The sequence below is a fragment of the Eptesicus fuscus genome, chromosome 12, assembly GCF_027574615.1.
Source record: "Eptesicus fuscus isolate TK198812 chromosome 12, DD_ASM_mEF_20220401, whole genome shotgun sequence".
NCBI lineage: Eukaryota > Metazoa > Chordata > Mammalia > Chiroptera > Vespertilionidae > Eptesicus > Eptesicus fuscus.
In genome coordinates this window covers 34128985-34201073 of record NC_072484.1, presented here as the reverse complement: position 1 = coordinate 34201073, position 72089 = coordinate 34128985, and the positions used below count along the sequence as shown (strand labels likewise).

Genomic DNA, 72089 nt, shown 5'->3' with positions numbered 1-72089 from the left:
GCTTTCCAAAAAGTCACTTGATTAAATAATTAGCTCAGGTGTGGTGAAAGAGGCTTGATATGAATGTCAGAAGACATTTTAAAAATATGTACATATTTTTTATTGATTTCAGAGAGGAAGGGAGAGGGAGAGAGAGAAACATCAATGATGAGAGAGAATCGTTGATCGGCTGTCTCCTGAATGCCCCCCACTGGGGATGGAGCCTGAAATCTAGGCATATCCCCTGACTGTGAATCGAACCATGAACTCCTGGTTCATAGGTCAACACTCAACCATTAAGCCACGCTGGCCGGGCCAGAAGACATTTTTATAGCTCTTATCACTTAGGAAATTCCAAGAGATTTAGGTATGAAATTAAGACCAAATATATATTTCTTACTATAAATCACAATAACCCATTCTAAAAAATTGAATAGCAAGTGTAACAAGAGTACAGAGGATGAGAAACGAGCTGAGGTCTACAGGGCTGTGTTTGTTGTTTATTATGTGGACAGAAGGGAGCCACGGAAGGATCTAAAAGGGGGGAAGGAGGAGGTGTGTGTGACATGACCAAATTTGTCAGTGGCCAGTACAGAGGGTGGTTTATAAGGGGCTGGGAGAGCAGCATTGAGAAGACAGGTGTGATCAATCAAAAAAAGTGCATTGCCACTGATCCAGGGTAGGTGGAGCAGAGTTGGAGGAGTGGAGGGACAATCAGAGAGGGGTGGGTTGGGATAGAAGGCAGAGCTAAGAAAGCCTCCTCTGTGGGGCAGGAGGGTGTCAGCCAGCTCAGAAGAGATGTGGATGTTAAACCTTGAGCCCCACTCAGTCACACTGGCCCTGATAAACCCCCACTTCTGCTCCAGTAGCCAGTCGTTATTCTTCCTATGTACAGCCTCCCTAATTGCTGAGAGATGAAGTGACTGGGTCTGCCCTCTTGCCATGGCTGACAAATGCCTGTCTGAGCAAGAGCCAGGGGGCTTGGGGAACAGGACAGATGGGGTCCTGTTCAGCTTCTCTACTCCCAGATTCCCCAGGTCATGCTGCTGCTGTGAACTTCGGGAACAACAACAAAAAAATCTTTGTGCTTAATGAGGCAGCCCAGTCATCCATCACACAAGGCCAATGCACTGTGACAAGGGAAAACCCAGCAGGCAAGAGTCAGGCCAGGATCCCTGAGTCAGGACAGGGTGAGAGCGGTGAGGGCTCAGCAGAAAGAACAAGGACTCAGTGCAGTTAAATCTGAACTGTAAGTCACCATACCTCTCTGAGCTGCAATTTCTTCACTTAAATAAATAACATTCTGTGTGGCAGATGTTACAAGTTAACAGCTTCACGCCCACTTGTTCTACTACCTTACTAAGAGAACAGCATTGTTTCCTGGTGGGAAAGAATGGGACCACCAAAAAATTCCCCGTTTCCCTTGCATCTAGGGGCCACCTGGACAATGTGATGTGACCTGGTTCTGGACAATGAGATAAGATAGAAGTCGTGGTGGGATTTCAAAGATGGGATGCCTTGAAGTGCAACAAGAAGGTAAATGTCATAGCCGGAGGGTGATGGAGTAGGAAAATCCAAGGTGTCTGAGTGCCTGGCAGCATCATAGGGCCATCACACCAGCCTGGGGCTGCCATATCTGGACTTCCAGTTGGAAAGAGTTGGGGTTTTAATGACTCTGTGAGGAGGAAAGATGAGGCTCTAGAGCTTGTGAGAGGCTGGCAGCTGAAACTAGGATTCCCTAGATAAAGCAGACGTTGGAAATGAGCTGTTTCTTCTGTGAAGGGAGACTGGATAACAACTGCCAATAATCCTAGGCTGTAACCTAGAACTGAGTTTCCTGCCCTGGGCCATGGAAGAAAAATCATCATCCAACATAAACTGAAATTAAACTCAGTATATGGGTTTGACAGTAGTCTGGACATAGCTGTTACCTAGAAGATTTATCTGAGGCCATTGCTCAGAATATAACACACAGAGAGATAAAGAGATGTGAAATATAAAAGAGAAGTTTAGCCCTAACTGGTTTGGCTCAGTGGATAGAGCGTCGGTCTGCGGACTGAAGGGTCCCAGGTTCGATTCCAGTCAAGGGCATGTACCTTGGTTGCAGGCACATCCCCAGTAGGGGGTGTGCAGGAGGCGGCTGATCAATGTTTCTCTCTCATCGATGTTTCTAAATTCTGCCACATAGAATATTATTTATTTAGGTGAAGAAATTGCAGCTCAGAGAGGTATGGTAATTTACAGTTCAGATTTAACTGCAGAGTCCAGCGGTCCAGAATTGTGAGAGGGATGTCCAACTCCTTTCCTCTCTATAAAAAAATCAATAAAATATATTTTTTTAAAAAGAGAAGTTTAAGCTGAAAGATGAAATGAGACAATCCATTATATGTATAATAGGAATTCCAGTAAGAGACAATAAAAGAACATGGGAAAGGCAATATATGAAAATACAATAGATAAGAATTTCCAGAATTGAAGAAAGACCTGAGTCCTCATAGAGTTCAAAGTGGGATAAATAAACAAATCAACACTTTACTGCAGTGAACAACATCCTATATAATAAAGAGGTAATATGCAAATTGACCCTCACACCCTCACAAGATGGCTGCCTACAACCAGGCCGGCAGGGGAGTTAGTGAGGGACTTACCAAACGACTGAACAAGCAGGCTGCATGGGGTGACCAGGCCAGCAAGGGGGTTAGTGAGGGACAACCAAAAGATTGAATAGCAGGCTGCGTGGGGCAACCAGGCCAGCAGGGGGGTTAGTGAGGGACGACCAAATGACTAAACAGCAGGCTGTGAGAAGCGACCAGGTTGGCAGGGGGTGCAGTTGGGGGCAACCAGGCCAGCAGGGGGGGGGGGGCAGTGAGGGGTGAATAGGCCAGCAGGGGGAGGGGGGGGAGTTGGGAGTGACCAGGCTGGCAGGGGGGGCAGTAAGGGATGACCAAGCCGGCAGGGGGGGGGCAGTTAGGAGAGACCAGGTCGGCAGGGGGGGCAGTTAGGGGCAATCAGGCTGGCACGCAGAGGCAGTGAGGGGCTATCAGGCCGGCAGGTGGGGGCAGTTAGGGGTGACCAGGCAGGCAGGCAAGTGAGCAATTAGGAGCCAGCGGTCCAGAATTGTGAGAGGGATGTCCAACTGCCAGGATCGGGCCTAAACCGGCAGTCAGACATCCCCCGAGGGGTCCCAGATTGGAGAGGGTGCAGGCTGGGCTGAGGGGACCCACCCCCATGCACTAATTTCATGCACCAAGCCTCTAGTTAAGAATAAAAGAATATCTTTAAAGATGCCAGGGGGTGGGGGGGAGAAGATTCCCTTCAAAGAATCAACAATTTGAAAATTAAGCAAGCAGAGTTCTAATTAGGAACAATAGGAGCCTGAAAAGAATGGAATGATATTTCCAAACAAAGTGAAAAATTCTTGTTAGCCTAGAGTTCTATACCTAGCTAAACTGTCATTAGAGAATGAGACTAAAGTAAAGATGCTTCCAGACATGCATGAATAAGATAGGTTACTACTCATTGGCTCTTGCTGAAAATATTATTAAAGGGTGCACTTAAATAAGGAAAATGATGCCCTAGCCAGGTAGCTCAGTTGGTTAGAGCATAGCCTCCTTATGCCAAGGTTGTGGGTTCAATCCCCATTCTGGGCACATACAAGAATCAACTAATGAATGCATAAATAAGTGAAAGAACAGATCAATATTTCCCTCTCTCTCAAATCAATAAATAAAAATTTTTTATTTATAAAAAGAAGGAAAATGAACTCATGAGGAAGAAATGGAATGCAAGGTGCAGTGGTCAACAAAGCTTTGGTGAATCATGATGGAAAATCTAAATAAGTTTTATTGTAAAAAATAATACTAAAAATCAGGTTTTTTGTTTTTTAATATTATTTTAATAATATTAAAATTAATAATAAGTTTTATTATTATTATTATTTAATAATATTAAAATTAATAATAAGTTTTATTGTAAAAAATAATACTAAAAATCAGGTTTTTTGTTTTTTTATTATTTATTATAGAGAGAGAGGAAGGCAGAGGGATAGAGAGATAGAAACTTCACTGAGAGAGAAACATCATCTATCAGCTGCCTCTTGCATGCCTCCTACTGGGGATTGAGCTCAAAACCCAGGCATGTGCCTTGATTGGGAATTGAACCAGTGACCTCTTGGTTCATGGGTTAATGCTCAACCACTGAGCCACACTGGCTGGGTTCAAGTTTTTTAACTAAAATACTAAACAAAATAACAAAGGAGCTGGGACAAGGACGTTCAGAAGGAAAGCAATGCATTCTGAGATAATTTTTAAATAACTGTAGATTTTGTTAGAAATCTATAAAGTTAAACAAGTATGAAAATCAAGTGTAGCCTCTAAAATAACAAGTTTAACCTTCCCCTTCTTGGCGGGGGGCCAGACTGTGGCCTTGTTTTCCGTAATACAAAGAGGCAGAGGGAAAGGGCTCTGGCCCCCTCAGCATCATGTCTTTAGTACTGATGGTTTCCAGTCCACCAGTTCTATCCTCAAGCACTGGGACACCGGTAAAAAATAAAGCTTAAACTGGTTAAACATTAAACATGGCCATAAATTCATTATTCCTCTCATTACTTGATGGAGTCTATTTTTCCATCCCTTGAATCTGGGCTGTTCTGATGATCTGTTTTGTCCAAAAGAATGCAGAACTGAAGCTGTGTAACTTTCGAGGCTGGGCCTTAAGATAGATCAAAAGCTATTAGAACATTCCTTCTTGAAATCCAGCTCCCATGCTGTGAGGAAGTTCAAGCAGCAATGTGGAAAGGCTCAGTAGAGAAGAACCAAGCCCCCAACCAATAGCCCTAACTAAGCTCCCAGCTAGTGGCTAGCACAAATTGCCAGTCATATTAATGAGGCTTTTTAAAACCCTTTAGCTGTCTCATTGCCACAGTCACGTGAAGCAGAAGAATTAATAATTATTGTTTTAAGCCACTCACGTGTGATTTCAGGTTTGCTATGTTGCAAAAGATACCTGAAACAGAATAAAACTATTTATAACTTCCAAGCAAATAGATAAAATTAGCTAAATAAAGAAACCTTAATCTGAAAGGAGACTTGACTCTGGGTGGTGAACACACAATACAACATACAGATGATCCTATATAATAAAAGGCTAATATGCAAATCGACCAAACGGTGGAATGACTGGTCACTATGATGCGCACTGACCACCAGGGGGCAGATGCTCAATGCAGGAGCTGCCCCTTGGTGGTCAGTGTGCTCCCAAAGGGGTAGTGCCACTCAATCAGAAACTGGGTTCACATCTGGTCTCTCCCGCCTCCGCAGCAGTGCTAAGGATGTCTGACTGATGGCTTAGGCCCGCTCCCCGCGGGGAGCATGCCTAAACCATCAGCCGGACATTCCCTGAGGACTCCCGGACAGATAGAAGGTGCAAGTCTGGCTGAGGGAAGCCCCCCAAGTGCATGAATTTCATGCACTGGGCCTCTAGTGTATTATAAAATTGTATACCTGATATAATTTTATTAACCAATATCACCTCAATACATTTAAGAAAAATTAAAAAGAGCCCTGGCGGTGGTTAGAGTGAACAATGGTTAGAGTGTAGGCCCTGCACTGAAGGGTCATGGTTCGACTCCTGGTCAGGGGCACGTACCTCAGTTGCAGGTTTGCTCCCCACCCCTAGTCCATGTGTCTCTCTCACATTGATGTTTCTCTCTCCCTCCTCCCCTCCCTTCCACTCTCACTAAAAAAAAAAAAAAAAAGAAGAAGAAAATATCCTCGGGTGAGGATTAAAAATATATATTAAAAAGAAAAAACTTAATCCTAAAGGAAGCTCTAAAGAACAATTAAGAAACAGAGAACAGAAACTTCTTACAGCCCCACATTACCTCTCACCAAAGGCCTTTCTGGAAAAGTAATGAAGACTTGGGGTTACTATGATTTGGGCCAGACCTCATCCCTCCAGGTTTTCAGAGAGGCGAAGCCTGCCTGTAGGGATGCCATTTGAGGAATGAAAGTGTGTGTGTCCTTTCTCTGCTACTTCCTGGGCTCCCAGCTGCTGGCCACAGCCTGACAGCAGACCTGCTGAAACCCTCTGGCCTAATTAAAAAATCAAATCAAAAAAAGAAAGAAAACTTTTTATTACCCTTTGCTACTGGTGGAAAATAGTTTCAGGCATACTAGTAGAGGAGCATTCAGCTGGCTACTTCCCAGGCGTCAAAAATTAACAGCCACTACATTTTATTCTGAGGAATTAATGGAAAAATTTACAGGAGAGCGTAAAATGTAGGGGACAACATGAAGGACACAATTCTTCATTGGAGAACTCACTCCCTTACTTGCAACAAAGACACTGGTTTGGCCACCTGCTCTGTCCTGCAGCTGTAGGCTCATAGGAGACCGAACGCGTTATAGGGAACATGGAAAGGGAGATATTGGGGGAACTGGATGCAGCCTTGGTGGGAAGGTTCTAAAGCCTCCACTGCACAGAAATTCAAATCTTGTCTCTGTCCTGCCTTCCAGCCACTTCCTCTGCACCACTCAACCCTCCCTTCCCCCTGAGTGATTGCTGATGGTGAGAACATCAGACTCTGGCAGTAGGCCTGGGTTCTACTCCCGCTATACAGTGATGGGCTTGCTGCTGGTTCCTCTTGGGGGTCTCTATCTCTGTGAAATGGCCACAAGAACTCTGAGATCCCTCTAGATCCTGATATAAACCAAACTTGGTTTTTGTTTTCACATAAGAATCTGGGCTTTAGAGTCAGGCATAGCTGGGTTCAAATCCTAGTTCAGCCACTTATCAGCTTTATGGCCCTAAGCAAGTCACTCTCTGAGACTCAGTTTCCATTTTCTTTTCTTTTTTTCTTTTTAAATATTTTTATTGACTTCAGATAGGGAGAGGGAGAGAGAGAGAAACTTCAATGATGAGAATCATTGATCAGCTGCCTCCTGCATGCCCACTACTGGGGATCAAGCCCACAATCCAGGCATGTGCCCTTGACTAGAATTGAACCTGGGACCCTTCAGTCGGCAGGCCAATGCTCTATCCACTGAGCAAAACCAGCTAGGGCTCCATTTTCTTTTTTAAAGAAACTATTTTTTATTGATTTTAGAGAGAGGAAGAGAGAAAGAGTGAGAAACATCCATCAATTGCCTCCTAATGACATAGGCCCAAGACCCTTTTCCTGTTTCCACAAAAGAGCTCACTCTATAAAACCAGTGAGCAGTGAATACTTTACAGAAATCTCTGCAGGGGTGGGGCGGGGAGGGTTTATCTCACTCACTTCACAGTATATAACTGCAAATCCCCTTTAGAGTAAACACCAGTTACTCTCTAGGGAGTGGGATGGAGGTAGCAGAGGGAGCACAGGCAGGGTTTTTGGAAAGTAATTTAAGTTTATTTGGAAAAAAGCAGCACATAATTGATAACTATATTATGTCTGTTATTGTTCTTTATTTGAAATGTTTCTCAATCCAAAGTTTAAGCATTTAAATATATTTATTTTTAAAATAAATATTTATATTTTAATAACACTGGCAATTTCTCGGAGGAGCAGTAAGCCTGGAGTAAATCACACTCTTCCTGGGGTTTTTGTCCAGTTCACGGCCTCAGTGTCCCCTCCTTGCTGGCCACATCCTCACTCCTTCTCAAGTCCAGACCTTTCTTCAAACCACAAATGCTGTGGCCTCCTGGACATCTCCCCAGTGTCTCACCTCCCTCCCACTCAGGGGTCCCAACATGGACCAGAGCTGCTCCCCACTCCCCACCCCCAATCCCAACTGTGTGAGCTAGGGTCCTGCATGCCACCCTGGCCTTCCTCCCAGTCCAATATCTAACACTAATGATCTTACCTCTGAAACATCACTCAAATCTGCCCCCTGCTCTCCAGGTCTGCTACCCCACTCAGTCCAGGCCCTTGTCATTCCTCACCTCCTCCTCTAATCATTGCACAGCCGGAGTGAGCTTTCTAAACACTCCTATTCCTCCCACTGCTTCATCCTTTCACCTCTGAGGGCATCAGGACATCTACACTCCTCACCTGGCTCGAACACCTTCTAAAACCCAGCCTCTGTGGGTGTCTCCAGCCTGATCCTTCACCATTCCAAGCCTGAAGCTTTAGGCTCTGGTACAACCAAACTGCACAGGAGCCCTGCATGTCCCAGCTACTTCCTGCCGCCACACCTTTGCCCAAGTTGTGCCCTCTTCTTGGTGTGCCCTTTCCTCTCTCCATTTCTCTACCTTGTGGCCCCATCCCCAACATTCACATCCACAACATTTCCAGACCTTTTGCACATCACCTCTGTCACTCCTTCTAGCCCGGTTCAACCAATTAGCAACTCTGTTTGAAAACAAGGAATGAATACCTACTGAGCCAGACTGTGTCCTTGCCTTCAAAGAGTGCTGAGTCTAGAGAAAACAACAACAACAAAAAAAACACACAAAACAAAACAGACATAAACACAGATGATTAAAATCCTGTTTTGATGCTGGGATGAAGGACTTATATGGGACTGGATTCCAGAAGAAAGCCTAACACAGCCAGAGAGACAAAGGGTTCCTGGGGGAGGCCAGCTTTGAGTGGAGCCTAAAAGAGGAGGAGGTATTCAGCCAGCAGAGAAGAAAGGGTCAGCGCAATAGGCAGAGAGCACAGCATCCGCAAAGGCTAGGGTTGCACTTTCCAACAGGGGCCCAGCCCAGCCTCTAAAAATCTCCTTCCAGTGGCTTCTTTACATAAACCTGGCCTGAGTGCATTTCCAATTCTTCAGAGCACTGCCCAGAGAACAGCTCTCAATGAGGATAAAGATTTAGTTGGTTGTGAAGTGAAAGTCAGGCTGGGGTTGGGCACAAGGCGGAGAGAAGGCATGATAAAGACACAGGCAGAAGACAGCCATCATCCAGTCCCAGGGACCCTGAGCCAGTAGCTCCTATCAACTCAACGTTCCCCCAACAAAGGTGCCTCCCACAAACACATAGTGAGTGCCCGCCGTCTATGAGCCCGGTGCCAGGTGCTAGGATACAAGCACAAACAAGACCACAAAGGCCTTGCTGTCAGCCAGAGACGAAACGTCCCCGACAGGGACAGGCCAGAGGAACTGATGCTGAGGTGGCAGGAAGCCTGAGTAGGGAGAGCCCAGAGAAGACCCCTGACCCAACCTGGCTGGTGGAGGGGGGGTAGTGGGGAGCAAGAGAGGCAGGTAGAGACAGCTTCCAGGAGAAGAGGGTTGTAAAAAGGAAAGAGTGTGTGTGAAGATGCTCCTCAGCCATGCCCTGGGTGGGAACAGGCCTGCAGTCCTCAGGGGGGTTCAACCCCTGTGGCTCTGCCCCTCCTAGCCCTCAGCTCCTACCCCTGGCAGCCCACCCCAGACCTCTTGCTGCCCCTTGAGTTCTTGCCCCAGCAGACAGCTCTAGCGAGCCTCTTCCTTCCTTCAGGTCCACTTGACCACAGCCTCCTCCATGCAGCCCTCCCTGCCTACCCATATCCTGTCCAGCACAGAAAGGCCGGGAAACTGCCTAATCAGGCCCTGTAATGTGGCACGAGATGCCTGTCTGCCTTTCTAGTGGACCCCCATCTCTGCCAGAGCTCTTGGGAAAGCCTCTCCTCTCCCACAGGGAGGGGGCGATAACCCGCGCTCCTCCCCTAGGGCCAACAATTTACAATCCGATAGTTCTCCCTGGGTGTCTCTCGTCGCTTTTCTGCTTAAGGAGACAGAACAAAGGGTTAAGGGTGGGAGCAGAGAGCAGCTGGGTAACAGAATTTGCTGGACTGTCTTTTATAAGCCCTGAACGGTGTATCTGGCGCCAATTTTGACTGCGCTCTTTAAAATTAGAATGTGGGGTATTTGATGCCTTTGCCTATCGCTTTGGCCTCAGTTGTCACTGCTGGGGCAACAGGAAATTGTTCCACGCCTCATACTGGTATGTGTACAAAACTGTTCATTTGCCCTATTAGCTATAATTATGAAAATCTGGAAACACCACAAATGCCTAACAGTAGGGGAGAGCTATAAACTCCGTAAGAACAGGAACAACATCTTTGTTATTATTGTTATATCCCTAGTGCCTAATGTGGTTCCTAGCACATAGTAGGTGCTCAGGAAACATTTGTGGAAGGGAGGGAGGGAGGGAGGGAGGGAGGGAGGGAGGGAGGGAGGGAGGGAGAGAGGGAGGGAGGGAGGGAAGGAGGGAGGGAGGGAGGGAGGGAGGGAGGGAGGGAGGGAGGGAGGGAGGGGAAGGAAGAAGGAGGGAGGGGAAAAAAGAAAGAATAAACTTTGAAAGGATCTGCCAGAACCTGAGAAAGCAAACCCTCTGCCCTTTAGCCGAGCTAAAGATGATGTACTTGGGAGGAGGGAGGGCTGTTATTGTTCATTTCTAAAGTTCCATCAAATTACTCCAAAATTCAATTCCCTCTTGAATGTTGTTTCTTTTTTCATTTTCATCATCTCCATCTTTTTAACACTGGCTGTTGAATTTCACGTTTGGAGCAGTTGATTGAATTGTGGCTCTGGGGACTTGCAACAGTCACTTTAGACACTCGGAGTTCCACTCACGCAGCCACCACGCCAGCCGCCCTTTAGCTCCAGAGAAACCATCTCTTACGAGAGCCGATTATATTCTTACAGCCAAGAATGCCACACTCTAAAACACGGACTATAAAAATCAGAATTCTCCATCACCAATATGTGTCCAATGAAAATATAAAATGCCTCGTTAATGGGAAAAGGCTGATTGGAAAAATCCACACGCAGATGAAGTTCCATAGCTGATGTCACATGGGGCCCAAGCCTGGAAAAGGCTGGGAGCTCACCTACCCAGGGGCCAAAAGCCATCCAATGCCTCAGGTTCCTGTAGGCTCCCGCAGTCCTGCACAGGGAGTGGCAGCCAAGGGAGGCAGATGGAGGCAGGCATTCCTGTCCATTAAGCACCTTCTGTGTGCGAGGCACTGACCTTGTGGAATCCCGAGAACAATTCTGTGAACTGAAACTCATTCTCACCCACTTGCAGAGGGGGCTTCCTGCGGGGGTCTCAAAAAATGAAGGAGTTAGCTGGGGAAAGAGGAGGGCCCTGGAAAGGAATTACATGAAGAAGGAACAGCACGGACATAGGCAAGAGGCAATCAGTAGAATAAAAGCAGTTTGAAGTTTAAGTGCCATCAAGGCGAGGGGAAGAACAAGGTTGAGGGAAGTGGACAGGGGTCAAGAGTTTTGTAGACCTTGTTGGGTGGGGAAGGAACGACAGGCAAAACCCAGAAGCCTGGAGATGCCAAAGTGAGCTGTCAGTTATCTGGGCAAGAGATGATGGAGCCCGGAGCGATGTATCATGGTGATAAAGTCAACAGGACTGGGTGACTGAGTGGTTGCCCATGGAGGGTGAAGTGAGGAGTAGACTCAAGGATGACATCCAGATTCCATTCTCCAGCACTGATGGCGGGGCTGCCTCTGCCTTGGGGACCCATGGGCGGCACAGGTCAGGGCAAAGATACTACACTGCACTGTGGACATGCTGGGCTCATGGTGCTCACAAGATGTAAGAACCAGATGAGAGGGTCTGCCTCAGGAGCAGGTCTGGGCTCAATTTAGAGGTACAGCTCTCGGTTGCCAGCTTGGTGATAATCGCTAAAAACACAGAGCAGTGGGGTTCACCTAGAAAAGTGGGTGAGAGCCTGCAAATGAGCAGCCATGGGATTCATCTGTCCCATACACAAGTTTAGTTAGGTCTGCACAGCATTTTAAAAATATTAGAGCCAAATTTTAAAAATTAAGCACGCTCACTTAAAAATAGAAATCTCTGGCCCTAGCTGTTTGGCTCAGTGGATAGAGCGCTGGCCTGCAGACTGGATGGGGCCGGGTTCATTTCTGGTCAAGGGCACATACCTCATTGGCAGGCTCCTCCCCGGCCTGGGCCTTGGTCCCTGGTCGGGGCTCGTGCAAGAGGCAACCAATCGATGTTGGTTCACACCTAATGAAGCCCTGCCAGTTCCAATGTGTTTCTCTCACATTGATATTTCTCTCTGGCTTTCCCTCTCTCTTCCACTCTCTCTAAAAATCAATGGAAAAATATCCTCGGGTGAGGATTAAAAATATGAATCTCTGGCTTCTCTTGGAAAATCAGAAGATCTGGCAACATGGGCTAGAAACTCCTGAGAACAACCATTGCTCGAAGTAGCTAAGAAGTCATTTCTCCCTTAGACAGAGCATGTGCTTGCCCAATCACCACAGTCTCCATACCCCCCTATTGTCTTGCAGAATGTGAGGCTAAGTAGTTCTATTGTCAGTTATTGCACTTGCAATGATTTCTATGTTCCACACCTCTTTCAAATAAAGGGTAGTCTCTGAGAGTGTTTCAAGCGAAACAGAACATATATCATTGCAGATGCCAAGACAATTTCTTTGCCTTTAATATGCAAAACAAGGCAACACTGTCTTCTCTCATTCACAAGGGCTTGCTGGCAATGATTAGAGAACTCTAGAAAAAGAAAAGAGGAACGCATAGGAGAGAGAGATCAGACAGGGAGGGTGACATGGGAAGCTGTCAGGGAAGAGACTTTTTTTTCCATTTTTTTTTATTAAGGTATTATATGTGTACATATCTTACCATTGCCCCCCACCCACTCCCATACATGCCCTCACCCCCCAGTGTTTTGCGTCCATTGGTTATGCTTATATGCATGCATACAAGTCCTTCGGTTGATCTCTTATCTCCCACACCTCTCCCTAAAGGAAGAGACTTTTAAGGAGGGTGTGATCCGCAATATCTAATGCTAACAGGAAGTTGAGTGACACAGGCATGAAGAGTTGGTGACATACAAGTACATGCAAGGCCATACAGGAACATGTGTGCAGGTCCACCTACATTCATGTGTACATGTCTTTGCACACAGTGAGACATGTGTGCGCACACAAAGAATACAATAAAGGGCTGTGCACATGTGAGCATGTACATGAACACACACATGCAGGCAGGAGACACGTGTACTCAAGCACAAAGGTATCCGTGTCTGCACAGACACAGGCACACAGGCACACTGTGTTCACAGAGCCGCCCAGATCTGTGCATACTCCCAGAGATACATGCTCACACCTAATGAAGCCCTGCCAGTTCCAAACCAGCAACTTGTAACTAAATAAATATGATAAACAACTCCCCTCCAGATGGCTCCACATGCACACCCACTCCTCCCGCTGGGAGGGATGGCACATTCTATGCCAATAAATCCTCCTGTTTGAAAACATTTACCTTCCTAATTGGCCTGTTATGGGTAAAATATGTTTCTGGGTAACACTCTGCCAGAAAGGGATTCTGAGATGCCCGCCCACCTCAGAGACAGGACCTGGGTGCCAGGGAGGTTCCGCTTGACCCACTCACAGAGAAAAGACACAAAGGGGGAGCATCTCAGTACTTACTGCCAGGGCAGCTCCCCCGGTGGCTCTTTCTTCCCTCCCGCTCCGTTTCTTTCTTTGGCTCCACACTGCACACAGCACAGACCAGTCCTCTGCTTCTCACTTTCATTTCTCTGGCAGCATGCCTGCAAGGTGTGACGACTACGATAACCCCGTGATGGGCTGAATGAAGGGTGGTCCCCACAAAAGGTATGTCCACATCCAAATCCCTGGAACCTGTGAATGTGACCTTATTTGAAAATAAAATTAAATTAAGGGTCTTAAGATGATATCATCCTGGGTTACCCAGGTGGGCCCCAAATCTAATGATCAGTGTCCTTACAGGAGACAGGAGAAGGTGATATGAAGGCAGAGCAGAGGTTGGAGGCTCCCAGCCAAGGAACGCCAAGGCTTGCTAGCGAAGAAGGCAAGGGAGGATTCTCCCTCAGAGCCCTGCTGACATCTTGATTTTGGACTTCTGTCCTGATCTGTGGGAGAACAGACTCCTATTACCTGAAGCCACTTCATTTGTGGTGAATTGCTGCAGCAGCCTCAGGAAGCTGATACACTCCCGCTTTCATGGGGGGAGTGACTGCACAGAGCTGGGGCTCAGGCTCACATTTGCTCTTTACTCTGGCACCTCACAGGTCTGGAAGGAGATCCACAGTAGAGATGGAGAAGCTGAGGCCCAAAAAAGGGCAGGGTGTCATCTAGTGGCAAGGGAGGGACCTAGGACACTGACCCTCCTCGTGCTACACCCCGGCAGTTTCCTCACCAAGAGCAGAGTGGGCAAGATGCGCCGCACAGGACAGCCCTGAGGTGAGGTTCCCCCTCACGAACCAATTCTGGGATCCATGGAGGAAGGACCGAAAAGAGACCCCTCACGGGTGCCGTTTTCCCGGGGGTAAATCAATAAGATCCCTCATAGCCGTTCTCTACCGGACGCTGGGACCACCACCTCTCCATCCATAGGCCCCACCCCCACACAGGAAGGTGTGCACCTACCTCTATTCCCTCGCTGAGGTGGGAGAAGGAACATACCTGCCATAAAGGGCTCCTTGTGGTTAATTGGGCCCAAAGCAATAACCAGAGCCCAGCAGCCATTGCTGACAGAGGCCTCTCACCACACTCTGTCGCTTGCACGCACGCACGCACGCACGCACGCACGCACGCACGCACGCACGCACGCATATAGCCTCCCAGGAAAAGCCCCAGGCTGAGCCACCAGCCTTTTACCGTGTTCCTGCTGTGTCAGCCGGCTCTTATAAGGGAGCGGTGTGTCTTTCAACCAATGGACTGAGACCTGCCCTGTCCAATCTGAACTGCACAGCTGTAGCCTCATTTGCATCTTTATTGACCAATCAGAGGAGCTCTATAATGACCAATCAGAACGTGTGATTCTCACCTATCAAGACTGTTATTTGGACCAATCACACTGTGCAGATTTGGATTCCTCACATTCATAAAAAATGGACCAATCTAGGAGCAGGGAGGGGACTTTCTCTACAAAAAGCTGTCTCCCCATTGTCTCAGAGGTGTACACTTCCAGTTCCCACCATAGCCGTCTCCCTGATTTGCAAACCGTTTAACTGAATAAAGCTTCTTTTACTCACCCCAGATTGGGGACTCCTGTTGGCATTAGATTGGTGGCAGCAAACTTTTGTTGACACCAAAGAGGAAGCCACATACCACACCACACAGCTGGATAGCTCCAGAGCAGGGATTCAAACTCAGATCCAGAGCAGGGTTTCGAACTCAGATCTATCTGCTTCAAAGGCCACCTGGACATGCTGCCTCCCAGGTAAGAGCTGTGGTGCTTCCCAGGATCAGGAGATGTTGCCAGGCCACCAGAAGCAAGTGAGGCCCTGGTTTCTCTTTCAACAAAGGTAAAACGACTTGTGTTTTTTTATTCATGATAAAAACTTATAGGAATAGTAGTGGTGATACAGATTCCAGTAAAAACATAAATGTATTACTCCACCTCCATGTAGTGAAAAGTATACTTGTACAATGTTTTGACTTGTATTTCGTGATATTAAAACAGTGAAGTAAAAAAAAAAAAATAACAACAAAAAACAAGAGGCAGCAGGGGAGTGACAACATCTGGCCTAGATATTAAAAGGTACCTCTGGCAGCTGAGTGGAGAATGGTTTGTAGGGGTCAGAGAGACAGTAGGGAAGCCAGTGAGGAGGCCTTGGCAATGAGTGATGCTGGTAACCTGGACCACAGCCGTGGCAAGCATCATGGGTGTGAGACCTGTGCAACTGCACAGGGCCCTCACTCAGAAAGGCCCCATACTTGGTTTAATGCTCTGTTGTCACTTTCTTAGAATTCTTAATACTTTTTGAACAAGGAACCCGTATTTCATTTTGCACTGACCCTGACAAATTCCAGAAGGTCCTGATCAAAGCAGAGAAAGGATCTTAAACACTCAAAGTCATAAACAGGCCTTTTGCCACTGGTCTGCTGGAGCCAGCTTCTACCAGCTCAGAGAGCCAATTGTTCAATTTTGAGGAATTGTGTTGTCATGTTGGTAGCTTGAAATTGGTCACCGTGAAAGTATTTACACCATAGAAATCAGCAAACATTACACTAGTCAGGATCTTTTTTTTTTTTTAAAGACATTTCTTTAAAAAAAAAAACTTTTTAAAAAAATATATTTTATTGATTTTTTACAGAGAGGAAAGGAGAGGGATAGAGAGCCAGAAATATCAATGAGAGAGAAACATTGACCAGCTGCCTCCTGCACACCCCCCACTGGGGACATGCCCGCAACCAAGGTACATGCCCTTGACTGGAATCGAACCCGGGACCCTCCAGTCCGCAGGCTGACGCTCTATCCACTGAGCCAAACCGGTTTCGGCTAAAAAAAAACATTTTTGTTGATTTCAGAGAGAGGAAGAGAGAAAGAGAAACAATCAATGATGAGAGAGAATCATTGATCAGCTGCCTCCTACAAACCCCCTTTCATCTCTCTCTAAAATCAATCAATCAATCAAAAATAAAAAATAAAAGCTCCTGTGGACTGATCCCTGAAGAGAAATCGAACCACAACCTTCTGGTTCATAGGTTGAGGCTCAACTACTGAGCTACACTTGCCAGGCTAAAAAAGACATTTCTTCATCAGGGTTTTCCCAGCGTGTGTTCAAGGCCCACCTTAGCAGTGTGCTAAAAATAGTAGTTTCTGGGCAACCCTCCCCAGTCCTTCTGGGTCACCCTGCAGTGTGTAGAGTGGGGCTCTGGCTGATTCCTGAGCCCCCTAAGGCTGCAGGGCCAGGTCAGGAAGGCTGAGGTCCTACACAGTGGGTCCACAAGCTCCACTGGAAATAGGGGCAGAAGAACCCAGTTTTTGGAGTTGGAAAAGGAAATCTGCTTGAGCTGTGGGTGTGGCAGCTCATCAAGAGAGCAGAGGGGCAGCTGTTCCGGATACTGAAGTTCTTGGCCTGGGACCCACCCCTACTCTCCCACGTGGAGGCCAAGCCCAAGGGGGAGGCGTCATCCACAGCGCTGCCTTCCTTTGCTGGCAGGGACCTTTAACAGAGACCTTCTGAACCAGTGAGACGCACACAGCGTAATGGCCCCTTGTAGAGTGGGCGCACAGTAAATAACGACTATTGCTAGTATTATTACGAATGTGTTGTTATAATGGCCGCGCCTCCTGGCTGGGTTGCCCACTTTCTCCTAAACCCTTTCCTCTCGAACCCTTTAATGAGAAAGAAAATCACGTGGTAGCATGTTGATTTATTTTTATTCTTGTTTGATTGAAAGGGGGTGGAGAGAGAGAGAGACAGAGGGAGAGAGAGAGAGAGAGAGAGATCCCCCTCCTTCCCCCAAGCTGTGACAGCAGCCGGGACCACCACATATCCATTCCCTACCACTGCTTCCCGTCGGGGACCCTGGCAGCCTAGCATCAGAGAACCCCAGCAAAGAGAGTAGGTGGAGATGGCGGGGAGACGGGGGTCGATTCTAAGCAGACACCCTCACCTCCACTCCAGCTCCTCTCGCCCATCCCTCCAGGAGCGCAGACCACCGGGAAAAGCCACCCTCTCCCTGTTGTTGCGAGGAAGCGCAGGGTCTCACTGCCTGGGAGATGGCGCCACCTACAGACTCCTGGGAGCTCTGCGGCTTCGGCCCCTGAAACCAGGGAGGAGGAGGCGGAGAGGACCCCGCCCCTCCCCACCCCCTCCGCCCCATAGGGGCCTGGGCCGGCTCCTGCGCTGAACCAAATCCAGCATCACACTGTCTCCCGCTGCCCTGGGACCCTGAAGGAGCCTTTCCAAAACGTGTTCCGTGGAACCCAAACCCTGATCAAGAAGTTTAGGAAATGCCCCTTGGAGATTGTCGGGGCATATTTGCCCCCAAAACCTGACTTGAATTAACCCTTCAGTTCCCTAACACGAACACTGAGACCATGGCAAAGTTCCTTTTTCTTGGCCTGTTACCTCATCTGCAGAATGGGGGAGAGGGTATTGCACTGGAAGAGTATCTCAAAGCTCAGGTGGGAGTCTCAGAATTTAATGAGAAAGAAAATCACGTGGTAGCATGTTTAAAATGCAGTTTCCAGGGCACAACCTCCCAACAAATTCTGATCCATACAGGAACCTGCAGGTTGAGTTAGTTTCTGAGAGATGCAGATGCAGATGTTCTGCCAACCCAGCATGAGAAACACCAAAGGAACCAGACTCAAGGAGGCTAGAAAAGCAGGCAAGGGGCTTGCCAAATCATACCGCGAGTGTGGAAGCTGTGACTCTATCCAGAGGGCAGCAGAAGACACAGGAGCTTTTATTTTCTAAATTTTGATTTATTTTTATTCTTGTTTGATTGAAAGGGGGTGGAGAGAGAGAGAGAAAGAGAGAGGGAGAGAGAGAGAGAGAGAGAGAGAGAGAGAGAGAGAGATCAATTTCCGTTCCACTGATTTACTAGTCTGCAGTCATTGGTTGATTCTTGTATGTGCCTGGCAGGGGTTAGAACCCACAACCTTGGCGTATCGGGACACTCTAACCAACTGAGCTACTGGGCCAGGGCATGGAGCTTTTATTTTGTTTTATATAATTTTTAAAATATGTTTATTTCAGAGAAGGGAGAGGGAGAGTTAGAAACATCAATGATGAGAATTGCCTCCTGCACGCCCCCACACTGGGGATCGAGCCCACAACCTGGGCATGTGCCCTGACTGGGAATCAAACCACCTCGTGACCTCCTGGTTCATAGCTCCACGTTCAACCACTGAGCCACACCGGCTGGGCAGAGGTAAATTCTTTAAATCCTTTGGAATATGAGAATACATTGGAATTTCTGATTACATTTATTGTTTATACCAGCCTTTTAAAACCTCAAGGGATTGTGTATTATGTACACAATACATTGGTACAGTGGTATATATTTTTTGAGCACATCACATAATATATTTGGCCTGGACAATCACTTTTAGAGCCCTGAGTTCAGACTACATTGAGGCCTTCATACTGTGAGAAAGCTCAAGCCATATTGAGAGGCCACATGCTCCTGCTGACAGCCCAGGAGAGGTCCCAGCCTTCTACCAGCATCAATGGTCCCACACACCATAGGACTGAAGAGGTCTGATGATTCCAGCTGTTGAAGTCACCACCAGCCTTTAGGTCTCTGTAGGTCTTTCCAGTTATCACAGAACAGAGATAAGTTGTTCCCACTGGCCTTTTACAAATTTTGGACCACAGAATTGATGAGCATAATGAAATAATTGCTTTTCACAATTGTGTTTCAGGATGGTTTATTATGAAGCAATAGATAAGAGGAACTGTCATCATTAAGTACCATAGTGTCTTCTTCCACTTTCTGTGAAGGAACCAAGTGTCCCCCACATAGCTGCCCATACTGAGAGGCAGAGAAGGAAACAGAGGTAGTGTCAGTGAGGTGGTCTGGGGAAAAAGAGGTGAGGCCTCAGGGTGGGGAGAGCAAACCAGCCCCCGAGGGATCCCACCTGCAAAGCCCCTGTGGGAGGAGCTAGGAATCTAACTTGCCGTATGGCTCTGACCCCACCACTCCATTCCAGATCCTGCTGCCTGGGGCCTTTTACTCTTAGCAGGAAGATTTCCAAGAGAGTTGGCCACCTCTTTGGACCCCAGTATTAGGTCACATTTAGTTGGCACCTTCTAAAGGAGAAAGGGAAGATCTCTGTGAACCTGCCCCTCCCCACCACTGTGGCAGAAAAGGTATTCCAGGGCTGGATTTTTGTGTTTCCACTGCTCACCAGCTTTGTGACCTTGGGCAAGTCACTTTATCCCCCTGAGCCTGAGTTTTCTCTGTGGTAAAATCGGGCAATGAGTAGTCCTGCCCTGAAAACAGTTCCTGTGTGGATTAAATAAAATGAAGTAGATATAAGTGCCCAGTCTTTTTTATATATATATATTTTATTGATTTTTTACAGAGAGGGAGAGGGATAGTTAGAAACATCGATGAGAGAGAAACATCTATCAGCTTCCTCCTGCACACTCCCCACTGGAGATGTGCCCGCAACCAAGGTACATGCCCTTGACTAGAATCAAACCTGGGACCCTTCAGTCTGCAGGCCAATGCTCTATCCATTGAGCCAAACCGGTTAGGGCTAAGTGCCCAGTCTTAGTAAAATGCTCCCTTACAGTCTGTCATTCTTTTGGGACTGTTGCTATATATATATATATACACATACATATACATATATATACATATATATATATGTGTGTGTGTGTGTATGTATATGTGTATGTATACATACATACACACACACACACACACACACACACACACACACACATATATATTTTAATTGACTTCAGAGAGAAAGGGAAAGGGAGACACAGAAACATCAATGGGAAAGAATCATTGATTGGCTGCCTCCTGCACATGCTGCACTGGGTATAGAGCCTGCAACCCGGGCATGTGCCTTGACTAGGAATCCAACTGTGACTTCCTGGTTCATAGGTCTGTCTATGCTCAACCACTGAGCCACACCCAGCCTGGCTGGGACTGTTGCTCATGTTGAAAACCAAAAAGTCCAGACAAGTAATGTCACTGTGAGGAGAACATTTTTGCTTCAGCCCAAGTCACCCTGTGGGAATGTGGACCCAGTATAGCCACAGCCTCATGGAAATCTAGCCTGGGACTGGTGCAGAGTCTGGGCTGCAGGTAACTAAAGTTCTATGCTTCTATCTCAGCTCCATTTGTCTCCGCTGAGCAAAGCCAGGATGCAGATTAGCAGGAAGAAAGGAAGCTATTTTTTCTTTTTAAATTGATTTCAGAGAGCCCTGACCGGTTTGGCTCAGTGGATAGAGCATCAGCCTGCGGACTGAAAGGTCCCAGGTTCGATTCCGGTCAAGGGCATGTACCTTGGTTGCGGGCACATCCCCAGTAGAGGGTGTGCAGGAGGCAGCTGATTGATGTGTCTAACTCTCTATCCCTCTTCCTTCCTCTCTGTAAAAAATCAATAAAATATATTTTAAAATAAATAAATTGATTTCAGAGAGAGAAAGAGAAAGGGAGAGAGAAACATCAATGATGAGACAGAATCATCAGTCAGCTTTTTCCTGCACTCCCTCTACTGGGGATGAACCTGTAATCAGATCAGGTGCCCTGACCAGGAATCTTCTGGTTCATGGGTTAACTACGCTCAACCACTGAGCCACACCTGCCAGGCAGAAGGAAACTATTTCTGCAGGGTGGTACCCAGTGCACACAAGAGACCTAGATGGGGAAACAGGGAAGTTGAGTTCCTATCTTAGCTCTGCCCGTACTTGCTATAGGATTTGAAACACCTGGTACCTCAGTTTCCCCATCTATAATTCACTTCATAAATACTTATCAAAAGTATTAACTCTGTGTCATTGTCCAGCTCAGACCCACAAGGGTGCCCAGAGTAGTCCCCCAGGCCTTTGCACATACCGTTAAAAACTATCCCCCTGCCCTGGCCGATGTGCTCAGTGGTTAGAGCGCCAACTCAGCACCAAAGGATTGCAGGTTCAATTCCCAGTCAAGGGCAAGCACCAGGGTTGCAGATTGGATCCCCACCTTGGACGGGGCTCTGTGGGAGGCAACCAATCCATGTGTCTCTCTCACATTGATGTTTCTCTCTCTCTCTCCTCCTCCCTCCTTTCCACTCTCTCTAAAAATCAATGGAAAAAAATATCCTCAGGTGAGGATTAACAAACAAACAAAACCAAAAACAACTATCCTCCTCTCTCTGTCTTTCCTGTCTTTCCCTTGCTGAATCCTTAGCACCTCTCAATCTTGGATGAGACAGTGCTTCCTTCTCAAGCCCTCTGGCTCAGTCACCCTTTTCTCAATGCATTATTCTACATTGATTACCCAGTGTGTGATGGCAATGATGATGAAGGGGAAGATGACCATAGCCTAATTTTCCCACCAAACCATGAGCTTTGTTAGAGCTGGCACACAGGTGTCCAAAATACAGTTGTTGAATAAATGGCCTTCAGGAGACAAGAAATTCATTTCCTTGATCTTTCTGTCACTTATTAGCAGTGGAATCCAAAGCTTCTCTAAGTTTTGGTTTTCCCATCTAGCAAATGGGGTCCATAATCCCTGTTTCCCATCTCTATCTCAGGACTTTTTAAACCCTGCTGGGTGACCTTTCAAGCTATATGAGGCAGCATAGGGCATTAAATAGTGTGCCCAAATTCATGTCTACTTGGAATTAAGGCCTTGGAAGTAAGTGTCTTGGAAATAAGGTCTTTGTAGATGTAATTAAGGTGAGGATCAAGGATGAGATCATATTACTTTAGGGTGCGCCCTAACAATGACAAGTGTCCTTATAAGAGACAGAAAAGGAAGTCCTCTAGTCCCCGTCACTCACACCTGGTTGAGAAGCCCCTGAAGCAGCTGATGAGAAGAGCTTAATGTCTACCTCGCACACCAATGATGGCCAGGGACCACCAACTGCAGGAAGAGGAGGTAAAAACTGGCAGCAAGCATTGCTACTAGATTCTTCTTGAGGTGGAAAAAAAATTTCTGACAATAGCCAGACCCAACCTCCACATAAGCCAGGAAATTTCAAGCCACTGTGGTCAAGTCCCAATTCTATGTGTGGCAGCCCTGGGAAAAGGAACAATGAGGAACAGGGCAAGCGCGACCTCACAGGTAGGACCCACCCCCTTTTTTCAGGTGAGAAAAAGAGATCCAAGGTTGGGGCAAACTTGCCCCAGGGCACCCAGTGAGTGATGGTAGTGTTTAATTGTGAACTCTCAATTCTGCCAATTTGCATGCAGAATTAAAGATGAATATGCACAGATCCACTTTTATGAGGGAGAGGGTCCATAGCATTCATCAGATTCTCAAGGGAGTACAAGACTAAAGAAGAGTAGAGAGTGGAAGAGTCCAGGCCAAAGTCAATGGCAAGTCACCGCAGATCTGAGCGTACAATTTGTGTCCTAGATTCTCAATCACTGCCCTACACTTGTTCCTCATGGGAAAGGCCATTTTCTTCAATGCATCTGATTTAAGGGCCCAGTTAGTAGGAACACCATGGTTTTCAACGGGTGAAGGCTGTTGTCCTGCTGACATTGCCTATGGACACTGATAGAGAAGAACTAGGGAAGACTCTAGAGCTACAAAGAAGCAACTCACTCCTAAACTGTTCACGCAAGGTGAAGGCCACAGATGCATGGCTTTCAGAGCCTAACACATTTCTAATAAGATACACTCTGCTCTTTGGTTCAAATTGTTGATTTAGGTCATGCTCAAGTCTTCTATATGTTTCCACAGGCTCCACTGGACCATGCTGGCCTGGAAAGGGTCAACTCCCAAAGCAAATGAGATTGATTGAACACAACGGCAAAGTATGAAAATTAATTGAGATATTTAATAGACAGTGCAAACCATAATTTCATCTGAATATAAATGTATGCACATGTTTCCAATGAGTTATCTATCAGTTATCACAAACAGCAACAAGGACCTTAGAGCTATGTTAGAAAAACATATAGCTGGAATTTAACTCTAACAATCTCACTTGTTCTCAAGAGAACACCATCCATTTCAAATCAGTGTCACAAACGTCAAAAGACCAGGGAAGTGGAAGTGAGGAGTGGGCTAGAATAGGAAACACGGGGGCCAGTACACAGGTGATGGACAGAAATACAGCTCTTGAGAAAACCAAAATCAGATGCATTATTACAGCTAAGGACAAGGAAAAGCCTATGGCTTTTAAAAAACGACTTTTCTGCCAGTACCATACAAGTCTTACAAAGAGATGTACGACAAGTCAACTGACTTAAAAGGACAGAGGCTACATTTTCAGATCATTTCAACTGCAAATGGTCGACCCTTTCCATTGAGGTTCAGCAGTGGAGTTAGCGTAGTCCAGAAGCTCAATGTTGGATTTGCAAATACAGTTTATTTTACAGAAATTCAACATTATAAACAGCAGGCACCTCCCATCCCACCCACCCACCCTTAACCCCGCCCACCCCGCTGGGTACAGACCATGCTATGCAGAGTGAGCAGTGATGCAGCCCTACTGCTTTGGAGGGAGATTCGAGAGCGATGGAACCTGCCTGTACCATGTCCTGCCTGCCCTGCACACGCAAACGCCTGCCCATTTGCAGGTCACCAGAGTCTGTCTGGGCCCAGCTTGCAATGGACCAGTTAATTAAAGGTTCCAGCCCAGTTCTCCAATTCCTTCATGTCGTCGTCTTCCTCTTCCTTCTTCTTGGCTGTGTGACAAGAGAAAAGGAAAATTAGAAGGGCTAGTTGTAGTCCTCTGAACTCATTCTGGCTGGGTGCCAGGACTGTGCCACATGGTGTCTGCAAAAACAGCCCTGCCCTTGCAGCCACCTCATCTCCAGGCTATCAGCAGACTGCCTCTCTGTGCCTAAAAGCTGCAACGTAAAACTCCAGATAACCAGGCACACTTTCCCCAGCACCTCCCTTCTACCAGCATCAGGGCCGGACAAAACAAGGATTCTACACTAAGAGTCAAGATTCAGGGGAGGCCTCAGTTCCAGAGCATCCAAGGTCAGGAAGAGAAGGAAAAATACCAGAGATCAAATCCTTGCCACCTCCCTTTCCCCCTCAAGTGTCTTGAACCACCTCTCCACACCTGTAGGCAACTTGCTGGACATTTGGACTCCTCTGCCCCTATTCCAGCCCCACCTGAAGAGCTGACTCAACTCGAAGGGCCATCTCCTCCTTGAAACTGGGAGAATGAGGTGACTACAGTCTGATCACACTCTGCTCCCCGGGTACTCTCTATACCAAATCAAACTGCTTCACCTTTTCTAGTTCTGTGTGGAATACTTCCACCCAAGGATAAAATAATCGGGGAGGGAAGGGGAAGGAGGAGCAGGCAGAAGGAAATGAAAGTTTTATAAAACCAGGACTTTAAAAAAGCCAAGCTATTTCCTTCCCACAGTGACGGCCTCCGAGGCTCCAGGCTTTTACAGGTGCATACAGCACAGGATTCTAGACAGGGAGCAAGAGCTGTCCTGGAATTAAACTCTCACACCTTCTCCCAGGCCTTATTTGGTGACACAGGGAAAATCATTCTGGGTTCTCAACTGGAGGTGATACCCTCCCACATCCCAAAGGGGACATCTGGCAATATGTGAAGATATTTTTGGTTGTCACAATTTGGGAAGGGATGCTACTGGCATCTAGTGGATAGAAGAGGCCAGGGATGCTGTTCAACATGCACAGTGTGCAGGACAGGCCTCCCACCCAGCCCCAGCCCTAAGGACAATCTGGCTATGTCAACAATGCCATGAATAAGAAACCCTGTTCTAGAGAGAAACTAGGATAGGGCATTTGTCTCGGGGCCATCACAACAGATCCCACCTGGTTCTCAACTCTGGGCAACTCTAGACCCAAACTGAAACCAAATGGTCACGTGGCATCATGGGTGTGTTGGGACTCTGGATAAGAAGTACTCACTGGGTTTTGATGGTAGAGCTATAGAGGGAACATTTGGTAGAGGAACTGTTTCAGGTCCACTGATTTCCAGCAAATTCTTGTCTAGTTCCTCCTGTTCTAGTTCTTCTAATTCTGCCATGAGTTCATCCTGGTAAAAAGAAACACAAGAATGAGAGAGATACCCTGGGGAATCCCAGCCTCCACAGCAGTACCTTTTGCCTGATGGCTAAGGGGACACACACCCCTTCTGAGAAGATCAGAGAAGAGATGAACTCCAAGTCCACACTCTGTGACTCAATTATCCTGAATTCGCTTCTATTGATGAACATAATACACAATTGAGCAATACTGATGTCTATGTCTATGTCTGCACTAGGCTGTGCACATCTTGAGAAAATGAATTGTATCCTTTCATCCTATTTCTTTGTCTCAGAACTGAGCGCACTAAGTGAATATGCAGAAATGTTTGCTGAATTGAAATAAACTTGCCTAGTCCATCAAACTCCAACTGGGAAACATGAAAACCCTGGTACTGGCAACCAAGGGTAGGAGCCACAGGCTGTTAAATCAGCTACACCATGGGAATCAGATAGCACAAAGAATCAGGTTCAATGGAGAGGGCCTGACCCTCAGTGGACTCAAATCTAAGGCAGAATGAAGTACCTTCAACAAGGTCTATTACTGTATTTCAAAAATCGATTTCTTCTTTGGTAACCCAATCATTGTTTAAAAATCTAAGGGACTCAGAGTCCTACTTGCTATAGCAGAAACTGGTAAGTTCCAGACCGATTCCCTCAGCACTCAGTTGTGCAGGTAACTACTTGTTGAAACCAATTATTGACCTAAAGCCCATTGTGGGGTCCCAACAAAGGTTCCTTTACTTCACCTAACCTTCTACCCCAAACAGTGAAAGCGTCCCTCAAATTAGAGAATTAGGGAGGGCTAATACCATGCCCTGTTTGTGCAAATCTCTGGAGGGATAAGAACTGGTGATTTCGAAACCACATTCTGCCTTCAAGAGAGCCTTCCTTCACTAGCACATCAAAGGGCAGCCGGTGTCATTTGTAAAGCTTGTGTGATCTGCATGAAAACACTCACCTCATCAAACTCTTCTCCAAACCCTACAGGTTTTGAAATCGCTGTTGAAATCTCCTCTGCAAGTTCTTGCTGGTCAGCAATGTCCTGCATTAACTCATCAACTTTATCGATGTCCCTGTAAATGAAATGGACAGATGTCATATTAACCATCCGTCTGTGAAGAGAGAGTCTGTGAGGCAGGAATAGAAACTCTCTACTCCACCCATCTGCTTCCCAGCTCCACCCCCTACAATTACTCTCTGCAAGGAATTTTTGTCTTTATTCTCTTCCGTTAGCCCTTTAAAACAGAGAACCACAGAATCAAGAGGATGGACGTGTCCTTAGATATCAACCTAATCCAACACCCTAAGGAAATAAGGTTTAGCAAAGCTAGGGGCTACAGTCATTGTCTCTCATGCAAACTAGTAAACATGTCAGATGAGACCACAGGACTTTAACTGCTGGGCCAATAGCTCTTCTTCAAGCTCAAGGGAAATTCTTGAACAGGGTCTATTACGGGGGAATGTGCTCTTTGTGTTATAGTGAAAGCAACAAATCATAGTCACAAATCAAAATGAGCCACACCACTTGACAGGTCCTTCCCATCTACTCAAATACATGTGTGGTCCTCTACTAGACTCCAAAGAAAAGGCAAAAATGCAGAATTATTTTCTATACTAGAGGCCCGGTGCACGAAATTCATGCACGGGAGAGGGGCAGGGGAGGCTGTCCTCAGCCCAGCCTGCACCCTCTCCAATCTGGGATCCCTAAATGGGTGGTTGGACATCCCTCTCACAATCCAGGACTGCTGGCTCCCAACTGCTCACCTGCCTCTGCCTGATTGCCCCTAACTGCTTCTGCCTGCCAGCCTGATCACCCCCTAACCACTCCCCTGCCAGCCTGATCGACGCCTAACTGCTCCCCAGCTGGCCCAATTGCTCCTAACTGCCCTCCCCTGCTGGCCTGGTCACCCCTAACTGCCTTCCCCTGCTGGCCTGGTCTCCCCCAACTGCCCTCCTCTGCTGGCCCGTTCACCCCTAACTGCCCTCCCTGCTGGCCTGATCACCCACAATTGCCCTCCCCTGCAGATCTGGTCTCCCCCAACTGCCCTCCTCTGCTGGCCTGGTCACCCCTAACTGCCCTCCCTGCTGGCCTGATCGCCCACAACTGCCCTTCCCTGCAGGCCTGGTCCCTCCAACTGCCCTCCCCTGCAGGCCTGATACCCCTCAACTGCCCTCCCCTGCAGGCCTGCCCCCGAACAACTGCCCTCCCCTGCAGTCCTGGTGTCCCCCAACTGCCCTCCCCTGCCGGCCTGGTCACCCCCAACTGCCCTCCCCTGCTGGCCTGGTCCCCCCCCGCAACTGCCCTCCTCTGCTGGCCTGGTCACCCCTAACTGCCCACAACTGCCCTCCCCTGCAGATCTGGTCTCCCCCCAACTGCCCTCCTCTGCTGGCCTGGTCTCTCCAACTGCCCTCCCCTGCAGGCCTGCCCCCCAACAACTGCCCTCCCTGCAGTCCTGGTGTCCCCCAACTGCCCTCCCCTGCCAGCCTGGTCACCCCCAACTGCCCTCCCCTGCTAGCCTGGTCCCCCCCCAACTGCCCTCCCCTGCAGGCCTGGGTCCCCCGCAACTGCCCTCCCCTGCAGGCCTGCCCCCCCCCAACTGCCCTCCCTTCCTGGCCTGGTCTCCCCTAACTGCCCTCCTCTGCTGGCCTGGTCACCCCTAACTGCCCACAACTGCCCTCCCCTGCAGGCCATCTTGTGGTGGCCATCTTGTGTCCACATGGGGCAGTCATGTTTGACCACATGGGGGTGGCCATCTTGTGTCTTAGAGTGACGGTCAATTTGCATATTACTCTTTTATTAGATAGGATACTGTCAATCTTAATCATATAAACATATAATTAACATAGTATATATACATATACTTCAAAGTATGCACAGTATTTACTGAGCTGTGCTCTGTACTAGCCATCCTGGAGAACACAGAAATGAAGCAGACATGGACCACACTCAGGAAGCTCAGTCCAATGAACATCCACCCTGAGATAACACCTCACTTATTTGAAGGCTACGTTTCCTGCAGCCCCACATTTCTAGAGCAAAGACCAGCAAACTTTTCCTGTAATGGGCCAAATAGTAAATTTTAGAATTTGTGGGCCATTTGATCTCTGTGGCAAATACTCAACACTGCATAGCACAAAAAAACAGCCACAGACAATATGTAAATTAATGGGCACAACTGTGTTTCAATAAAACTTTATTTACAAAAATAGGTAACGGGCCAATAGGCTACATTTTGCCAATCCCTATTCTATATCATGGCTGAGTACTCAAAAGGAAGCAAAATGGCGCTCTAAGCACTCCCAAATATATGCTACCAAGTTCAAGCACTAAAACAACTGCAACAATTTTGTTCATGGGAGAGGCCCTCGTTTGAAACCTAGTGTTACCCTTGCCTTTAATTACGATTGCAACAAGTTTGATTATCTAGTTTCTTAGGCCAAAGTATATGAGGAGTAGCCACCTAAAGCAGAGGCTGCTAAATCAAGAACATTATAAATAAGAGAGCCAAAGCCTGAAAGCAAGAGGGGGGGAGGCAGAAACTTCCATCAAAAGCATTCATAAGGCCCTAGCTGGTTTTGCTCAGTGGATAGAGCACCAGACTGTGGACTGAAGGGTCCTGGGTTCGATTCCAGTCCAGGGCACATGCCTGGGTTGCAGGCTCAAGTCCCAGTAGGGGGCGTGCAGGAAGGCAGCCGATCAATGATTCTCTCTCATCATTGATGTTTCTATCTCTCTCTCCCTCTCCATTCCTCTCTGAAATCAATAAAAATATTTTAAAAAAAAGAAAAAGCATTCATAAGAATAGAGAGATTCAATGCCCTTGGATGTACACTTTTCAGGGCCCCTGATAGCAGCAGGAAAAAGTCACAAACATTGGTTCTAGTCCTAGTTCTGTTCAAGCTCATACATAACCCAGGGCAAAGCACCTCCCCTCTCTGGGACATGACTTCCCCTCCTTGATAATCAGAGGCCTGGGTGAGGAGACCTTCTAAGAACCTTTCCAGCTTGAAACTCTGCTCATCACAATAACTCAGAATTACTCAGAAAATACTGCTTCACTCCATGAGATCTGCTTCCAAAGGCAGCAAGGTACATAATTCATTTCAGCAGGTACATAATTCATTTCAGTTTCAAAAAGAATGCAAATTAAACTCAGGTGCTTGAATGGATAAATCAAAGGGACTGCCAAGGCCATGGCCTGAGCTCCAGGCATTCCAGGGCCAGCACTGCCCTGCCACACGAGTGCCCCCCACCAGCCAGTGGCCACATACATGTTGTCGTGGGCAGCTTTCATAGCCTTGGCAGCATAGCCCATGTTCTTGAGCACCTCGGTGTTGGTATTGGCATTTTCCAGGGCCTCTCGCTGGAACTCGATGGTTGATAGTGTGCCGTCAATCTGTGCCAGCTGCTTTTCATACCTCTTCTTGCGCTTCAGTGCCTGGAGGGCTGCTGCATGGGGAGAAAACACGAGTTTCAGAGAGTCTAGACATGAGGTAATATTTTGGAATTCACCTGAGTCTTCTCTAATTTTTTTTAAAAATATTTTTTTCATTGATTTCAGAGAAGAAGTGAGAGGGAGAGAGAGATAGAAACATCAATGATGAGAGAGAATCACTGATTGGCTGCCTCCTGACTCTCCCTACTGGGGATTGAGCCCACAACCCGGGCATGTGCCCCTGACTGGACTCAAACCTGGGACCCTTCAATCTGCAGGCCAACGCTCTATCCACTGAACCATACCGGCTAGGGCTTCTCTCTAATTTTTTTTAAAAAATATGTTTTTATTGATTTGAAAGAGAGAGAAAGGGAAACGCTGATCAGCTGCCTTCTACACGCCCACTACTGGAAATTGAGCCCGTTACCAGGGCATGTGCCCTGACTAGGAATTGAACCAATGACCTCACTCAACGAACTGAGCCACAATGGCCAGGACTCTTCTAATTTTAATGGATGTACCTCAGTTGTTGCTCCCACTATAACACAAAGAACACATTCAGTTTTCTGAGAAACTATACAAAATTCACGTGCAACCAAGCACACAAGCAAAAGTTCACATTCTCTGATAGCACCTCCCACCACACACACACACACACACACACACACACACACACATCAAATCATAAAGAGGCATTCAGAGAAAGAATATGCTTTGAGGTCAAACTATTTTAGGTTCAAAACCCAGTTCACAGACTTAGGTGAGCTATTTAGCTTCCCCAATAGGTTCACAATGAGGAGTAAATGACAGAACATAGCATAACATTAAACAGTGGACACCAAAAAAAACCCAACAGCTCTAATTATGATAAGGCAGTTTTAAGGTATCATTTTATGTCAACTAAATTACAAAAACAGTAAATAATGACTATACCTAGTGATGGATCAGTTAGGGTTAAAATGCTATCTCACTGTACATAGCTGACAACTGTAACTTGTTATAATGCTTCTGAAAAGTAACATGGCAATACACAGCACCAGCCATAATGACACTCCTGTCCTCTGACTCAGTAACTTCCTTCTGGAAATGTATTTAACAAAAGCAGAAAGTCCCATGACTGAGGATGGTTACTATAGCATTCTCTATCATAGAAAACACAACAGAATAACGACAGAACTCCCTGTCAGGGACAAATCTAGTGTGACCATTTAGTCAAGTCAATGTCATCACCTATCTTGGTTTCTGGCATGTTAAGGCTATAGAGATAATCTTGTTTTAAGTCAGAGTCATGATAGGCAATTTAATCACGGTGAATTTGTGGCTGAGCAGGGGCCTAAACCACATTTCCCTACTCAAAACCCATGCTTCCTCCCTTACTGTCCCAATTCCCTCTTTACACTGAAAATGGTCTTTAGCACACATCTTAGATGGGTATCAAAGCCAGAAAGGAGGCTCTGCACAGACTCAAGAAGAATGAATGCACTGGGTTGGGAATGCTGCCCAGCCCCTGCCTTGGCCTGGACAGCACCAGCCACACATATGCACCCAAGCATGCATGCTCCTCATGCCTACGGGCTTCAGACTAGAGTCATCTCCTGTAGGCAAGAGTCAATCATTTCCTCCATATGTCACATGAATATGTTCCATGCTCCTTCCACTCACACTCCCTGTTAGCCTAGGATTGTGTCCTAAAAACCAGTTGCCAGCCCTAGCCGGTTTGGCTCAGTGGACAGAGCATCAGCCTGAGGACCAAAGGGTCCCAGGTTCGCTTCTGGTCAAGGGCACATGCCTGGGTTGCGGGCTCGGTCCAACGTGAAGGAGGCAGCCAATCAATGATTCCCTCTCATCACTGATGTTTCTATCTCTCTCTTCCTCTCCCTCTCTGAAATCAATAAAAATATGTATTTTTTAAAACAACAGTTGCCAAGGGAAAACAAGCTTGGCCTGCAGTCCATGGTTCCTGCAAAAGCAGCAAATAAAACCACCAGGAAAACTATTCCAGTCAAAGGACAAAGCAGGCTAAACAGAAATTGTAAAAAATCGGAAGAACAATAAAATGTGCCTCATTAGGACTTCTGGTCAAGATGGTGGCATAAGTAAATGCGGCACTCACATCTTTCCTCAACCACATAAAAATTACAACTAAACCACAGAACTGCCATTCAAAACCGCCTGAAATCTGGCTGAACAAAAGTCCTACAACTAGAGAATTAAAGAAGCCACATTGAGACTGGTAGGAAGGGCAGGGGCACGGAATGGGACAGTCCAATACCCACATGTGGCGGGTTGTTGTTTTTTTTTAAGCAGCAGTGATATCTTGGCTTCGGAGGTCTACATGAGGAGCAAGGGGTCCCAGTTCCACACCAGACCCCTCAGCCAAGTATTCCATTGCTGGGAGAAGAAGTCCCCATAACTTCGGGCTGTAAAAACCAGAGGCTGCTGGCCCTAGCTGGTTTGGCTCAGTGGATAGAACGTTGGCCTGCGGACTGAAGGGTCCCAGGTTAGATTCTGGTCAGGGGCACATGCTTGGACTGTGGGCTCGCTCCCCAGTGGGGGACATGCAGGAGGCAGCCAATCAATGATCTCTCTCATCATTGATGTTTCCATCTCTCTCTCCCTCTCCCTTCCTCTCTGAAATCAATAAAAATATTTAAAACAAAAAAACAAAACAGAGGCTGCTGGAGCCACAGGTGTTCCCCTTAAACAGCCGGCACATGAACTTACTTGGACTCACTCCCTCTGAGCTCTAGCGCTGGGGCACAAGCTTGAAAGGATCAGGGGACATACAGGGAAGAACTAAATGGTCTGGCATCAGAGTAAGAACTGGAGGTTGGGGGTCAGCTTTCTCCCAGACCAAAGTGCTGACAGAGAATATAGTTCCTATGCTGAGACATCCCCTGCCACAAAGCCAAATGGCAGGCGCCGCGGTATCTGAGTTTCCATCAACCTGGCTCATACTGTTCGCCTGGCCCTGGTGACTCCCTCTAACCCAATTTGCAGCCCCACCCAAGCTGTTTGCAGTGGTCTTTCCTGTCCTGGTTCAGGCTTCAGACTTTTCTAAAATCTCTCAAACAAGTAGCAGCTGGCCTCAGCATGCCCCCTACCCCCCTCTCTCTCTTTTTCCCCCTTTGATTTTTAGGAAGAGTGGAAAAGAGAAGGAAAGACAGAGAGAAACATCAATGTGAGAGAAACACATCGATTGGTTGCCTCCTGCATGAGCCTTGACCAGGGCCCAGGCCAGGGAGGAGCCTGCAACCAAGGTATGTGCCCTTGACTAGAATCGAACCCAGGACCCTTGGGTCCATAGGCCAACACTCTATCCACTGAGCCAAACCGGCTAGGGCCATACCTCTTAATAAGAGGCCCCAGGCCAGGCATTAGTAGCAGCCTGCCTTGCTTCACAGCTTGACCTCTCCTGGTCACGTCCAAGCCAAACACAAGTAGCAACCATCTGCAGATCGCTCTGTAGCTTGTGCCGGGTGGCCCCAGGCAGGACACAGGCAGTGGTTGAATTTGCACCTCCCAGGAGGCCCCAGAGCCAGTCCACCCAGTAGTCAGTTTCAGACCACACCAGATTACAACCCTACCACATCCACCAGCAACACACTCAAGGGGCAGACTCAGTGAGCACCAAAGCCCCACTGAAGCAAGTCCTGTCCCATAGGGGCATCTCCTGTGCAGCAGCTGTTCCACTGTAATGACAGCTGGTCCACACAGCCAATTGGCCTGGGGGGTCAGTCCCTCCCAGTGACGCAAACAGCAAACAAAGCTCAACTAAAATAGGACAGTGCACACAACCCACATAGGGGCATACCTAGAGTGCCCAGCTCAGGTGAGTGGGGAGGCTGAGCAACTGGGCCCTATAGGATACTTACTACACAAGGCCTCTATCAATTCCAGGAGACCTAGCAGCTCTACCTCATAATATATAGAAACAAATACAGGGAAACAGCCAAAATATAGAGACAAAGAAACATGTTGCAAATGAAAGAACAGAAGAAATCTCCAGAAAAAGAAATAAATGAAATGGAAGCAAGCAAACTACCAGATACAGAGTTCAAAACAATGGTTATAAGGATACTCAAGGAACTTAATGAGATCTTCAAGGAACTTAGTGACAACTTTAAGGAACTTAAGAGAGAACATCAACAATATAAAAAAGGACCAGTCAGAAATAAAACATACACTAACTGAAATGAAGAATCATTTATAGGGAATCAACAACAGAGTAGAGGACACCAAGAATCAAATTAGCGATGTGGAATATGAGGAAGCAAAAAAAACCCCAATCAGAACAATAAAAAGAAAAAGAATCCAAAGATATGAAGCTAGTGTAAGAAACCTCTGGACAACTTCAAGCTTACCAACATTTGCATCACAGGGGTGCTAGAAGGAGAGGGAGCAAGAAATTGAAAATCTATTTGAAAAAATAATGACAGAAAACTTCCCTTACCTGGTGAAAGCAGCAGACATACAAGTCCAGGAAGTGGAGAGAGTATCAAACATGAGAAACTCAAAGAGGCACACATCAAAACACATCATAATTAAAATGCCAAGGGTTAAAGACAAAGGGAGAATCTTAAAAGCAGATTCCTCAACATAAACTTTGCAGGCCAGAAGGGAGTGGAAAGAATATTCAAAGTGAAGAATAGCAAGGACCTACAACCAAGATTACTCTGCCCAGCAAAGCTCTATCATTTAGAACTGTAAGTCAGATAAAGAGCTTCACAGACAAGAAAAAGTAAAGGAATTCATCACCACCAAACCAGTATTACATGAAACGTTAAAGCGTCTTATTGAACAAGAACAAGAAGAGGAGAAGGAGGAGGAGGAGGAAAAAGATTAAAAATTTGAACAATAAAATGACAATAAATACATATCTATTCTAAAAATCAAAATAAACAAACAAGGAATCTAACAAACAAAATAAACTGATGAATAAAATAGAACCAGAGGCATGGAAACATGGAATGGACTAAAGAATCTCAGAGAGAGGGGGGGAGTGATGAGATTAACCAAAGAACTTATATTCATATATGCATTACTTATGGACACAGACAATAGGGTGGTGAAGGCCTGGGGTGGGGCGGGATCTGGGTGGAGGGAGACAATGAGGGGTGGGGGAGGAAGAGAAGGGACATCTATAATACTCTCAACAGTATTTTTTTTTAAATATGCCTCATTAAAAGCTGAAAAGCCACTGCACCTGTTATCTCCTTTGATTCTAGTGTGAATGGTCGGTGACTAAGAAATCCAACCTGCAGTCACACTCAGGGTCCCCAAGACCCCTTACTGAACACCATCACCTTCTGCTAGTACTAAGTCATACATGCTATATATGTACCTCACAACAACAACCCTTTAAGGTCAAAATAACCACCCTTTTTAGTAGATGAGGAAACTGAGGTTCAGAGAGGTCATTAACTCAGGTCACTAGGTGACAAGAAGCAGAACCTCAGTTTCCTCATCTGATAAAAAGGGTGATTATTTCTACCTTAAAGGGTTGCTGTGAGGTACGTATATAGCACGGCCCTTCATTGTTCCCCCTTCCCACCTGTAGAATTCACACAGTCTCTTCCCCTCCATGCAGTGAACTCTCCAGGATGGTGTCTGGCAGGGATAGTTGATTTGTTTAGCCTAATCTAACTTCTGTGTGCATTTCTCAAGTAACTGAGAACTCCTAAGAGAAAGGGTACATGATTAATTTTCCTCCTCCATACATGATTTGAGTAAAGTAACCTTAAAATTAGACATGGGGTCAGCATTCGGGCTGCAGAATATGTGCAAACATATTCACAGCACTGGAAATACATCTGTATCTTACAATATTCCTCCATCCCAACCTTATTTCTAACCAACAAAATGTGCTTCCATATGTAGCCAAAGTCTAAAGAGTCAAGCCCAATATCTTACATAAATATTTGCTGGCTCTTAGGTTCTTGTCTTGTACTTCTCCAAATTCCTGATGGCTGATTAAAAAAACAAGTACTATTGTCATCACAAGAAAATAAATTAATCACTATGAGGTGATGGATGTTAACTAAACTTATTGTAGTAATCATGTTATAATCCTATATAATTAATGAAAGCATACGTGGTGTTGCACGATGTGGTCATAAGATGGCCGCCCCCACGTGGTCATAAGATGGCCGCCACAAGATGGCCACCCCACGTCGTCACAAGATGGCTGCCACAAGATGGCCACCCCCACATCATCACAAGATGGCTGCCACAAGATGGCTGGCAGGGAAGGGCAGTTGGGTGCAAGATCAGGCCAGCAGGGGAGGGCAATTAGGGGCAAGAGCAGGCCGGCAGAAGGCAGTTGGGGGCAACCAGGCCAGCAGGGGAGGGCAGTTGGGGGCAATAGGGCCAGCAGGGGATCGGTTAGGGGGCGATCAGGCAGGCAGGCAGTCGAGCGGTTAGGAGCCAGCAGTCCCGGATTGTGAGGGGGATGTCTGACTGCCGGTTAGGCCCAGCAGTCGGACATCCCCCAAGGGGCCCCAGATTGGAAAGGGTACAGGCCAGGCTGAGGGACACCACCCCCTCGTACATGAATTTCGTTCACCGGGCTTCTAGTCATAATAATAAAAAGCCAAGAGGCATCACAACCAAAATGACCAAACAAACCGTCACCAGAAGGTGCATGGAGCACCTCTCGGCCATAACGAACTAACAACTGGTTGCTATGACGCCCACTGTGGCTAGCGACCGGCCTGATCAGGAGGTGGGGCCGGCAGCCAACCTTGAGACCCCTTCCCCCTGCCGGCCTGCCCCTGCTTGGACTCTCCCACCCCAATCAAGAGCCAGGCCTGCCAGCCAAACGCCCCCTCCCTTCCCCCCACCCCCGCCACCCGCGCCCCCATCAGCCCGCCCCAGCACGATAGGCCCGCAGCCCCTCCCCTCGGCTACCCACCCCTGATCGCACCCCACCCCCCAATTGGGGGGGGCTGAGCAGCCAACCTCCTGCAGCCCCTCCCCATGGCCAGTCACATCCCTGATGGACCCCCACCACCCTGATTGGCCCACAGCCCCTCCCTCTGGCCAGTCCCACCCCTGATCGCCCCCCAACCCCAATAGGGGGCAGGGCTGGCTGACCAATATCCTGCAGCCCCTCCCTCTACCTGGCCCCACCCCAGATTGGCCTCCCCACCCCAATCAGGGGCAGGGCCAGCCGGCCAACCACCCATGGCCCCTCCCCCAGGTGGCTGGCCCCCAATCAGCACCTCCTACCCACCCCTTTCAGGGGAGGGGCCAGCCGGCCCACTGCCCACAGCCCCTCCCCATGGCCAGCCCCAGCCCCAATCAGCGCCCCAACCCCAATCGAGGACAGGGCCTGCTGGCCAATTGCCTGCAGCCTCTTCCCCCAGCCGGCCCGGCCCTGATCCAGGCAGGCCGGCTGGCCAACCTCCCGTCATCTCCTCCTCCCACAGGCCCAGCCCTGACCCACCCTGATTGAGGCCAGGCCAGCTGGACCCCACCCATGGGCCTCTAGTCCATATATATAAAACCCTAATATGCAAATAGACCGAACGGCAGAACTACTGAACAACCGGTCATTATGACATGCACTGACCACCAGGGGGTGCGCGCGGAACATGGCAGGCATCGGCAGCAGGCGGCAGAGCACAGAACATGGTGGGCATTGGCCGCGGTGGGATAGTGGAGCAGGTGAGTGGGGGCGCCAGACCAAGGCAGGGCGCTGGTCGCTGTCATCAGAGCAAGCCTCAGGTAGTTACTGAAAATTCTTTGCTCCAATGTGACGCGGTCCCACCAGGTGCTCACACCTGCTGCCAGTGCCTGCACCTGCTGCTGACGCCGGCCCCAATCACACCTCAGGGCTTCTCCACCTCCCCCTGCTCCTGAGGAGCAACTGGGGCAGCAGCTGCCACTCACACCCGCTGACGGCGCCGGTCCCGCTCACGGCATGCCATCAGTGGATGTGAGTGGGGCCAGCACTGTCAGCACATGGGAGTGGTGGTGGCGGGAGCGGGGCTGCTGGCAGACAGGGGAACGGGGCTGTGGTGGGAGGGGCCGGGCGGGGGTGTGGAGGATGTGCCAAGACCCGCCCCTGTGCCCACTGTAGCCTCTCGGCCCACAATTCCTTTCAAGATGCATGAATCCGTGCACTGGGCCCCTAGTATTATATATGTATATCAAATCAATATGTTATACACCTAAAACTAATACAATATTATGTCAATTATATCTCAATAACACTGAGGGGAATGGAAAAAATAACCCAAGTACTGAGTTAACAAGGAGTGCATAAAAACCAAATAATCAAAGAAGGGGCATACAAAGAGATCCCTTTTCTGCCAAAGAACTTCAGTGTCATTCATAAGCACAATGGCTTTAACAACTGAAATCTAACCCAGACCAATAGAAGTTTAAAAGGTTGCTTTTAGATGGGGAAAAAAAGACTTCAGAATCTCCATATTTAATTATGCCTTTGCTGGTTCCAAGATGGTAATTACAGAATCTAATAACCAGCTTTACTGGCTCTGAAAGATAAAAGCAAAAACAACTCCAACCATGTAAAAATAAACACTGGTCTCCAGACAGTTGCTTCATTAGACACTTTGAACAGCTACCTGAAGAAAAAACACAGAAGAGATACCCTAAAAAGCAGAGAGACCAGTGGAAAAGACATTCACCCAAGACCAGAAACTCCTTCTGCAAAGGCATCTGTTAGTAACTGTACAGAAACCATTTTCAGAGAACACACCAGTTCAATACAACTAGATAGGGTGTTCCTTTCTTCTAGGCAAAGACAGACTTGACTTCTCTTTGAAGAGTTTCTGAGGAGTGTCAGTTTGCTTGCCCCGATTTGGGGCAGTTAGTATAGGATCATTAGCCCAAGGCATCTCAATAGATGCTTAGAAGTCATAACTGTACACTCATTACTTGTATACAGAGAGATTTGGGCATTGGTGGAAAAGAAGGTCCAGTAATACCATACGCTCTCACTAACTGAATGACGGTGTCTACAGTTCTTTCAAAGACCCAAGGTTCTACATCTGAATTCATCTAGCAAAAGGCATAAGAGCTGAGAGGGAAGGAAGAGAGTACTGCTACTTTCTCAGTCTCAGCATAACTACACAGCAAACATGAACATACACACAAATGTAACATTAAGTGAGAATTCTGAAGAACTTTCAGCAGCCTGGTCATGGCAGGGTTTCTGGCAGGCAGGGTGCTGAGTAAAGCTGAGGGAATAATCATTCAGATTCTCCTTTCTCATTATGCCCATAAATAAACCTAAGATATTCAGGGTACTATGTCTCAGGGTACTCAGGTGGGTCCAGTTAGTTACAGGGCCTGCTCTTCAGCCATATTGGAAAACCTCTTAATTCATGGGTTTGGGGTATTCAGAAGGGTCTTGTCTCAATAGTAGGGTCTAGCCCTATCTATAATAATAAAAGCATAATATGCTAATTAGATCCGACATCCTTCCGGACGTCCTTCCGGATGAAGCCACAGTAGCGGGGGCAGAGGCAGCCGCCGTGGCAGCGGGGGCTGAGCCCCTTGCATGAATTTTGTGCATTGGGCCTCTAGTCCTATCCTATATAATAAAAGCCTAGCCCTAACTGGTTTGGCTCGGTGGATAGAGCGTCGCCTGCAGACTGAAAGGTCCCAGGTTCGATTCCGGTCAAGGGCATGTACCTTGGTTGCGGGCACATCCCCAGTGGGGGTTGTGCAAGAGGCAGCTGATCGATGTTTCTCTCTCATCAATGTTTCTAACTCTCTATCCCTCTCCCTTCCTCTCTGTAAAAAAATCAATAAATTTTTTAAAAAATTAAAAATAAATAAAAGCCTAATATGCTAAGTGTCCAGTTGTCCATCCGTTCAACCAATCAAAGCATAATATGCTAATGATATGCTAAGGTCGCTCAACTGCTTGCTATGACGTGCACTGACCACCAGGGGTAGACAGTCGACCAGCTGACCAGTCGCTATGACGTGCACTGACTACCAGGGGGCAGGTGCTCTGACCGGAAGGTTAGCTTGCTGCTGGGGTCCAGCTGATCTGGACTGAGCGAGATGGGCTGGACACACCCTAGAGTCCTTTCGCGGTCCCTCCCCGGCTGGCCAACCTTCTGCGTCCCTCCCCAGCCCCAATCATGTACCAGTGAGGTCCCTCAGCTTCACCTGTGCCCTCTCGCAATCTGGGACCCCCTCGGGGGATGTTGGGAGAGCTGGTTTCGGCCCGATCCCGCAGGCCAGGCCAAGGAACCCCACTGGTGCACAAATTCGTGCACCAGGCCTCTAGTATTAGATAAACATTGAGCTGGGTCCACCTAACAAATCTTAAAAACAAGACCAAAAAGGACAAACTGTTACAGAGGAAATAAACTATTCCCAAACAAAGCTTGAGTTTATAGAAATATAGAAATACCCAGTACCCAACAAGGTAAAATTTACATTCAACACCCAATCAAAAGTTACCATGTGAAGAAGCAGGTGAATACTATCCGCAACACAAAGAAAAATAAAATAAAATCCAAGTAACCCAGAACTAATACAGATAGTTAGCAATTTGTTATGGAAGCGGGGACAAAAATGATACACTCCCAAGGTTGAAGGAACTCACTAATCATCAGAGAGGACAAGGTGATATGATGACGGAGGTAACAACAGGGCACTCTGGGAGCCTAGAGGAAGAGAACCTAATCTTTGGAGCTATCACATATTTAAAGGATGATAAAAGATAGACAAGAGGGACATATCCCAGGCAGGAGGAAAAGAGAGGCATGAGAAAATGGGGGAGGGGCAAGGAACGATAAAAAGTTCCAGAAAGAAACTCAAGACCAGTCTTCTATGTCTTGTTAAGGAGCTGTTGGAGTTGATCCCAGGGTTAGAGGGAAGCTATTGAAAGATGAAAGATGAAGCAAAAACATGATCGGATTTGCATTTCAGAAAGATCCCTCTGGCTGCTACGGGGAGAAAGGACTGGCAGCCACTGTACTAATCCACAGGGTTTGGATTTCAAGGGCCTGAACTAAGGCCAGAGCAGAGGATCTGACCAGGAGAGGATCAACTTGAGAGACACTAGAAGACTCCATGGGCCTGTAAACCTGTTTGAATATGCAGGGTAAAGAAATGAAGAGGAAGTCAGAAACAAAGTATAGGTTCCTGAAAGGAGAACCTGGATGGCTGAGATGCCATTTCTCTGAGAGACTAGTGACTTAGAGGACAGAAGCTGGGTCAGGAAAGAAGAAACCATTCCCCCCAGGTCTTTCTGTAAGGCTCTGAACTTCAAAATTTAGATCAGTACCTGAAATCTGAATTAACATTTTCTAAATCCATATGATCAAGATAGAAAAGTTCAGGAATTTCTGAGTGGTTCAAATCTAAATATTTCTTATTAAACTGTAAAGAGCACAGGATTCAAAGGTAACCTAACCGTTACCATTTATGTATGTATGTGTCAGGAGAATATCTAGTACGTGTTTGTAATTTACAGAGACTATCTTTGGTCCTTATAATTGGTTACTCTGGGAGAAACCCTGAATGGCTAGGGCAGGGAAGGAACTTTGCAAATTATGTACTATTTGCAATACATCTAATCAAAATAAACAAAAAAGTAACTTAAATGAAATAGCCAATTTCTTCCCCATCCCTAGATATGGAAAGGCAGTTATAGTTAAAATAGCAAACATTTACTTAGAACAATTTAACTATGCCTGGCACTAGATCTGTGGTCTGGTCCCACCAGTGGATTAAAGGCATTGATTATGCTCCTCTCCCCAATCTCTCAACACGCCAGGTCGGAGGCTAGATGCTCTTAGCTGGGCTTACAGGGGGTGACTAGGTCCTTGGCTTCCATTCCCAGGCTGGGATGAAATGGTTCTTTTCTGACTGGCTTTTCTTCCTCCACTTCCAACTGAACCCACACCAACAAGAGCCCCCTTCTGCCTGAGCAAGCATGAAAGCACCCTGGCAACTGCGATGACAACAGAGGTCAGGGCTGGGGTTTTTTTGTAGGGAAGTAGGAAGGGGGACATTGCCAGCAGAAAAACACTTTCCAGTGTTTTTCCAAAGCAAGAGGAAAACCAAATCTTTTCTCCTTTTAGAATCAGACAGACATGATGAGGGATTGTAGAGACAAATCACTCTCCTTGACCAAATAGAAGCAAGGGCTGAAGGGCAAAAGGAGCCACAAGAACCTGGTGACTTCCTTGGGGGGGGGGGGGGGAGGGATGGACGGATGACACTTGCCTTGGTCCCCCCAAAATGGGGACACAGCATCTCAGAGTCCTGGAACCCTAGTGCACATCTCTATTTTCACACTGCCTGTAATTTAATTAGAATGGGAGCTCCTGGACGAAGGGACTATCTCCCTATCTCAGTATCCTTGGTACAGAGTAGGTGCTCAGAGAAATGGTTGGCTGCACAAACATACTCTTGGAGAGTAAATCTGACCTTGTTTCATTTGTTTCTAGGGCAAAGGAGACTAAGGAGAAAATAAAACAAATGGGACTACATCAAAATAAAAAGTTACTGAACAGCAAAAGAAACCATCAACAAAACGAAAAGGGAACCCAATGTATGGGAGAACATATTTGGCAATGATACATTTGATAAAGGGTTACTTTCCAAAATATAAAAGGAACTCATACAACTTAACAAAAAGAAGACAAACAATCCAATTAAAAAATCAGCAAAGGACCTAAATAGACACTTCTCCAAAGAGGGCATACAGCTAGCCAAGAGCCATGTGAAAAAATACTCAAAGTCACGAATCATCAGGCAGATGCAAATTAAAATGACAATGAGGTATCACCTCACACCTGTCAGAATGACTACCATCAACAAATCAACAAATGACAAGAGCAGGCAAGGATGTGGAGAAAAGGGAACCCTAAGTACACCGCTGGTGGGAATGCAGACTGGTGTAGCCATTATGGAAAACAGTATGGAGTTTCCTCAAAAAATTAAATAAGGAACTGCCATTTGACCCAGTAATCCCACTTCTAGGAATATATCCTAAGAAATCCGAAACACCGCCCTGACCGGTTTGGCTCAGTGGATAGAGCGTCAGCCTGTGGACTGGAGGGTCCCAGGTTCGATTCCAGTCAAGGGCATGTACCTTGGTTGCGGGCACATCCCCAGTAGGGGGTGTGCAGGATGCAGCTGATCAATGTTTCTCTCTCATTGATGTAACTTTCTATTCTTCTCCCTTTCTCTCTGTAAAAAATCAATAAAATATTATTTAAAAAAAAAAAAAAAAGAAATCCGAAGCACCCCTATGTTCATAGCAGCACAATTTACAATAGCTAAGATCTGGAAACAGCCCAAGTGTCCATCAGTAGATAAGTAGATAAAAAAGCTGTAGTACATTTACACCATGGAATACTATGCAGCAGTAAAAAAGAAGGATCACTTATCCTTTGAGATAGCATGAAGGGAACTGGAGTGTATTATGCTAAGCAAAATAAGCCAGTCAGAGAAAGACAACTATCACATGATCTCACTCATATGTGGAATCTAATGAACAAAATAGATCCAGAAACACAGAAGCATAGAACAGACTGCAGAATCTCAGAGGGAAGGTGGGGGGAGGGCCTGGGTGGAAAGAGATCAACCAAAGAACTTGTATGCAATAATCCATGGACACAGACAATAAGGTGTCTGAGGCTGGGGAGTGAGGAAGGGGAGCCAGGGGCAAGCTGGAAGGGGTCAATGGGGGGGAAAATGGGGACATATGTAATACTTTCAACAATAAAGATTTAATTTTTTTAAATGGTAACTTTTATGTTATATATACTTTAACACAAAAAATATATATATAGCCGAAACCGGTTTGGCTCAGTGGATGGAGCGTCGGCCTGCGGACTGAAAGGTCCCGGGGTTCGATTCCGGTCAAGGGCATGTACCTTGGTTGCGGGCACCTTCCCAGTAGGGGGTGTGCAGGAGGCAGCTGATAGATGGTTCTCTCTCATCGATGTTTCTAATTCTCTCTCTCTCCCTTCCGCTCTGTAAAAAAGTCAATAAAATATATTTTTTAAAAAAAAAATATATATATATATATAGGTCGGTTCATGAGTTTGCTATCTGGTCTTCCCTGCTGAACAATCCTATATAATAAAAGCCTAATATGTTAAGTGTCTGGTTGTCCAGTCATCCGTTCAACTAATCAAAGTGTAATATGCTAATGATATGCTAAGGTCGCTCAACTGCTAGCTATGACATGTACTGAACACCAGGGGACAGATAGTCGACCAGTCGACTAGTCACTATAACGTGCACTGACCACCAGGGGGCAGATGCTCCAACCAGTAGGTTAGCTTGCTGCTGGGGTCCGGCTGATCAGGACTGAGTGAGACAGGGCAGACACGCCCTGAAGCCCTCCCAAGGTTCCTCCCTGGCTGGCCAACCTCCCGTGTCCCTCCCCAGCCCCGATTGTGCAACGGTGGGGTCCTCTGGCCTGGCCTGCACCCTCTTGCAATCCCCTCAGGGGGATGTCAGAGAGCCAGTTTCGGCCCAATCCCACAGGCCAGGCCGAGGGACCCCCCCTGGTGCACGAAGCCTTTAGTGTAGTTTATAACCATACTAGAAGCCCAGTGCACGGATTTGTACACTGGTGGGGGGTGAGGTCTACGGGGATTGGTCCACTGTGGAGGTGCCACTCCTCCCAGTTGGGAGCAGCCACTCATCCCAGTCAGCTGAGTGGCTTTCACACTGTGAGAGCACATTGACCACCAGGGGGCAGCTCCTGTGTTGAGTGTCTGCCCCCTGGTGGTCAGTGCGCATCATAGAGACTGGTCATTCTGGTCATTCTGCCATTCAGTCGCTGGGCTTTTATAGATATAGGTATGTGAGAATAACAAAACCGGAGCACTAACTCCAAACTGCACAGAATAACCAGAAACCAAAATACTTGGGGGGAAATAATTTATATTCTCTTAAACAATATGTTGAAGTGCTAGATTATAATCCAATTGGTTAGAAAAGAATGTGAAGAAAGGAATGTCAGAAAGCAGGCTTCCTACCAAGGCTCAGGGTCTCCTTGTAGCAATTAGAAAACAAAAGATGAGGATAAATGCTGAAAATTCTCCAGCCAATTAAAATCCCTTATCCTGGCTTCAGTAGCCCCTTTACAGTAGGGCTCCCAGGACCCTCCACACAGATGATTGACAGGCAGCCTCAGAGTCTTCTCTGTCTCCCCACCTCTGGCAGTTTGGTTTTTCTGGCTCCAAATGTTAAGGGGAAAATGCCACTCCATTCACCCTTTGCCTTCTGCCTCATCACCACCCTCTCCCAGCCAAGCTTCCTTCCAAATCCCGCTGAGCATTCTGTACCCCAACAGACAGTTCTGGTTCCAGCTCTCTGGTCAAATCAAAGACTTAATTTTCCTTATCTGTAAAATGGGAGTAGGGAATGAACCCACATGATCGAAGTCTCATGTTTCCCAGACACAGTAACTCATCAGCAATTGAATATGGTCAGCTAGGCTGAGCCATTCACCCTTCTTTCTTTCTTATCTACTGTCTACACATGAACAAGATATAGCTCTATAATGTCTAGTTGTCCTAGCATGTCTTCATGCTGACTGCCAGACATTGGTCTTCACGACTTTGGAGACTATTTCTTTAAAGAAAGGGATCATTCTGTATCTGCTTTGGACATGACTTTTTCCCTCCTACCAATCACAGAGCTGGATGCCTTTATTAGAAACTAAAACAAAACCAAATAAAAACTGCTTTCTCATACATGAAAAAGATCAGGAAAGTCCTTCTTGGATCTGTTTGCACTTAAGATACAGAAAATCATATTTTAAACTCCTGGATCAAAGTGGGCAGAAAAATTCAGGCCAAAATTAACTCAAGGTAGACTGACTTGTGGGCTTATGGGTCTTATAAGTCTTAAAATCCACGACAGAAGGAAGTCAGCTCCTAAGAGCCTGGGGGGCCAAAGAAGCGGGAGAAAGTGCCTCTTGTGTTTGCTTTCCTCCATACTGCCTGTGTTCTCTCCTGTTTCCCAAAAGAGAAGGTAAGGCTGAGCAAATACTACAGATGTGGGTTTTCAGCCGGGTTTGCACCTCTCCAAGTACCCAACAAGGTCTGAGAATGCAAAGAACTGGCTAAGGGACAGAAAATCCATAATCTGGCCCCTTTGCTGTATTTATAGACAGAAGGACTGGGGAAAATTCTGTGTCTACACAAATATACACTCCCTCTTCTCCCTGCAAAAGGCGACCTCCCTCCTTCAAGCTGCCTCTCACAGCCTTTCTCACTTTCTCCCTTGGACACTAGTCATAATCCCTGATGGGTGGAGAGACTGAGACAGGAGCCAACAATGACCAGTTTCTGTACTCCCAGTAATACCTAACACAGAGCCCTGCACTGCTGGTGTTTGGGAAATAGACACTAAATGAGTAATAGAGGATAATATCCTGCTCTCTTCTCAAGTCCTAAGCTACTCTAAAAATCATCAAGACTGCTGAAACCAGTTTGGCTCAGTGGATAGAGCGTCAGTCTGCGGACTGAAAGGTCCCAGGTTCAATTCCGGTCAAGGGCATGTACCTTGGTTGTGGGCATATCCCCAGTGGGGGTTGTGCAAGAGGCAGCTGATCGATGTTTCTCTATCATCAATGTTTCTAACTCTCTATCCCTCTCTCATCCTCTCTGTGAAAAATCAATAAAATATATTTTTTTAAAAATCATCAAGACTACTGGAGTGCTGAAAATGTTCTGTATGATCTGGGTGGTGGTTACGTAGGTATATACATTTGTGAAAATTCACTGAGCTGTAGCCCTGGCCTGTGTGGCTCAGCTGGTTGGGCATCATCCTGTGCACTAAAAGGCTACTGGTTTGACTTGCAGCAGGGCACATGCCCCAGTTGCAAGCTCAGACACCAGTGTGGAGCATGCAGGAGGCAGCTGATCAATGTCTCTCTCTCATCGATGTTTCTCTTTCCCTCTCCCTTCCTCTCTAAAATCAATAAAAATATACTTTTTTAAAAATCTTTAAAAAATTCACTGAGCTGTACACTTAAGAACTGTCTGCCTTACTATAAATAACTTATACCTTAATTTAAAAAAAAAAAAAACACAAAAAACAAGAAGCACAAAAAATGAAGTATTTATATACCAACCTTTCCTATGTCTCTTTATAGACTTCCTAGTCTTCTCTAGAGTCCTATAAAAAGTGGGAGTTATTCTAAACCCTTGTATATGCAGCCCCAGGGAACAGGAAAAGACAATCTGGTTCTCTGGAGTTTATGACCCTCCATCCAGCCTGTGCCAGTCCACCAAAACCACCAAAAGCCAGTTATAACTCAAAAGAAAACAATCCCCCAAAATAGCAACTGTTTGCTCCGTCTCTCCTGTCAGCTGGCTTTTTGCAGGGCAACTTTAATTTTATTTTCAAAACCATTATGGCAGGACTGTGAACATGCCACCACAGTGTCTACTGAAAAGCAACGAGGCAGCAGAACTCACTGGAATGAGGAGGATGTAAAAAGCATGGATCTAGTCCCAGGTTTGCCTTCATGAGCTGTGTCATTTTAAATAAATAAATATATGTATGTATGTGTATATATATATATATATATATATATATATATTTTTTTTTTTTTAAATCCTCACCCGAGGATATTTGTTTATTTATTAAATATATTTTTATTGATTTCAGAGAAGAAGGGAGAGGGATAGAAGCATCAATAATAAGAAAGGATCATTGAATGCTGCCTCCTGCACGCTCTGCACTGGGAATCAAGTTTGCAACTGGGGCATATGCACTGACCGGGAATCGAACTGTGACCTTCTGGTTCATAGGTCAACACTAAACCACACCAGCCAGGCTGTTTATTGATTTAAGAGGGAAAGGAAGGGAGAAACACTGATGAAAGAGAGAAACACTGACCAGTTGCCTCCCAACAGGGGAATCGAACCCAAAATCTAGGCATGTGCCCTGACCGGGAATTGAACCTGCAACCTTTTGGTAAACAGGACAATGCTCCAACCAATCAAGACACCTGGCCAGGGCTGGGACTTGAGGTTTTAAAGACCTTAATTTAGAACCAGGTGGGTAAATGTCTTCCATATTGCTAAAATGCTTAGCTACTCATGGTGGCACCAGGATTTACACTAAGCACAAGAGGCCTTTCCAGAGAAGCCCACTGCTTTTCCCAAGACTCCCAGCATCATCTTCAATCACCAACCTAAAGAGCAGATTTAATTAAAATGATTCAAGTCAGACCAGCCCTTAGCAGTTGGTTCCTTTCTCTATTCCGCTCATAAGAGACAAATGGCCTGCATCCTGTGGCCCAAAGGTGGGTCTGTGAGGAAGTCAAGTCCTGCCACAAGGAAACACTCCTAGTCTGTTTAACTGGTCACTACTAGGTTTTTGTCCAGCAGAGCTTGAGCCTGCCTGCTCAGCCTCAGCAGAAATCTGTGACTGTGACTTGCTACAAGTCTGGCAGTCAAATCAGAGGCAGGCTACTGATCCAAACAAGGCTCAGACACCAGGACAGATCTCCTCCAGCATCTGTGTTGCTTGCTTGGACAAAGGCTCAGGGGATCAGCTAAAAACCATTATTCAGCTCTGGTCTCTGAATCAGGGAATCAAAATGGAAAAATGTCCAGCACCTTCTACAAAACAGTCTGTGGCTGCTCTCAGCTTTTACAAAGAGTAGGGATGTACCCAAGCTGATAACAGACAAAATGAATGCTGAGCTGCTTCATCTTGTTACGCAGCAAAACTGCCTGGAGCAATACCTGGTTCTCTGGTGGGTTACTGTACAGTGGACACTTGTTGACTCAGAGAATGTTAGAGCAGGAACAAATCTTAGCATTCATGCAATCCATCGTTCTCATTTTACTGTCAAGAAAACAAAAGCCCAGAGTTGGGAAGACACTTGCTCAAAGACAGCAGTTCACAGTCAGAATTAGAACCAAGGTACAGTATCTAAGTCCTAGAGCTCTGTCTGGCCATCCTGGGTGATGGAAGGAGCACCCAGAGAATTGCAAAGCCAACAGGAAACTGGGAGCTCAGAAAAAAAGGGATGGAGTTCCTCTTCAGATTTTTGTGATTAAGATAGCAGATAGAGTCTGGGTTGAACTTAATGTATGACCTCAGAAACACAGGCCCTTGTCATCAGCTAAGGGAAATAACTAGCTCTCTCTCTTGGATCAAAGGTAAACATGAAGAGAAGATTAAATAATCTCAAAGATCACAACTAATTGACTGAGCCAGCCAGGCACTGAGAGGAAACGTACAGTATAAGGCAGCCAAGAACCTGATTAATAAATGAGGTTGGGTCAAGCCAATTTAAATAGGGGAGATGTGCCTGCTGACCTTCAGCATGTAACCTGATATACTCACTAAATTCAATCTAGCATAGATCTCTCAGTTTGGAATCCAGGGCCTCCTTAGAAAAGCCACCTTTTCAACTTTCACTTTACCTGAGCCACCACTACTCCTCAACCATCCTCCATAACACCTCCCACCCCTCACACACACACAACTTATGTTAATCTTGGCTCCCACAATACCCCTGCCTGGAATGGCCCACCCACCCCCTCCGCTGTTCCAATCCTGCTCATCTGTGTCCCATCATCTATGTCCCATACAGACCCTTCACATGGACTCTTTCACAGTGGGCACTCAAAATGTTGGCTGAATTGGGTGGAACTTAATCCAGCAACCCTTTTCCTTCTCTCACCATCATCTGATAGAAGCTAATAGCCCTATCCTGGAATGCCAACCAGAGTCCCAGCTCCTAAAGCTGGGAGTAGCTGGCTCTCTTTCAGAGACAATTTGTGTGGTCTGGTCTCTCTGTCTCTTACCTCTGAAATAAGAGTAATAGTACCCTACCTGCTTTGGTTCAGAGGTTAGAGCACTGGCCCGCTAACTGAAGGAAGGGTCATGGATTTCATTCCAAGTGAAGAACACGTACCTCAGTTACAGGCTCCATTCCCCAACCCACCCCCAATCTGGGCATTGGGGAGGCAACCAATCCATGTGTCTCACATGGATGTTTCTCTTTCTTCTGTCTCTCCCCTGCCCCTCCACTCTCTCTAAAAATCAATGGGAAAAAAATATCCTCGGGTGAGGATTAACAAAAAAAGAGAGTAATAGTACTTGTCAGAGAAGCTAAGTGCTTTGAGATGAGAGGCTCTGGAAATACAGATTCTCAAGTTCAAGGCCATGAGTTTAAACTCACCTCAGGCCCATGCACCATTTACCAACTAATGCTAGGACCTGAAAGTCTGTTTCCAGCCAAATGCTTCTTCTATTATCACAAATGCCCTAGAGTATAGCTGTTGAGAGAGCTACAGTGAGGACTCCGGATTGCCCTTGCCTGTTGGCTTTTTATTTCCAGAGTGTGGAGATTTCCATCTCGAGTGTGGAGATAGTTCATGGTTTCAAGAAAAGCCCAGAGTTTCAGGCTTGCTGTTCTCTAAAATCTCATGGTATAATGCACCAATTCATTCCCAACCTCTGGGCTGTGAGTCCATCGGGTTCAGTTATCACTCCACTGCTCTGTACTAGTATATGTGGCCACCCAGGGCACTGCCTGTGTACCACATTTTATATATATATATCTCACAAAAATAAAAATAACTACCACGTGGCCACCTACTACCATTCATGTCAGACACAGTCCTAGGATAGAGAAACAAATAGTAGGTATTCAATAAATACTGGCTGAAGAGCTGTCTGCAGCCACCAGCCCAATAGCCCTGTCTAGGAGCTCGTGTCCCCCAGGGGACAAAATAAGCAGTGTTTGGAGACATTTTTGGTTGTCAAAACTGGAGAGGGGATGCTATAGAATTCTAGTGAGTAGAGGTCAAAGATGCTTCTAAACATCCTGCAATGCACAGGACAGCCTCCCACAAGAGAGAATTATCCAGTCCATAGTATCAATAGTGCCAAGGTGGAGAAACACTGCTCTAGAGGCCATTGAGAAAACTAAATTATTGTGGTGAAAGAAATGGAAACCAGACTGGGAAATACACAATGCTAATGGTGTAGCAGACTGTAAATAAATTAATACAGTGAAATAAATTAATAATATTAATAAATTAATACAGGTCTCTCTGACACTAGTCCCACTGTATATACGAGCCGGTCACTCTAAGGACCCCCAACCTTGTCCTCCTTAACCTGGCCCATACCCATTACGGATACATAGCCTTGCTGAAGCTGGCAAGGGAATCTGAGACTGAGCATTAATAAGAGGGAGGCAGAACCATGTAGAAAAGCACTTGGAGCCTAAAGAAGGGTTCTAGCTTTGACAGTCCCTAGGAAAACCACTTAATTGCTCTGAGCCTTAGTTTCCTCTCCTGCAAAATGGGGTTAAAAATCACACCCTGCCCTTTCTAACTAATAAAGCTTCTCCGAGTTTCAAAATAAGATCACGTGCCGAAACCGGTTTGGCTCAGTGGATAGAGCGTCGGCCTGCGGACTGAAAGGTCCCAGGTTCGATTCCGGTCAAGGGCATGTAACTTGGTTGCGGGCACATCCCCAGTGGGGGGGGGGGGGGGTTGTGCAGGAGGCAGTTGATTGATGTTCCTCTATCATCTAACTCTCTATCCCTCTCTCTTCCTCTTTGTAAAAAATCAATAAAATATAAAAAAAAAAAAACCAGCAAAATAAGATCACGTATGTGAAAGTGCTTTGGAAGCCATAAAACCCTGTACAAATGTGAAGTATCTCCCTGTAGAATAACAAGCATTCACACTGTGGAGGGAATGTTATAAAAATTGATTTCCCATGGCAGGATTTTGTCCATTGATAAGTTATAAGCACTAAAGGCTATAGAGTCTTGGTCCCATGAGAACACCAAAGATACCAGAACCCACTGTGATACAGCCCACCTCAGGATGGCTCCTTGGTCAGTGCTATGACTCATACAATCCAAACCTCACCTTTCTCATCTCTAAAGGGTGGGAGTGAGGTGTAACACCACTTAATGCAAGGGGTTGTTGAAAAAAAAATCAAAAGTGATCAAGTTTTTAAAGTGCGTGGCATTTCCCAAAGATAGAGGGTTTTCATTTTCTGAAGATTTTTCTCCCCCAAAAATTGTTTTTACTTTGAAATATAACTTTCTTAGACTGATGAAATAACTTAAGAAAAGAAAAGGTGTTCCTACTCTGCCATCTGTCCTTTATACCTCCAAAATTACCTCTAAAATCTAAGCATGAGAGGAGCTGCCTGCAGCCACCAGCCCAATAGTCTTGTCTGCTAAGAACAAAAGCTGAATGCCAGGCTGATAGCTCCTTCCTTGGATGTGGTCAGAGAAGGCTATCAGAACCCACTACAACTCAACAACCAAGTCTACTCCAGACTTGCTAAGCAATCTGCAACCACTTACTGCCCAGTGTGCAAGATTCAAAGGGAGAAAATGCTCTGGATAGGGGAAAGCAACTGATCGACCTGATGGAGAATTAAGAAACTAGCAATCATTTGAGATTTAAATGTCACCCTTGTCAGTCAACGTTTCCAAGGCTAATAAATTCTGGGAACACCGAGATGATCAAACTCCTCACCTTAATGGGAAGTCTTCCAGGTGGCCTCGTCTGAGTAGCAACCCCTCTCTTCAAACCTCTGTCCAGAGAACAGCAGCCAGGCCACACACATGTACAAATCTTATTTTTGCTTTTACAACTATCAGTCTTACAAAGATTACAAACAAGCAACTTACAGTTCTTGCATATGCATGTAGTAGAGAATCCACTCCTCAGATTTATTAGTCCCTACCTTCTTTTGCCAGAAGTAGACAAAGCAAATGTGTAATAATTATCAGAATAAGCTCTACTTTAAACTTAGTATTCTAAAGCTAATTATTTAATGACTAACCTAAGCCAAGCATTTATTCATTCAAACGCCCCCCCCCCCGACACACACACACACACACACACACACACACACACACACACACAAAGGGGCTTCTGATTCAAATAAAATACTTCAGTTTGATTCCTGGTCAGGGCACATGCCCAAGTTGTGGGTTCACCCTGGTAGGGGTGCATACAGGAGACAACCAATAGATCTCTCTCAAAAAAACAAAACAAAAAACAAACCACAATAAAAACATATTTTAAAAATAAATAAATAAAATAAAAAACAAAAGTACTGCATGTATTTCCATTTCCTGGTTTTTCTTTCTCAAAAACATTTTCTATTAAATCAGCTTAAAGCATTCATACATTTTGAGTTCCCTCTGCTCTAATATTCTAGAACTCTCCAAAATACCTATTTACTAAAACTCAGATTTAAGCAATACACACACTCCACTGTATATCCTATGCTCTGAATTCTGAATATGCTTCTAGAACAGATCACACTGTATCCTGATTACATATGTTTACTTGTCTGTCACTCTATATGAGCATCTCAGAGGCAATGACTTGTCTTCATCTGCATTTACCCGGTAAACTAGCACAGTATCTGGCACACAGCTCAAGTTAACATATACTTATCAATCAAGTATATGAAGCAAGTTTCTAGCTACGTTCTTTAAAAATGGACCATCTGAAATGAAATGCAAATTTCTATCTATGCAGCACTAAGACCAAAAAAGGGAGATCTCAACATCAGAGCCCCTAAACCAGTGATGGGCAACCTTTTGAGCTTGGTGTGTCAAACTTCGCCAAAAAAACTGAGCATAACTCAGGTAGTGTGTCACTTTGAGGAAAAAACATTATTTCGCAAATGTTTCATCCTCGGCATGCGGCTGCCTCAGCAGCCGCGTGTCATCAGAAATGGCTACGCGTGTCAGTGCTGACACGCGTGTCATAGGTTCGCCATCACTGCCCTAAACAGTACACAATATCCAATCTATTTCAAAATTTTAGTTTCCTTTTCTCAAATACACTACTCTTTACGCAACACAGCTAGATGAAAGCAATGTTCTTTTGCAATTTCCAGTTGTAAGTCTAAATCTGAGGTGATGTCACATGAGTATTTACACCCAACCTCCACCTCACCCCACAACTACCTACTTCTTTAAGGACTAATGGGAAGAATCACATTGTCACCCCTAACCCTAAACTGTGGCAACTGCTCATTCTTCAAATCTCCACCAAGCTCCATTTAGGGTGCTCCTGTGGGTGGTACTTACAGCCAACTTTGGACTTTAATTACTCCTGTCCTGGGTTTATTACCATACCAAGAACCTCCTGAGAACATAGTTGTAAGGCAGGGCCTCACACCTGGGCCTGCTTTGGGACTCAGAGCCTCCTAGCTCTGAGCAAACTCAACTGCCCTGAGTGTTCAATGGGAGATGTGCTCAGCAGTCTGTGCCAAGCCTCAGGCCAAGCCCCCTGAGCAACCTGGTGCTTGCTGCCTGTTTGCTTGTGTTATTTGGGGGGGGGGGGGGGGGGGGGGGAGTTAGGAGGGGGGAGAAACGTGTTATTTTTTTTTGGGGGGGGGGATTCAAGGCTGAAAAGAAGATAATGCACTTTGCTGGATTTTAACCCAATTAGGAATCCCTGCTCAAAAATTCACTATCACCCCAAAATACAGAAAAAAATGTCATCTTATAGAATTAAAGAGGGCAAGTTTAATGGAATGTCCCGCTTCATCATCCCACCTAACTTCTGCTCTCCTATCTGAGAAACTTTTGTCGTAACATTTTTCTCTTAGAGAGCCACAGATCTATTCACTGTAGTACCCACTGGGCCAGAAAATCCACATGGCATCTCAGATGGCTCCTATCACAGAACAGGCACTCAAAAGAACACCTGTCCCTCCTGCTGTAGAAAACTTGGTAGGTCAGAACAGTAGCAATATGATATAAACAGACTAGGAAAAAGCCATTGAACAAAAAAATTAGAACTCTTCAAAAAATCATTTCTGGTGCCTGACTGACTTATGAACCAGGAGTTCGTGGTTCAATTCCCGGTCAGGGCACGATTCCCAGTGTCCGGCGTGCAGGAGGCAGCAGTGATTCTCTCTCATTGTTGATGTTTCTATCTCGCTTTGTCTCTCCCTTCCTCTCTAAAATCAATAAAAATGTATTTTAAAAAATAATTTCTAGTAGAAAAAGATATAACTTTAAAAAAGGCATTTCCTAGCCCCCACCCCTGTGGTTCTTATGGCATTCTACACAAGCCTTACTAGTTGGAAATTCTTTCTTCACTAACTGGTCCCCCCCACCAGGCAGTAGTGCTCCCTGAGGATGGGAACTTTCTTTAACTTACTACTGGGGTTGCCAGTGCATGAGAACCAGTGGATCTTCATGACAGAACGCATAAATGAATGTCTGTCAGTTATCCAAATGACTGTCATCTTTCATGAAGTAGGCTGCTACCCAATCAGCAGGACATTTGCTTCAAGTTTTTTTTCAAGAAGGGGAAGATGAACTTCTACTAAATCGTCCATCTTCCGAGGCCTCATCAGATTTTGAGGTAACTGAAGGTATTTGGGAATAAGGTGAGCTGGATAAGAGCTTAATCTTTGAGGAGCAAAAAAAGTAAGCAAACTGATCAGGGAGACAGCATCTTCACTGTCCAGGAATGAGTACTGGCCTGGTCATGTGAAAAATGCCCAACATTCTCATTTAATCCCTACAATAACTATAAAGAAGTGTCTCTCAAACTTTAATGTGCATACAAAGACCTGGGGAATCTCATTAAAATGTAGGTTCTGCTTCAGAAGGTCTTGTGGGGCCTGAAAGTATGCATTTCTAACAACTTCCCAAATGTTCCCACAGACCACACTTTTGAGTAGCAAAGTTGTATAGTATCCTGTTTTTGCAGCCGAAGAAGCTGGTGCTCAGAAATATGAGACTTGCCCCAGATCACAAAACTAGTAAGTAGCAAAGGTGAAATGTAAACTCAGATCTTCTGATCCCAACCCAACGCCTTTTCTTCCATACCATACCATACCATACCATACCATACCATACCATACCATACCATACATACCACTAACCTTTTGAGCTAAACAGTCACAACCACAGAGATGTATAGTTTTTGTGAATTCCTCAAATAAGCCTTCCAGCCAGCTTTGCCCTGTAAGGAAGAAGGAGGAGATAGAGCTAGAAATATCAGCTACGGGAGAATCGAACCAGTCAGCTGCTCTTGTTAAGAACTTAAATCCTTCAATCTTTCAGCTAAGACTCCTGAAGAAGAACCAAACAAACTTTAGGGGTTGCTAGATACTCATTCCTTTACTAATAAAAGGCCACAGCAAAGTATAACTGCTTTTCAAAACAACAACAACTGTCTCAGTGATATGTGAATTATCAGGGCCACACAGCACACAGAACCAAATTAAATCCTAAACAAATGGCTAGACCTGCATGTTCTGGGCTATGCTGCCCAGACCTTGGCTGGAATATTCAGAGTATTCACTCTGCCCACTCTACACCTTAAAAGCAACGATGAGCAGGAGAACATCCAGGGGAGGATAACAAGGAAAGAACAGAAACACCAGGCAACAGAACAGTCATTGCAAGAGAAATCTGTCCTAGGGAAGTGCAGGCTTGAGACATAAACACCATCTTCCTTGATCATTCTTGTCAAAGGAGTATTAGACCTGTTCTGAGGTCCCAAGAAGCAGAATGAGCAACCTCATTTCCCAACACTGTCTATGTCAGAGCTCAGAATTGCTCCCCAAGCTTCTAACTCCAGATCCCACCTTCTCTCCACCTCCCAAGCTGCTTCTATGGAGCTACCACCCCAATCTGTACTGGACGTAGGTACTGCAGGAAGGCAGATCTGTTCCAAATAAGAAAGGCGATTTTATAGTCAGAGTGTCCGAAGACAGACTATGCTGTAGTATAGGAGGATAGAGCATGAAATATAAATCCCATTAGCAGAGAGGTTCAATCAGAGGTTAATCTCTTGATAGGAATACTACAAAGGGAATCTGGGCAATGGATGGGTGGCTGGGTGAGATGAACCTGCCAACCCTCAGAGATGAATTAATCTCTTCCTGCTGCGTTTTCCTCTAACATTTCACTTATACACTTACCACAATTTGCCTTTTATCAATTTGCCTTTTGTACATGTGTGTGTTCTTCACTGAATTGTGAGCCCTTATAGGGAGAAGTAGGGTCTCAGTCATCTTTACATCCCCTTTTGTGCCTAAGACTATACCTGGGAAACCAAGGACATTTATGTCCCTCCTTTGTGCCAGGCACTCTGCTAGGCACTTTACGTATATCAACTTATTCCGTATCCTTATAAGAACTCTAAGAATTATTGTTATTCCTTTTTATAGATGGGAAAATTGAGACTCAGAGTAGATAAGTAACTGCCAAGGTACTGTTGGTGAGTCGTTAAGCTGGCATTCAAATGGAGAAATATTTGCCTACACCATACATTATGCTGTCTCCCTCCTAGAAAGAACTCAATAAACATATGCTGACTTGAAACAAATACCTTAAAAACAGGGTAGTACTATATCCAACTAGGACTGTAGTTTGTTTCCTACTATGATGCTTAAATTTTCCTTCTAAATATAGCCATCCATCCTCAAAATGACCAATATAAAGTTGTTGTGTTTGAATATCCTCTGTCTCACTTTTTACAAGACAGTGGTGTAGCCCTAGCCAGTTTGGCTCAATGGATAGAGCATCGGCCTGTGGACTGAAGGGTCCCAGGTTCGATTCCGGACGGGGGCACATGCCCGGGTTGCGGGCTCGATCCACAGTTGGGGGGTGTGCAGGAGGCAGCCAATCAATGATTCTCTCTCATCATTGATGTTTCTATCTCTCTCTCCCTCTCCCTTCCTCTCTGAAATCAATAAAAATATATTTAAAAAAAAAAAAAAAGAATGGTATAGCACAACACAATCTTGGGCAAGAGGACTACATTTTCTTAAACCCTTCCTACCCAAAAGAACTCCTATGGCCCCAAGGGCTGCATCCCCCCTCCTAGTGGGTCGCGGCTCCATTTCAGGGCTCTGGACCACTGTAAACAAAGCAGCTCCTGGCTTTCTGCCTCAGAGATGTACACTCACACACATCCTCACAGGCCTCATTCTCCACACTCAGAAGTTCCCTGAATACAATAGTCCAACTCAAAGATCCTCACATTTAGCTAAACTTCCAAACAAAATCTATCTTGAATTTTAAATCACATTATAAACCCACTGGCAGGCACTTAAAAAATATTTAATCTTCCTGCCAAATGGGGCAAAAAAAAAAAAAAAAAAAAATTTGTCATTTGAATCAAAGGAGCCAGCATGTTTGGACAGCCAACACATGAGGCCTCTCTGACATTTCATCTGTCTTAAGAAGTAAACCAAACCCAATCTAGCCAACCATTTCTTGAAACAAGAAACTTAAGTGTCACCAAGGGAAATTCCCACTGCTCAGTTCCCCAGCTGGGTTTCAGGTTTTCCATCCCTGGGCCTCTGGGAGAGGAGATCCTATTAGCATATTAACCATTAAGATGCTGTGATTTTCCACCTGTCAGAATGGCTATCATCAACAAATCAACAAACAACAAGTGCTGGCGAGGATGTGGAGAAAAAGGAACCCTCGTGCACTGCTGGTGGGAATGCAGACTGGTGTAGCCACTGTGGAGAACAGTATGGAGTTTCCTCGAAAAACTAAAAATGGAACTCCCATTTGACCCAGTGATCCCACTTCTAGGAATATATCCCAATTAGAAAGGATATATGCACCCCTATGTTCAGAGCAGCACAATTTACCATAGCTAAGATTTGGAAACAGCCTAAGTGCCCATCAGCAGATGAGTGGATTAAAAAACTGTAGTACATCTATACAATGGAATACTATGCTGCGGTAAAAAAAGAAGTTCTTACCATTTGCAACAGCATGGATGGAACTGGAGAGCATTACGCTAAGTGAAATAAGCCAGTCAGAGAAAGATAAATATCACATGATCTCACTCATTTATGAAATATAATGAACAACATAAACTGATGAACAAAAACAGATCCAGAGACAGAGAAGCATCGATCAGACCATCAAACCTCAGAGGGAAGGTAGGGGAGGGTGGGGGTAAGGGGGAGAGATCAAACAAAGGACGTGTATACATGCATATAAGCCTAACCAATGGACACAGACACCAGGGGGGTGAGGGCAAGAGGGGGTGGGGGGTAAGGACACACATGTAATACCTTAATCAATAAAAAATATTTTTAAATAATTTATTGGGGAATTTTAGAGCTCAATAAAATGTTTGACTATTGAAGTAAAAAAAAAAAAAAAAAGCCGAAGCCGGTTTGGCTCAGTGGATAGAGCGTCGGCCTGCGGACTCGAGGGTCCCAGGTTCGATTCCAGTCCAGGGCATGTACCTTGGTTGCGGGCACATTCCCAGTGGGGGATGTGCAGGAGGCAGCTGATCGATGTTTCTCTCTCATCGATGTTTCTAACTCTCTATCCCTCTCTCTTCCTCTCTGTAAAAAATCAATAAAATATATTTAAAAAAAAAAAAAAAAAGATGCTGTGATTTTCAACCTGATACCTTGATTCCAGAGAACCAAAAGCCACATTCACTATAAATTTAACTTAAGATATCTTCCCACATACTAATGTTTTACAGCAACGTTACTAAACATGAGAGAACCACCTGACTCCAGCAATAAGCAGACTTAATGAAGACATATTTCCGTGAGCTCCTGGCCTCTCTGCATCGATCAGACATTTTCAGCTGAACCTAAATTAACCTGTAAGTGAACTGATTTGCATCCATAAATCCAAAAGAAATGTACCATTGTAGTGTGTCTGAGACACCCAGTCTCCATTTCCCAATCTCATACAATTCTCTTGTTAAACTAAATTATGCTCCTTTCTACAAACGGTTTTCATCTTTATTAAAACAGGACAAAAGGGAAATCTGAACCACCAAGGGTAGATATTTCATAACTAGTTACAGTCCCTTAAAAAGAAAAGAATCTCAGATATCTGATCATCCTTCTTAGGAAGAAAACCAACAGGACACTATTTAGAAAGGTACCAAAAGAGACCTAAGTTTCAGTGATTTTGTCATTTCACTTAGACTGCAATCCTGGTTTCCATCTAGTTCTCAGTGAAAGAACTTTTCCATTTTGATAATCAAACCAAAGAAGACTGACTAACAAGAAGGAAAGAAAAGTATACTTACTCAATATCCACAATGTGCTACACTCTTTCATACATTATCTTAGCTAATCCTCACCATATAGTCATTTGAGATGTATATAATTTCCACTTTGTAGAAAAGGAAAGTGATGATAAACTTAAGTCTCCTGGATGGCAGGGATCACGTCTAGTGTCTCTACATTCCTAGTACTGAGCTCCCAGCACTGAGTATGTGGCCTAGGACACAGTTTAAGAGCCTATCACATGCTTAAGAATGAATGCATGACTAAGGGAAAGGAAAAGAAATTTGGAAAAAATATTCAATCTAAATTTTGCTCTAAGCCTTTAACTGAAACCACTGACTGGAACACACCTGCACACTGCAAATAATCTACTTGAGCTTCAGAGGTTTGTTTCAAAGGACAATTTATCATCTTTCTAATATGTATGCCACAAAGATACCATCCATATTTGGCTATACACTCCACAGGGCAGCGCCTGATCCTACTGAACTTTTTTTCTCCCACTCAGCACCACACCTTGCACAGGAGGGCATTTAATGATCTGAGCAATGACAAAGGTCATGATGACAGCTTCAGCCATCATGGGAGTAAACAAAACACAAGATGCCCACAGCCACCAGAAGAACTGGTCTCTGAGTCATTACTTCCTGTCTCCAGCCTCATTTTCCTCTCTAAACAATGGGAATAACAAGAGAACACACTCACAAGATGGTTTTAATTCATTTAATAAATACTAAGCACTAATCACATGCCAGACACTATGCTAGATGTGATGAACATGATTATCACATCATGCCTCATGGAACTCACAGTCCCAGTGGATGCTGTGAGACTCATATGAAAAAAGGACTTTTACAAACTTCAAAGAACTACACTAGTAGGAAGTACTGCTTCTCCCCTGTGTTTCCCAACTTGGTTAATGGCATCACCCTCTAACCACTGTCCAAGCTCTACACTTGGGAATTGTCCTCAACTCTCTCTCCTTCATCCTGCGCACAGTTCTAATCCATCACCAAGCCTCTTCTGATTGTCCTTCAGAAAAGTCTCTGTCATTATCACTTCTCGTCTAGTTTTCCATGCTTCTACACTAGGCACTTTGTTCCTACCTGAATAATTACAAGTCTTGTAATGGCAAGCAGTTATTGATCACTTACCATATGGCAGGCTTTGTATTAAGAGCTTTGCATGCATAACGTAATTTAATCCAATAAGGTAAATACTACTACCCTTATTTATAGATGAATCTGAGGTGCAGAGCAACCTACTCAAGGTGCACACAGCTAGTGACAAAGCTAAGGCTCATATCCATATCTATGAGATTCTACCCTTATCTGTTACTGGATCCCTGCCTCCAGTTCTTTCCTGGTTGGTCTACACTCTTTCCTTATGATGCTGCTGGAGTGTTCTTTCAAAAACCCAAGCTGACCTGTATCTTCAGGTTTAAGACAGACAGTGGCTCCTCACCATCTACAGGTTAAAGTCTGAAGGCTACAGGCCACTCCTGTGTTACCTATTTGTTGTCCCGCCACACTCGCACAGCTCCCCAAATTATTTGCTGACCCACCTCACATCTCCCTCTTCTGCGAAGCCTTTTTTGCCCTTCGCCCCATGACAGGAACCTTCTCCTCTTTAGCCTCAGCCCCAAATACATACACACTCATGTTTCAGCACGGACAGGTATGTTTCTTTCCTTCTCCCTCTCTCTCTCTCTCTCTCTCTCTCTCTCTCTCTCTCTCTCTCTCACACACACACACACACACACACACACCACACACATAACTCACACAAACTCAAACAAACTACACACTTCCAATCCTGAGTCCCTGGAGGGCAGGCACAATGTATTTTCATCTCTGTTTCTCTAGGTCCCAGCACAGTATCAAGTCAATAAGTGACTAAATGAGTGGTATGTGGTGGCGTTAACACCTCACAGCACTATCCCAATAAGCAGATATGACCTTTCCTCCAGAGGACGCTATAAAGAAGGGCAGTAGCTTCTGTCCTCTCAGGAAAACTCAAGACAGACTGCTTTCAGCAAAGTTATTACAACTGAGATTGGTACTCCATAGTCTGCTAGAAGCCTCGCTCCAAGCCTCTTTCAAGCCAATTCAATCACCTCTAAAACTGCAGAAACTAAACTAGCTTCAAACCCAAAGACCACTGGAAAATTGCCCTTTGATGGGAGATGGTGTAAAATGACGCCCTCCTCTACCACCCTGAAATGAGCAGAGCATTCCCAAATGCAGACCAGTAAAAACAATGACTCTAATTACCATGAACAACAGAGGACCTTCCTGACTGAGAGTCATCCCCCCAAAAAAAAGCTAGAGACAGCAAAATCTGATCCTGCTCTCCATCTCCAGAGCTACAACTGGAGTCTAGGCCACAAACAGATGACTGCAACTGCCTTCTCACTGGTCTCCCTGCTCCCACCCTCACTCCCTCAACCAGTCTGTTTTCCAAAGAGCAACCGGATGGTGTTTTTAAAACCATTATCAATAATTATGACAGTTAGGACAGGCCTAACACCCTCCAACAGCTTTCCATCACTTGAAAGAAACTCTTTACCAGGAAGTTCAAGGTCCACTCCCCACCCCCTTATTTCCCACCACTCTGCCCTTCAATGACTGCATTCCAGAAACAGAGGTCTTCTGTTTCTTAAAACAGGCCAACCTCTGGGCCTTTTCCTGTGCTGTCCTCCGGGCCCAAAGGCCCCTCCCCCAGATTTTTCGAGGGCTGGTTCCTTCTCAAGAACAAATTTACCTTTTCAAAGAGGACTTCCCTGACCACTCTATCTAAAGTGACACCCATTTCCACCCCATCACTCCCCATCAGTTATTTCTTCCCTACACATCACAACTAGACAATATTTTCTTGATTGATTTTCCTGTCTCTGTCTTCTCCCTCATTCGAGTAGAAGCTGTGTTTTGTTCACCCTATGAAAGCACACAAAATTCCAAAAGAATTGTAGACTATTGACAAAGGGACATCCTCAGGATGGGCTATGTTGTTCTTATGTTAAAATGAAGAAAATATCTATTTAGCCCTTACTACGTGCTGGGCACTGTAAATCCATAATCTTCCTTTCAGAAAGGTAAATTAACTAGTTCAAGATCACAGGGCTAGGGACTATCAGAGTTCAAGTTAAGTAACTTATCTATAGAGCTTTTCAACCCCTCTCACCTTTGCCCCCTCTTAGGGGAAAGGTCTCAGGCTATGTATGGTTCACTCTCATATTGCCATAACAAGAAAGATTAAATGTCTAAATTGCTTTACAATTATTAAAGCATTTTCACATTCACCTTAAGAATATAAAGCAAAAAGAGAAAAAAAGAATATAAAGCTCGTACCCAGAAAGCCATACAACAATTAAAGTGTCTCAAGGTTCAATATCCCTGCCCTTAAACACAGCAGTGGGGACTGGGGAGGAGTCCTGGCCAATGGAGGAATGGAATCTTTATTTCTGGTATAGAGGGACGGGGAAGCGGTGAGTCACGGGGTGAGGGCTTGGCCTCTGTGAAACTCTGGTAAGACCTGGCTCTGAAGCACCAAGAAGCGAATCACAGAGCTGGAAAGCACTTTAGGCCTCATGGAGGCAAAACCTTGGCTGACGGATGGGGCAAAATGAGACAAGAGGAAAAGTAACTTGCTCAAGTTCACTCAGCAAGCGAACAGAGCCGGAACCTGGGGTCTCCTCTCCCCCAGTCCCCTTTCCTCTCCGTCAAGGAGGCTTCTCAAGGATAATTCTGAGTCAGAGGGTGGAAAGAGCCAAGGGCAGCTCATGGACTCCACAGAGGGGTAGGGGAAGGACCAGGAAAGGACAAGTGTTAGGGAATCGGCAGTACCTGGGAAGGGTGGGTGAGGGCAGGCCAGAGGGAGAAGGAAAGGCGGAAGGGAAACGAAAAGAGAGAGAGAGAAGTCAAGTGTTGTGAAAACAGGGTCTGAAGGGGCCTGGTAGAGTGGCAAAGCCTGAGGGGAGAGGGCTTGGAATGAGAGTCTGATGGTGGAGAAGTCCAAGGCTCGGGGAGACACTGAAGGGAGTCTGACGGGGGAGATTCCAGGATCCGAGCAGATCCTGGTGCGCGTCTGACGAAGGTGGAGTCCGAGCCCCGGAAGCTGAGGGCAGTCTAAGGGAGCCGGGCCGACTCACCACGCTTGTTTTTGGTGCCGTGCTTCTTGGCGGCCGTCAGCTCCTGCTCGATCTTCTTCTCCAGAAATTCTTGCTTTTTACTTAGCATCTCTTCCGTGTCCCGCAGCCTCTGGATGGCCTCCTGGGGGGTCGGGCCGCCCTTGCCAGCCTTACCCCCTCCCGCCCCGAACAGCTTCCCAAATACCGACATGGTTGCTGCTCGCCGCGCCGGCCTGCGCCGTCCGCTCCGGCTCGGCTCGGCTCCGGCGCCCGCTCCCGGCCCAGCCGCTCCCAGCCGCCGCAGGCCTCTCCACCACCTCCGCCCCGCAGCTGAGCCCGGCCGTGCCACCTCCCATAGGCCCCCACGCCCGGCTCCGCTGGCGTCAGGGCAACACGCCGCCTACTACAACTCCCGGTGGGCAACGCGCTGACTGTGCCTCAAATATAATGGAGAGAGGCGCATGGCATGCCGGGAAGCTATAGTCTTCCGGCTTGAGGCGCTGGGCGACGCGAGTTGTTTGGTCTGTCTACGGTTAAAGGGCGAGGGGGAATGCTGGGAAATGTAGTGTCCTTGGGAATCCACTCTGCGGGGGAAGAACAGAAAGAGAAATAACTTTTTAAAAAACACACACTGTAATTTACATTACGCGCATTCTGTGATCCAGGCATCGTGAAAAGCACTTTATATACATTATCACATTTAATTCTCACAAGCCTATGACAAATAATACTGTTCTGATTTCGTAGGTGAGTAACCAAGACTGAGAAATTGAGTGATTAACTAATTTAACTTACTATTCCTGTCTTTGCATTTGCTGTTCCCTCTGCCTGGAATGCCTTTCTATTTTTTATTCACCTAATAGGTTCTTTGAAATACTTTCTTGGGCAAGTTGCATCCTCTACCCTGTGTACCTCTCTCTTGTGGAAACTGTAAACCGGAGCAGATAACAGGACCACCTTAAAGCTTATGTAAGCTAGGGAATGAAAAGTGCTTACTTAACATAGGCCTAGCATAGTAGGGGCTCAAAAATGTGTATTCATGCTCAACCGGTGTTGCTCAGTTGGTTGAGAGTCCTCCCATGCACCAAAAGGTCGCTGGTTGGATCCCCAGTAAGGGGCAAGCAGGAGGCACCCAAAGGATGATTCTATCTCTCTCTCCCCCACTTCTCTCTCTCTCTAAAAAAAAAATCAATTAAAAAAAGCTTTGAAAATAAAAATGTGTGTTCATTACTACATATTCTGGGTCATCATTATGCACAATAATTAAACCAGTAAGTGACACAGAACTTTCAAAAGTAGCGGAAATATTGAGCATTTCCACCTCCTGCATTACACAGGCCCAGCTGGATGTGAGACCACATTTCATTGTTTTCCCTTCTCCTTTGCTGTCAAGAATCACTTCCCCACCCATTAGCAGTGAGGTCTCGAGTAACAGCCAATACTTCCCTAAGCCCACCATTCTAATTTGCAGCCTCCAATTGCCAATGAAAAAAAAACATGACTTCTCAAAGGCCTTTTTTATTCTTCCTAAACCTTTCAAATATGTGAAGTTGCTTGGGAACAGAGTTTCAAATAAACTAGAGGCCTGATGCACGAAAATTCGTGCAAGAGTAGCAGGCCTTCCTTACCCCGGCTGCCAATACCAGCTTCCCTCTGGCACCTGGGACCCGGGCATCCCTCCTCCAGCCACCCGCAGGCACCTGGGACCCCGGCTGGCTTCCCCTGGGCCCTGGCTTTATCAGGAAGGATGTCTGGACATCCGGAAGGTCATTCAGCTGTCCAGTCTAATTACCATATTACCCTTTTATTATTATAGATGACAGCTTAACTGAACTTTTTCTCTTATTATTTCACATATGAGTCTTGTCTCCCCCCACCCCCCAGACTATGATCTAGATGTGAATAAAAACACCTCTCAGATATTGTTCTTGTTTAATCTGCTACAATCCCAGCTTGCATATATAAGTACCCATTCTCAGAGAATGGGAGATTTTATTTCACCCAACTTTCCAGGATGGAAGACATTTTTCAAATGTGAGAGACAAGCTAGAACTATCAAGAATTCACAGCAACATAAATTGTAAAATATGTCACACTTGTGTTTGTTTTGTAATTAAGACATTGCAATGTTTTTATCAAAATAAAAACAAAGAGACTTCAATCAAGCCACTTTATGGATATAATAACCCTTCCATATCTAAGCAATCTGTCCCCTCCCCTCTTTTTTTTTTTAATCCTCACTGGAGGATATGCTTGGAGAGAGAGGAAGGGGTTGGGGGTGAGGGAAGAGAAACATCAATATGAGAGAGTAACATGGATTGGTTGCCTCCCATACACACAGGGACCAGGGATTGAACCTGCAACCTAGGTATGTGCCCTGACTGGGAATTGAATAAGCAACAGGAGGACGCTCCTACCAACTGAGCCACCTGGCCAGGGCCTCCTCCCCTCTTATCTAAGTCATGCTGCAACCAGGCATACAGGTGAAAAACACTTGTTGGGCTTGAACCATGAACCAAAGAATATATGAATAGGAAGCCCCTGCCCTGGCTGGTGTGGTTCAGTTAGTTGAGCATTGTCCCATGCACCAAGAGGTTGCCAGTTCGATTCCTGGTCAGAGTTGGGGCTCAATCCCCAGTAGAGGGCATGTGTATATTTCTCTCTCTCTCTCTCTCTCTCTCTCTCTCTCTCTCTCTATATATATATATATATATATATATATATATATATATAATCTTTCTCTCAAAAAATCAATAAAAACATATTTTTTAAAAATAGGCACATCCTGTAGGCCTTATCACCATCAGTCTTATATTGCTGGGCGGGGGGGGGGGGGGGGGGGGGTGTAAACTGAGGATGATAGTGGAGCCCCTTGTCTAAGGTGACCGGATTTTAACATTGGTAATGCGGGACACCATTGATGGGGGGGGGGGGTTTTAATATACTTAATTGATTTTTTACAGAGAGGAAGAGAGAGGGATAGAGAGTTAGAAACATCGATGAGAGAGAAACATTGATCAGCTGCCTCTTGCACACCCCCTACTGGGGATGTGCCCGCAACCAAGGTACATGCCCTTGACCAGAATCGAACCTGGGACCCTTGAGTCCGCAGGTCGACGCTCTATCCACTGAGCCAAACCGGTTTCGGCCTGGCGGGGGGGGGGGGGGGGGGGGGGGGGGGCGGTTTTCTTGATTAAAAATTTGGTCTATATTGTAATCGCTTTTGGTTTTTTTAATAAAAGGAAATTCACTTCTTAGATCATCGTTGAATTTGCATCCTCTTTTCTTACTCATGTTAAAAATCTAAAAAAAATAATTTAAAATTATATTATAAATTATGATATACATATTGCTTAAAAACACAGTAAGTAGGTACATAATTACATGAACATATTTTATTGTTAGTTTATAAATTAAATTAATTTGATTGATATAAAGTAACTATATTTTAAAAATTATTTTAATCCTATATTTCTTTCTAAATACTAACTTGTATTATTTTTCCTCTGAATTTGCCGTAACGTAAGTCATGTCACTTTCAAGGCCAGCACTAGACTTTTTGCCGCCACTATAAAATATAAATAATATGAGTACTGTCTGCTAAATTCAAGAAAATTTATGTATTTATGAAATAAATAAATAAATAAATAACTTACCTAAATTATCTGAATAGCTGATTTGTAATGACATCACTTGCTTAACTAGCTTACTAGCACGCAGTACGATGTGTATCGTCTGAGAAACAGTTACAAAATGTTTTCGTCGTTGCCAATCCCAAAAAATGCCATTGTTCATTAAGTCCAAACAATGGTGGTCGAATTCTAACAACTGATCAACAATGCGAACTTTGATAAGCAGTTCTCGATAATCAGTTCTCAACAATTATTTGTTATTATTAAAGTTTAACATTATAAAATTACCAAAAACAATATAAAACTCATATCCTGGCTAAATAGCCACATGGCCGCCGAAAACCATATATTCCCTTCCTGTTCTCCCGCCGTTCCCTAGCCTGTCGTGCATTCTTTCCAAAAATCGGGACTTTTTTAAAACGCTGCGGGACGCGGGACAAATTGTTAAAAATCGGGACTGTCCCGCCAAAAGCGGCATGTCTGGTCACCTTACCCTTGTCATAACTTTGGGAGCCCAGACAAACATCTTGGGGATATGATAGCAGAACACTCATTTTATCTTTTTTTTTTTTTTTTCACAGAGGAAGTGAGAGGGAGAGACAGAACACCCATGATGAGAGAGAATCAGCATCGGCTGACTCCTGCATGCCCCACACTGAGGATCGAGCCCACAATCCAGGCATGTGCCCTAACTGGGAATGGAACCTGTGACCTCCTGGTTCATAGGTCAGTGCTCAACCACTGAGCCACACAAGCTGGGCAACACTCATTTTACCTTAATTATCAACCCAAATCAATTGGTGTGAATCACTTGGATTGCTGGGTTGAGAAGAATTTTGAGGCTGCATCAGGACTCCCTGTAATAATGTGCTGAGATAGATTTGTGATGTCTGCCTAGAGCAGTGATGGTGAACCTATGACACGCGTGTCAGCACTGACACGCGGCCGCATGCTGAGGATGAAACATTTGCTGCTCCTGAGGATGAAACATTTGTGACTAGAGTCTTGGAGTTAGTTTTTTCCTCAAAGTGACACACTACTCGAGTTATGCTCAGTTTTTTGGCGAAGTTTGACACACCTAGCTCAAAAGGTTGCCCATCACTGGCCTAGAGTGTGGGATTGGAAGTGGTGGCATTTGGGCAAGGTAACTGCCATCCTGGCTGAGGATCCAGCTGCCTTAGCAGAGATTCACAGGATGAACTGGCTCCATACTGCAGAGCCCTGGGTTTTATTTTTCTGGTCTCTTGGGCAAATACACAACCTTTTCAAACTGTGACTGACAGGTATTAGCTAATTTAAAAGTATGTGAAAAGAATGACCATTGCATACAACGACTTGGATGACTCACAGATATGCTGAGTGAAAGAAATCAAACACAAAGGGCCTGTACAATTCCATTAATACAAAATTCAAAACCAGGCAAGACAAATCTATGGTGATAGGAATCAGATTAGGGGTCACCTCTGAGGGTGGTGTAGCCCAGGCAGTATGGCCCTTGTGAGGTGCTAGACAGGTTCTATATCATGATCCAGTGGTGTTCACATAGGTACATACAAATTTATCTGTCTTTATACTTAAGATCACTGCCCTTTATATACCTTGTATACTTTACTAAATACATGTTATATCACAATTTTAAAATGTTATCTCATAAGAGCAGCAAAAGAAACACATTTCTTTTGTTTGCAAAGTACCTTTGCATACAAAAATCCCATCTTATCTCCATTCACCCACACCCCATGAAATAAGCATTACTATACCATCTTCACTTTACAGTTGGGGAAACTGAGGCCCACAGAAGTAGGAAGTGCCCAAGGTCACATGGTTAAAGCCATGTATTTGTAACTTTCTTTAAAAACATGTCAAGAGGGCCCTGGCCAGTGTCGCTCAGTTGGTTGGGCAGCATCCTGTGCACCAAAAGGTCGCAGGTTCCATTCCTGGTCTGGGTGTACCCAAGGTTGCAGGTTCAATCCCTGGTCAGGTGCCTCAGAGAGGCAACTGATCAATGTTTCTCTCTCACATCCATGTTTCTCTCACTCTCTCCCTCAAATTAAAAAAAAAAAATTTGTTTTAATCTTTATTGAGCACTTCATGGTAAGCAAGACACTGAGCTGAACATTTACATGCTCATTTAGCCTGCAAAACAACTGCATTAAGTGGGCATTATTATTGTCCTTGTTTTATACAGTAGGTGCTGGAGAAACAGAAAAGTTAAACAGCTTGCCCAAGGTCACACTTGTAAGGGCAGAAAGCTTGTAAGAGCAGAGAGAGCTGAATTCTAACTGTAAAGACAAACTGCTGAGCCCTATGCTATTTTGCCTACATCCAAATGAATGAATGATTATGAGGCAGGATAGTAAGAAGCTAGGAAAATTCCTTGGCAAATAGAATGGGGAAACTGAAATAAATATCTGAATAAACTGGCCAAGCAATTTACAGCCAGATATAGGTCACCTCCCTAGAGATAACATCTAGGCCTCAGTGGTATTTCAGCTCCAGGTCCAGAAAAGCAGCAAAACCAGGTGGGTGACACCAAGACCAGCTGCAATGGTCAATGAACCCTGCTCTGGTGCGGACCAATCAGTAGAGACCGCGACCCTGGAAGGCCACACCTGGAAAACTAATAAATATTTTGCTGAAATCTTCCTCTGACATCTCCCCACCTGCAAGAGAGAGATAAAACCCTCAAGACAAAGGGCCCCACCCAGCCGGTGTGGCTCAGTGCTTGAGCATCAACCCATGAACCAGGAGGTCACCATTCGATCCCCAATAGGGGGCATGCAGGAGGCAGCCCATCAATGATTCTCTCTCATCATTAATGTTTCTATCTCTCTCTCCCTCTCCCTCCTCTCTCTGAGTCAATAAAAACATATTAAAAAAAAAAAAAAAGACAAAGGGCCCAGCGTGCGCTCTCCCTCTGGGGAGCACGCCCCATGTCATTCCCTCCCTCCTCCTCTTCCCTCACAGGGAATATCTAAGGACCCCACAAGACTTGCAATCAGGGGAGCAATGAGCAGTGGCAGCTTGTCCTGGGCTAACTCCCTGAACCAACCTGCTGAATCTGTCTCCAAGGGCCCCTTTCCTCTGACTTCCCAGTGAGCTAAAGCAGCCCCACCTAGGCTCTCCTGTTGCTTCTTCTATGTTAAGCCCTTCCTTGTTTCATTGTGCCCAGCTTTAATAAATGTACTCTCAAAGTCACCTGGACTCGTATTGTGAAATCTTTCCTACACAAAGTCAAGAGCCCACCTACTACTGGCTAGTCCTAGGCAGACCTGCTCAGAGCCAGGTCCCTTGTCCAGTAATAAATAGGTACACACCCAAAAGCCCATAAATAAATGAAGTGTGATGGACCTGGGAGCATGTATGACCTCCCTGAGGAATAGAGGTAGGAGGGACCTGGCAGAACCTGAGAGGGGCACGTGTGGAGTGGGAGGAGAGTACGCACTGGAGGGGCCCCTGTACCTGAGCTAATGGGGGGTTACACAGCCTACACCATACCCATTCATCAGAGCATGTGCAGGCCACACAGCAGGCACAGTGCCCTAGAGAGCCAAATGTGTCCTTCTCAGTGAGGTTTTCCAGGCCAATCCATACAATTCTGCAACTTGGCCCCGCCTACATTCCCAAAACCTCTCCTCTATTTTTTCTTTTTCTGCAATACTCAGCACCTTCTAGCATATCATATAACTTGCTTATTTACTTTGTTGTTTATGTTCTGCTTCTTCAACAGGGGATCTCCACAGATCATTGTTTGGTTTAAGGTGTATCATCAATGCCAGAACTATATCCAGTATTTAGTAGGTGTTCAATAAATACCTGTCAAATGAATAAATGAATAGACTGAGGTAGAAGTGACCTGGGGGCAGGAGAACTGGGTCTGGACTCATTCTTGCCATAATGAAACCTTGGGCAAGACCCTTTCCTTTTCTGGGTCTGTTTATTCTGATTCTACAAAGGGCTCAAGACCCTGAAGTTGGGACTCTGCCTCCTGCCTCAGAGTTCTGTGCCTGAACATGCATCAGCCATCCTTGGCAAGTAGGGGGTCACTCTCAACTCTGAGATGGAATCTGCTAACCTGGGGGCTGGGGGGTCGGGGGGGTAGAGAGGCTACCACCCTTCAAGTCCTTGAGAATCCCTGAGGGTCACTTGCTGGAAGCCCTGGGGCTTGGGAGCACCTGTAGTTGCCTCTACTCCTTCCTCCCCAGGGGAGACAAAACTGGTCCAACCAGTTCTCCTGGGCCTCACAGGATACCTGCTCTGCCAACTGAGACTTTCAAGCCACCACCTGTCATTTGTCCCAGATATTTTTAGCTCCCTCTGAAAATGGAAGTGTCCTTTATATCAAACATTAACTTCCAGAGTTTGGGGTCAGCATTTCTCAGACTACATGGCAGATCTTACTGGGAAAAACCCTTGACCTCTGTGGGACAAGAGAAGGAGATGGGTAGAATGAGTCTTGTTCTCTCAAAGTGCTGTTGTTCATTCACTCAGGAAATATTGATTGGGCAAAT

The 72089-nt window shown here is 45.8% G+C and overlaps 1 protein-coding gene, 1 long non-coding RNA gene and 1 other non-coding gene across 4 annotated transcripts; 1 reads left to right on the top strand and 2 right to left on the bottom strand.

The window, feature by feature from the left end:
* Nucleotides 1-4370: 4370 nt before the first annotated feature.
* Nucleotides 4371-4519, top strand: LOC114234498 (small nucleolar RNA SNORA57). Its single transcript, XR_003620708.2, has one exon. It is a non-coding gene; the product is annotated as a small nucleolar RNA SNORA57 (small nucleolar RNA).
* Nucleotides 4520-13547: 9028 nt separating this feature from the next.
* Nucleotides 13548-14473, bottom strand: LOC129150985 (uncharacterized). 2 transcript variants are annotated; one of them, XR_008557783.1, is made up of 3 exons: nt 14391-14473; nt 13693-13837; nt 13548-13586 (listed from the first exon to the last, which is right to left on the bottom strand). It is a non-coding gene; the product is annotated as an uncharacterized LOC129150985 (long non-coding RNA). The 2 variants fall into 2 exon arrangements; XR_008557782.1 differs by having other exon boundaries at nt 13567-13599.
* Nucleotides 14474-23777: 9304 nt separating this feature from the next.
* On the bottom strand, nt 23778-64316 carry CHMP4B (charged multivesicular body protein 4B). The gene is made up of 5 exons (XM_008149722.3): nt 63968-64316; nt 29639-29816; nt 26325-26439; nt 25248-25374; nt 23778-24031 (listed from the first exon to the last, which is right to left on the bottom strand). The coding sequence occupies exons 1-5, from the start codon at nt 64155-64157 to the stop codon at nt 23964-23966; spliced, it is 678 nt and encodes a 225-aa protein (XP_008147944.1). The 5' UTR covers nt 64158-64316; the 3' UTR covers nt 23778-23963.
* Nucleotides 64317-72089: the final 7773 nt, after the last annotated feature.

Bases quoted from the DNA above. Each gene is read 5' to 3' on its own strand.
- CHMP4B (XM_008149722.3), bottom strand. From the start codon at position 64,157: ATGTCGGTATTTGGGAAGCTGTTCGGGGCGGGAGGGGGTAAGGCTGGC. The intron at 29,817-63,967 runs GTGAGTCGGCCC...CTCCCCATGCAG, and splicing joins CGGCACCAAAAACAAGCGTG to CAGCCCTCCAGGCACTGAAG. The intron at 24,032-25,247 runs GTGAGTACTTCT...CTTGTCACACAG, and splicing joins AGCTCTACCATCAAAACCCA to CCAAGAAGAAGGAAGAGGAA.